Source organism: Brassica napus, chromosome C3, assembly GCF_020379485.1.
Source record: "Brassica napus cultivar Da-Ae chromosome C3, Da-Ae, whole genome shotgun sequence".
Classification (NCBI taxonomy): domain Eukaryota; kingdom Viridiplantae; phylum Streptophyta; class Magnoliopsida; order Brassicales; family Brassicaceae; genus Brassica; species Brassica napus.
This window is the reverse complement of record NC_063446.1, coordinates 12,145,267-12,206,214: the sequence shown is the minus strand read 5'-3', so window position 1 is coordinate 12,206,214 and position 60,948 is coordinate 12,145,267. Positions and strand designations below refer to the sequence as shown.

The window sequence follows — 60,948 nt, the reverse complement described above, 5'->3', positions numbered from 1 at the left end:
ATATGCCTATCTCGTTTGTGCTCTTTCTCCCGACTCTTCAAGTGTTGTATCGATCCTTGTTGCCCTGTTCGCTCTAAGGCATAACGGTTTTAGGTTCGATTGTCTTTTGATTACATGTTTTTTAAACTTTGTTGCCATGTAATCAATCATAGAAGTCTTACAGTTCGTGTCAATATCTTGTAAACCTCAAATGTTCATTTTCATAATGATATTTACCTTTTAGAAAAAAAATATATATATATCTATCACCATAAATTTCACACTGACTAATATTATAAGTTATAGTTTGTTTGTTCTTCTTTAACAAGATTTCTTAATCCAATTCTAGATTAATCATAAGATGTTTGAACACATTATATCAATCCCATAATAGATAGAAGATGGTTTTGAAAACCCAAACTTCTAATAAATAGCAAATTTAGGGTAGAATTGCATGTAGAAAAAGAATGTGATATAAGTAGGTTGACATTGATACTGGCTATATGATCAGCTGGTTTGTATAATTGATACTGAGAAAACCCTTGTTTTGTTTCTCTCTCAATGTTGGTTATTGTTTTTTTTTTTTAAAGAAATTCTATTATTCATTTCAACTTTTTATAAAGGTGGGGAAAACCCAAAAAAGATCTACCAGACCCGACATATCGCCAACGGCGCAACTACCAAACCTATCTTAACTCGTTACCCAGCAACACGTTGCTACTACTTCAAAAATCAAAGAACAAGAACCATGCTGCAAGCAATGAATTCTGTCCCGGAGGAATAATCTGTTTACGGGCCAGATGATCTAATCTGAGTCTCACTGTCTGCTGAATTTCTCCAATAAGAGTACATGGAGGCTTCTCCACTGCTGAGTGGATTCTCTTGTTTCTTTCCTTCCAAACCAAATACACTACAGCCTGAAAAATGAGTCTAACCATCATGGTCACGTTGCTATCTCTCGATGGAGCAACCAACCACCTCAATACATCCTCAAAACCACGTGGGGGGGGGGGGGGGGGGGTTGAGATGTAATCGAGATACAAAAAATGTCCAGACCTGATTGCTATACGCACAATCGAAGAACAAATGCTGACGATTCTCTTGATTCCCGGCGCATAGCACACAGTTAGATGGTACCGTCAAGCCCCATCTCAAAAGCTTATCCCTCGTAACCATTCTGTCTCTTGCTGCAACCCAGATAATGAAGACATGCTTCGGTATTCTCCCTGAGAACCACACTGCCTTATGCCAGAACACTTCTACTGGATAAGGATGCAAGACTCTCCACGTTTCGTTTGCTGAGAAAACACCTGTACCCCTCTCAGGCTCCGGGTACCACACGTACTTATCATCCACTTCAGAGCTAATAATCTCATGTGCATTAGGTAGATGGTTATTGCTTTTTGATTGCACATAACCAACGTTGTCTTTGTCGTTTACTATCTAACTTATAATGCATTATGTATATCGCACTTTTAGCTAGATAATATAGATGTACATATTGTATATATGTTCACAGAGAAATATGAATGTTCGCGAAAATAAATATTTGTAAATTTTAAATATAATGTAAGTATGTAACATATTATATTTTAATTATCATTTTTAATTTTTAAAACTAAATTTATGTTGTCTTATATATTTTCTCTACAATTAATTGTAATATAATTAAGATTGCTTTCATAATTATTTATATAATATTATATGTATAATAGGAATATTATCCATATTATAATATATGTTTTTAGAAAAATGATTTTCACTGAAAAAAATTACATTCATTCAAAATAATAAAAATACTTTAGTTCATCATAATGATTTTTAATTTCGAATATATAAAATATTAACCCAAACTTTTTTAAGAAATAAATATAATTTATAAATAATTATACATAATTTATAAATTCTGATAAAGTGATTTTATAAGAAAGGATAAATGATTTTATAAGTTCTAATAAATCATTATAAATATTTTTTTTTATTTTTGTAAATGCTTTTAAATCATTTGTGGGTTTACAAAACATCAATAATTATTATTATTCGTTATATCTGAATATTATATTTTGTATAAGAAATTAAATCTATTATAAAATGTATATAAAATAATAATTTAAAATATCTTTTACAGTTTATAAATGATAAAAATGAATTAATGAAACATTAAATACTCTTTAAACAATTTCTTGAAATTAGTTATCATAAATAGAGTTTATAATATTGCATAGATTGTTTGAAAACTGATATTAATTTTTTGAGTTAAATTTTATTTTAAAATCTGATAAAAATAATTAAAAAATTAAAATCTCAAACTAATCAAATTATAACAATTTTAAAATAGTTTATCTATAAGCTACACGTAATCACTCATCTTAGCATTTAGCTAATACAGAGCCCAAAAAAAAAATATATTAGGGCTTGTGTATAGCCTAAATAATATTTAGCTAATAGGCCCAAGTAAATCCTAGGGTTTTCCGTTTGTATATAAAAAAGACTTTTTCTCTGAAGTGATCGTTTGTTTTTGCAGCGGCTGGAGGTCGATCTGAGAAGAAGGTAGCCTCTCTTTCTCCTTTGTTATTACCTTTGTAGGTTACACAATTCGAAACTGATCTGTGAATCGTTTTTGAGCTCATTGCAGAGAAAACAATGGCAGCACCACAAGTGAAGACTGGTTTGTTCGTTGGTCTGAACAAAGGACACGTTGTCACCAGACGCGAGTTGGCTCCTCGTCCTAACTCTCGCAAAGGGGTAATTAATCTCTCGCTTTCACTCTGGTGTTTAGGACTGTTTGTCTGAAAGATACGGTTCGATTATTTCATGTTTGGTCTTCTTACAGAAATGAGCTGAGATCTTAATTTAATTCTTGAGCCATTCATGTCATAGTTTAGAGCTTGAATCTACACCTTGTCTTAGTTAGAGTTAGAGTTTTTAGACAAATAGGTGCGTCTTTCCTAAAGATTACTTGGTTAGGGCTTTTGTCTGTTCGATAATTTTATGTTTTGTCTTCTTACTGTAATGAGCTTACTTTGATTCTTGAACTTCGAAGAATATTGAAATCTACATCTTTTTTTGTTTTTGACATAATTGTTTTGGATTGTTGCGTATTGTAGAAAACGAGCAAGAGGACGTTGTTCATCAGGTCACTGATCAGAGAAGTTGCTGGATTTGCTCCCTACGAGAAGAGAATCACTGAGCTTCTCAAGGTTGGTAAAGACAAGAGGGCTCTTAAGGTTGCTAAGAGGAAGTTGGGTACCCACAAGAGAGCCAAGAGGAAGAGAGAGGAGATGTCTAGTGTTCTCCGCAAGATGAGGTATATGATTTTTTATTTTGACTTGTCTTTTTATTACTCTCAGGATGTTATTTTGCTTAGAAAGAGTGTTTCTAGAGGCTTGCTGAGTTTTGTTTTTTGTCTTGCAGGTCTGGTGGAGGTGCTACTACTGAGAAGAAGAAGTAAACACTTTAGTCTTCTCTGTTATGGGAGCTTTGTTATGTTTGGAACTCAAAGTTTTGGTTCGCTCTTGCAAATCAGCTTTATGCTCTAAAAAACATTTTGTGTTTGTGTTTTGTTAGGAATATCGATCAAACGTTGTTTCGCTCTGTTTCGTTTTCTCATTAAGCTTCTCAAACTTCCTACTTTTCCCTCTTGAGCCATTATTCTAATTAGTCTTGATAATCGTTGCCCGATAACAACCAATACTTCTTTACTCTACACATGACAATGTAAGCCCAAATAGTTGAAACATGTTTTATTATAAACCAAATTCATATACGACTATTTTCAACTATGCTGTCTTCCCAAACTTTATACTAAAATTTAATATATTTTTTGGAACTGTCTAAAAAATAAATATATTATACAAATTAATAGCCAAATTTCAAGAACATGAAACATCAAAGAAAAATTAAAGAGTAATTGCGTCTGGTGAAAAATTAGTCAAGAATGAAGATTCCAAATCAATAATAACTTAGATTATATTAGATGAAAAAATGAATTTTTGAAGTGTTTTTGTTTCTGAAAATGATGAAAACACAGCCAATTAAATTTAACCTAGATTTTTAAAATGACTAAATGAGAAATATTTCCTTCAAAATTATTTTTGATCTATGTTTTTAAGGTTTTTTGATCCGACCAATAACTACACGACCTATTTTTGTCTATGGACAAAATATGCCTTAACCTATTTGAATTTGTATCATATAAGGAACTGTCCATTGTGTTTTGGATGTGGACTACAAATAGATAATTTTCCCATTTAACATCCCTAGTTGCATAATCAAATGTTATTTATTGCGTCTTACTAATGTGAAAACCCGGCTGATGTCGACTCACATGTCCAAAGTTAGTTAATATACGTTTCTCTTTATAAGTAAGTTAATAGCCATCAAGAAATTTCAACACATGCTTCTACAATTACTTTAACCATCGAAATTTTCCCATCATATGCTTTTGCTTTCAGAAAAAGAATCTGAAAGAGTAATTGTAAATGCGAAAGATGTGAAGAAAAACCAATTGTGAAATTATACACAAATCAATGTTTTTTAGTTATGGTCACATGGCTCACATGGAAGTGAGTTATTATGCACATGCTGTAAAGTGAAAGCTGGTATATCCTAATATGCTGGTCATCGTTTATATGCCTAGACCTTCGCAGAAATAAATACATGGATGTGCCTACATATGTGTATATGTATATGCACACAAATACATATACTATCATATCAAGTGACAAGATCTAGCTTGGATTTCTGAGCCACATGCTACATTTCTTCTGCTGGGGATTCCTTATATATACTAATATTTTTCTTTACAAGTTACAAAATCCTGTATATTTGATTTTATACTCACTCAAATTGTTTTTTATTATGAAGCATTTGTAATGACAGTCACAATCATTTAAGTGGAAAACTGAGTTGCACCCCAAGTTCGAGTAATCCGATATGGCAGCTCTAGTAACCGATTTATCAATAATTCTGGCCACTCAGTGTTCAAAAACAAACATTAATATTCAGTTAATTCAAAGTAGATGTTAAATGTTTAGCAAAAAAAAAGTAGGATGTTAATACGAGAAAACAAACAACTTTTAATACCATGACCAATTCGACGATTATTGTGTTTAGTAACTATTAGAATCAAGATAGCTAAATTATGGCAGATGTGGCATGATTTTAATGCGACTTAGCTTTTTAGGTTTGAATGTGCTTTATTTGTTCCATATTGGTGAGAAGTCTTGGTATTTGCAAAAGCAGTCAATCATCTAATTTTGATTCTTTTCTTCACTGTGAACCAATCCCTCCTCTTCTTAGGAACCAAATGTTTATATTCGGTTTTGCTTTTAGATTGGTTTACGAAACTGAATGTCTGTAGTAAGTCGTAACCAAGAGAGAGGTGAGAGAAAGTTCTCTCCAGAGTCTCTCCCCCTCTGTTTATTCTAAACCGTAGAGCGCCGCCGCTGTTAAACGATTTCTCTCGCGGTGGTCGGCGATTCTCTGTCTCCGGTCACCGCGGGTGGTGGTTTCATTGTTCGTTCTCGTCTCCAACCCAAGACGTTCTCCCTTCGCTTCTCTCCTCTTTGCATGGTGATTCTAGGTTCGAGGAGATACTCCACCGGATCTGTAGAAATCAAAGGCGTCTTTGTATTCTCGGGAACACCGGCGAGGCGAGATGAAAGGGAAGACCTTCGAGTGCTTTGGTTTTTTCCTGTAGTCGCCATCTGCGCTCGGATCTGGGTCAGATCTGAGATCCGAGACTCGGCGGAGCCCCTGATGCGTCGCTGCCGTCACGCTCCTGCCTTATCGTCTCATTCTAGTTGGTCTATTCTATCGGCTTGCTCCAAGGTAGTTGTAGAGCTTCTCCGCTCAGTCTCTGAGTGTAAGGTGGTTGGGAGACGCACCACTGAGGACCTCTTTCCAGTAGTCCTAGAGATAGCATCCAGACTCTCCTCAGGTGTTTGATTGGGCTTGCCTTCCAGCTACCGGCGTCGCTTACTAGGGACTTGAGGACATCCCGATGTAGCGTCTACAACCGCTTCAAGGCCGAGCTCCTTCACTTCTTTTGGGTCGTATGTTTTAAAGGGTCCTTGACTCTTTATGTGCTTCATGTCCTTGAGCCAAAACTCCGACAGTCTGATTGAATGGCCCCGTTGTCTCCGCTGTATCTTTTGTGTCGCGTGACCGGATGGGGAGCATATTATACCGCTTGCGCTTGACCGTAACTTGAGCTTCACCTTCTGCAGCTAAACCACGGGTCTCCACTACATCGTCTATTGAGATAGCCAGGGTCTGTTTCTGTCGACGTCCTCCTCCAGTGGAGCTCCGGAGTGTGAGCCAGCCGCCTCCGTCGATGCCTGCTTGGAGCCTCTTAGGTGAGAGCTCGACTGAACCTTCCTTCCGGCTATTCCTCTTGTTTTTAGCAGGTTTATTCAAGCTTAGCAAGAAGGTTTTGGTTAGGGAGTCTAAATTGTTGTCTCTTGGTCTGTATTGTCTTATTAGCTCAGGTTCCCTTTAGGTTGTAACCTGACTAATTCACCTAGGGTCTTGGAGGTTTTTTAAAACTTTTTGCGACCTCTTTGATCCTGAAATGCTAGTTTAGCAGTCCTTGGTTTCAATTCATTTTGTAACCGAACTTTCATTCTTTTCGAAGTAATGATATTTACAATTTAGCAAAAAAAGAAACCGAATGTCTTAATTTGTACTGTGAATATAATGCTTCAGTCCTAATAATATACTTCTTATAATTGAAGTAGTCAGTAAAACTTATTTAAATTGCTGATTTCACTTAATAGGATAAAGTAAAATGTATGAAAATCATAAAACAATAAAAATCTAAAAGCATATGATATCCACAAAAACCAATTGTTTTTGCTCAATTACTTTTATTACGTTTTTACATTATCGTTTATAAATTAAAAATTGATGAATGGAAAAAAGTAACTAGTAAGTAGAACACTGGAACTAGGGAAGAAACTCTAGTGATGACCAAATCAGTAGACTTGAGAAAAAAAATTGGTCAAAACTTGAGAAAAATTTCTTCTAACATTTTTTTTTTTTGGGCAACTAGATTTCTTCTAAGTTCTAACATTTAACAGCGAAAAATGAATGACAAGCCGCAAACATACTGAAAAAAATAGCAAATATGTCGCCTAATGAGCGTTGCACACGCGTCCCAAAGCGCGTCAAACTGACACCTTAAGATAAAAATTCTCGTTCCGACATTGATTCTCTGCTTCTGTCCTTCTAAATGTTTCATCGTCACATGTAAGAAAATCCAGCCGTCATCTCAGTTCTATAGATTACATTTTCATCTAATTATTTAAAATCTTTTGAACAAAAGTATTTACAATCTAATACCCAAAACGAAAAAAGAACACTCAGTAAATCTTTATAAATACAGGAATATTACAGTTAATCAAACATTGAAGCGCAATAAACTTTTTCTGAGATGTAGTTTTTGCTATTCTGGTTTAGAACAGAGGTTAAGCTGGAGATGTACAATTAGCTATGGTGAGAACTTTCGGAATCAACTCTGTAGTTATTATTTCAAGAATAGTTTCTGGCAGAATAGTTAAGTTCTATCATAATGATAGGAGGAGGTTGATTAGCTCGTTAAAAATTCATATTATATCATTTACCTATTTAGTTCATTGTCTTTCAATTATATTTTATTCAAAGTCGAGAGTGGAGAAGAGAGCAAACTAGGAAGAAACCTTTTGACCAAAGCGGTGTTTTGTTTTTGGGAGTTTCTGTAAAATTTAATGAATAACAACGCAAGTATATTAGCGAGAAATAAAACTGACTCATTCAACATACCATGATTTAAATAAGACTGACAGATATAGGTCCATCTAAGACATTGAGACTTGATGGTAGTAAGTAGTAATCAAACTCGAAAGATAACAAAGGAACAACTTGGCAAAAAGAACAAAGGAACATACTCAGACACACCCAATAACTTAAGCTACGTACCTAGAACCATAGATGGAGAACAAGGAAAATCTTAGACAACCTAAACTAAAGAAAAAACGTAAAACAAGACAAAATTAACCTAATAATTAGTAACTAGGGTTTTTCATCAATAAGTACCCTCTAGTTCTTTCTTTTTTGGCTGAACTTAACTAGATGAGCCAAAAGTAGAAAGATCAATCCAGGAAGAGCAATTACCATTGACATTAACCCATTTGTAAGGATTATCTTCAACTTTAACGGAAGAAAACTGCGACGCTAAAGCAGATGAGATCGACGTAGAAGTTGTCCTCGGCGATTCAAAAGGGTAAAACCCATTTGAAGATGGATCAACACAGCTCATAAGCGAGCCACCTGAAGTTCCCATGTGGACTGACCTCAAATCTTGACTCAGTCCTCCATAGTTCAATAAACTCATGTTGTTATCTGTTTTTGTATTATCTAAGAGATCTCCTAGATGGTGATTATAATTAGGATTCATTACCCTCCCTGGATATAAAATCTGGCTCAAGATGCTCTCATGGTTTCCTCCGTAGTTCGGGGAGAGAATGGCGTTGATTGTGGATGCATTCCCCGAGGCTGCCGAGGAGAAACTTGTGTTGTTGCTAGTGGCGGTGCTGTTGTTGTTGTTGCTACTGCTTTTAGTATGCCTGTTTCTCCGGTAGCCACCACCGACGGGAACGTTGCGGAGGGAACCGCCACGCGTCCAGTATCTCCGACAGCTTTTGCAGAAGTGGCGTGGCTGAGTGAGGCTGTAGTTGTTGAAGTAACAGAACTTGGTGTTGGTGGATTCGCATCTTGGACATTTCAGTGCCGCTTCTGGCATTGCTACGTTTGCTTGTCTTGCTCTGTCCACCATTGATCCTGGTCGGATCGAGCCGCTGCCTCCGCTACCATTGGACTGTGGCTGAGGACAAATACCATGACCCCCTGTGTCTGAGGCTCCTGCGCCACCCTGGTTATGATTGTTCGGAGGAGCCTACAATAATATAACAAAAAAGTAAAGAGGAATTATTGAAAGTGAACAAGCATATTCAAGAACATGCTAAGCAAGAAGAATATTTAAGATTACTACTCTTTTTATTTTGACTCGAAAAAGGTTAACCATACTGATTCCTAATTAAGCAAGAAGATTTTTGTGTGTGGTTTATTTTGCTTGCTTTGAATTAAGAATTTTCTTGTTATAGTTCGATTCGCAAATTAATTACAACATGTTATTCATAAGCAATAATAATATTGTATCTCCTGTTTAAGAAGGTTGTATATATGGAATATTAAGAACTTACTTGTTGCCAGTTGGATGAATCAGGATAAGCTTGGATGGAGAAGAAACCCATGGTTGTACTCTCCTTTTTTTATTCTTCAAAATTCTTAAAGTATAGTTATATCTATTCTTTTCTTTTATCTTCTCTTTTTGTTTGTGGGAGATATAGGAACTAGATCTAGTAGAGGAATCAAATCAAGGATAAAATGAAAGAAAATGAAGGAAGAGAGGAGAAGGTTGAGTATTAGAATGAAGAGATGGTTAAAATTTAGAGTGGGCGAGCCTTTATATAAATTTATGTACATACATGTGCATATGTGTATACAATATTTTGTATGGGGATATAAGAAAAGAATTGTTATATATGTAATTATTAGGGTTTGTGTTCCAAACGGGGTGGGACTGACGTGATTCTTTTTGGTTTCTTGGTTTAGTTATGGTTTAATAGTTTCACATATATGTATATAAGTATATTTTCTAAGTACATAAGCTTTTCATTTTTTTTTCTTGTAATCCACACGTTTCGACCGAGATTTACAGATCAAAATCAGCATTGTCTGACTCGCGATTGTTTTATTGATATTTAATTTCCATATTATAAATAGAAGTATTTTCTTGACAAAAGATTTCTGTAGAGTAGAATATCAAGTTAACAATTTAATAAACTTAGTCTCATTTTGGATGCTTATGAAAATTGTTGTTATGAATCCATGATAACAAGGAAAAAATATTTTGTTATCCATCAGAAAACCATTCAAAGACAATGATGTAACCGAAATGGATGAAGTCCCTGAGTAAAATTGTAAAGTTAACCCTTGTCCCTTAAAATAATTGACCACGATTTGTATTTGTCTAAGATTGATTCAACTAAAAGAAACGAATTATATCTCGTTAAGCGTACACAATTAATTTATGTGTAGACTGATCCGAATATAATACTATGGAGTGAATTTAGGAGACGAAGGTATTATGTAGACCGCATTTCGAGGTTTTAAATAATGATTATAATAGGATCGTTGATCATATAGTAATGATTTAGTCTAATTATTTAACAACAAAAAGAAGATAAAAGAGATTGAAAATAGGAAAAGTAGGTAAATTGGGTGCTTTGGTCGTTGGACGACAGCCGAAGCATCGTGACCGGTCCATCATGTTCTCTTGCTTTGAGTTTTTTTCTCTGTATGGCAATATCTATCCGTCTCGTAGATGTGATTGATCCTCGCGCTCCCTCGAACCACGCGACTCGTAGTCTCTCCATCTCCCTATACGTTGAGGTTTGGGCCTTCGGTTCACTTTCCAAGGTTTCTTTTCAAATGTTTGTACCTACCAAGCAAAAACATTCCTCGCATACTTCGATAGATTTTATACTGTTATAGATCGCCTAGTAAAACTACAAACGAACAAACAAAAACTAGTTTGCAGATTTGAAACATTTGTTCAATGGGTTATGCGTTAGACTATAGAATCTGAGCTGTCACAAAGAAAACTAATTTGGTAAAGCCATTTGATGATGTAAAATAAACAAATAGTTCATTGTCTTCGGTTTTAGAGGTATGTAAAATAGAAAAATAGTTCAATGGCACTGGTTTAGATTTAAAAAAAAAATACACATATAGTTCAATGGATTTGGTAAAGCCATTTGATGATGTAAAATTGACAAATACTATTCCACTAGTGGCTTCGATTTAGATGTATGTAAAATAATCAAATAATCCTTTTCTTTCTCAACTCTAGACAAATAATTCAATGGCATTGATTTTGGATTTTATGTAAAATACACATATAGTTCAATGGCTTTGATTTTTGCAATTTCAGGATCACAATAGAATGTATATTACGTTCCACAATTTTCATCAACTCAATTTTCTTAATCGCTATATATTTATCTGCTATCAAGTTTACATGCATATAAAAATATGTTGTTCATCAATACTCAAGAGTTAGTAGACAACAAATATATAACTATTTACATTGCTTGGTCCTGAACTTCTCATGATCAAGAAGCCTAACCATGAGCTTCTCGAACCTCTTCCAACTTACTATTGGCTAAACAACCTCCAGGGCCTTTTCAACCCTAATCCACCGTGGGCAATTATACACGCGCTTAGGAAAAGAGTGAACAAGCAATGAGATTGAGTGTTATACCCATGAAATTTTCGAATGAAGCAGGCAAAGATCTTCATTCTTTATCCCAAAACACCAGATTTCTTCAAATAGTAAAAGTCAGGATATGTATGATATAGGTCTTCTTGCTCTTTGGCTCCTACAAAATTTACAGTAAGAGCTGTTATGAAAGAATTATGACACAAGTTATCTGTTTCTTGATATAAAAAGGAGAACATTCCAGGTATACATAGTATTAGCTCACTCAGTGGCTGTGAGAGGGGGGTATCTGACCCCAATAACTTTTCAGAAATTAATTTAAAGCATTAAATAAGTTCAATATGCCCTATTGTTTTTAGCATATATACTCTTAATTCATTGAACAAATTTACTTATGGCCCAACAAAAAATTTCTCTGCATCCCCCCCTGAGCTCACTCATTCTTTCCAACCGGTGTTGCATTTGGGGCAGAGCATTTTATCCGTTAAATTTGATTCGATCCGTTATTTATTTCGATTAGATCCAAAAAAATTAAAGTTTGGGAGTAAATCAAATACTAAAAATCAATATCCGTTACAAATGAAAAAATCACAACTACTAAAATTTTAAGAACTGGATATCCACTCCGTTACGACAACTATATAAATACATATATATATATATATATATATTGATTAAATGTAGAGTTTTAAATGTATGAGTTTATATAATTGTTATTTTAACATATAATTTAATAAATTCTATTCACATTGTTACTTATAAAAGTTTTAAAATAAAAAAAAAAGAAAAGAAAAATTTATGATATCGATAACTTTTTCTTTAGTTTATCTTTCTTATAACTAGTTTTAAAGTTTACAAACATATAGTTTCACTGCTTCTTCTATTTTTATTTTATTTATCATGGAATAATATTTTAAAGAACAAAATTATCTTGATTTTTTTAGATTATTTGTATTAACTAAAACAAAATGATATATCCGTAAGTATTCGTAAATATCCGCAAATATCTCCATATTTTACGGATATTCGGTTTTCCGGATATTCGTATTTTTCGGAACAAAGCAAATCGAAAAATTTGATATCCATAACATACGAAGCAAATCAAAAATGCCTCCAAAAATTCGGATATCCGATCTGTACCCAGCCTCAGTTGCGTGTTTACTTAGTTTAGGTAGTGAGGCAAGCATGAGAAGATATGCAAAATATTTGAAAACCTAAAAGGGGCCAAAAGTGCAATTAGATTTTTGAACTGTATAATATGAATCAATATAAGTCGAAGCCAAAACTAAACATCTAGACACGGAGTTATGAAATTATGCTCTACATTCAAAAGTTCAGTGGTCAGAGGTTAGTTAAAGTCAAATGCACCCAAGCTAAACATATACATCACATGTATTCTTCCTATTTCTTTTTTTTTTTTTAAAAAAAAATAATTCTTCCTATTTCTGATTAAGTCAATAGTGCAAGAAGACATAAAAATTCGTTTACGTGAACCAACCACACCATATATGAGCATGATGAATCAATAGAATCGGTTCAAGCAAAGATTTACAGAAATTGTTTTAATATTGAGTATTAAGTTTTACCACAATACCATCGTTGACGAAAGTCTTGTTTAAAAAAGGCGTTTACGTGGTGAACGTCAACAACACTGTAGTTTAGCTTCGATGAGTATGAACCGTTGGATTAGTTTTGGATCTTTATACACCGTAGAATAAGCTTGCGTTGTCTGTCAGTTGTCAAGAGTCAACGTTACATATCCCACCACTCACTGTCACTGTAGCTTACGGATAGAGATGTCAATTGGGTTCTCTCGTCCCGTCCCGTCCCGGACCGCTGTGGGTTTGTCTTCGGGCGGGACACGGCGGACCTGTCCCGCGCGGGATGCGGTTCTGAAAATAGTTGCCCAATCCCGTACTGCATTCTTTGTAGGCCTTCGTGGGCCGTCCCGCATGATATCGGATATTACGCTGTTTACTTTTTTCCTGCACGAACAAACATAAACAAGAATGAGTTACTGCAGGAACAAACACCAAACAAGAATGACTTGATCATAGCAAAGTCTATTTCATTCACTTAAGACAATTTTTTTATTGTGTGTACGTATATGGTCACAATACCATGAAGAATTTTAATTATTAAGCACAATGCGTGTACGTATACATGTCTAGGACAATTTGATTATCAAGAAACAATTTAATTATCAAGCACAATACCATGAAGAAACAATACGTGTACGTGTAGCTATGGAGATTAGTCTTTTAGCTGATATGTATCATTGTTATATGCATATATAGATTAGTTGACAAGGCTGTAACTACATATAGCTTAGTCTTGTTGCTGACTTGATAATAGCAAAATCTCTTTCATGTTATCTTAACCAAAACACAAATGTAATAAAGCAAAACACAAAAAATCTCGCATTGTAATAAAACAATTCATAGTACTAAAAATAAAATCAATCAACTTAAATAAGAAATCTCATATTGTAATAAAGCAAAACACCAAATCAATATAAAGCAAAACACCAAATCAAACTTTGATCATCTTCATCTTCCCCATTAACGATGGACTCAAATGATGGTAATTTCTCTTTTTCACCATCACCATCGATTTCTTCATCTGCAAATATCAGAAACTTCCTTTACTTAGGATAAATGATAATGGTAATTTAAAAATAAATAAATAATATGAGTTATTTGCTATATGCATAAGATTTGTATCCCTTGATCCAATTCCTAGTGCATATCAGAGCTTGCACATTTTTTGGAAATAGACGGCTCCTATATTTATTCAGAACTCGCGATCTGAGACCTAACTCCTAAGATACGTGAGTGGTAAGGGTTTTCATAATTTGTTAATATTTTTAATAAAAATTTAGAAAAAATATAATTAAACTTTAAAACGCCAAGGAAAAAAAAATCTCAAACGACAAACAAGCATAAACATTCTCCACACATGAAGCTTGTGGTCCTGAAGCCTCCTTGTTCACCATAGGAGGATCTTCATGACCAATAACACTTTGGTCTTTTGGCTGCTCAAAGGAAAACGGAATAGGCGAAGGCGGCTTTGGCTGCCCGGTAGAAGAAGAGGTGACAGCATCCGGGAGATTCAAGAGCTTCCTCACATCAGGACGTCTTAGTGCTGCACACATTATATACACACACAATATGTCACATCAAAACTCTTTTATCTCACGTCTCAAGACTCTATGGGAAAGAGAGAGGGGAGGGGACTTGCCTAATCCATACCCAAGAGTAAACAGGTTGGAAGTGAGCCAGTAACAGAACAATGCCTGCCCAACAAAAAATCATTGCTTATTATCAACATCAAAGAGTCAAGAGAGGGAGGGAGAGTAATAGTTACCTTTTCAATGCCCATCAGAATTGGAATAGAGAGAAAGGCAATGATTCTTGAGAATTTCTTCATAGTTCCAGCTACTGGATTCCCTTCCATACCTTCCTGCAAGTTCGACTAGAGACAGAAAAACAATACAAGACTTGCTTTCAATATATATTAGGTCTGAAGATAAGGACTTGTAAAAAGCTCCTACTACCTCCACCATAATTATGAAAGTGATGGCGGTGAGAAGTGGCAAGATATATGTAGTATATGCAGTGGTGAGATCAGTAAACCAAAGAGTTCCACCGGTTTTAAATGACGGTACTTTCTCAGCCATGTTCCTGATATGTATGTAGACAAAAGCATCAATCATTGAACGCACAGAAAAACAATGATAGGAGTCAAGTGAGATCAAACTAATCTTACAGCGAAGAAAAAGCTGATGAAGATGGGACAAGCCTCTCAACAGATTTCCTCTCAGTTTATTTTTGCTTCAGGAGGTTATGGACTTGGATCCGTTGCATCAGAGAAGCTCCGGTGGAGGCTTGATGAAGCAGAGAAGCTCCGGTGGTGGCTTGATGAAGCAGAGAAGCACCGGTGGTGGCTTGATGAAGCAGCGAAGACATAATCAAGAAGCAGCTTAGGGACACTTGCTCTGATCACTGGAAAAAAAAAATTCACTTTCAATAACATATTCATCACTTTCTAAATCAATGTTGTTTACACTTACCATCAAAGACATAAGCTTGGATTTGGCTCCTAGTGTTACTAAGTTTGTAAACGCATCAGTAGTCTTTTAAAACACAATCATACTCACATACTAATCGCCTTTTCAAACAGACAAGTAACAGTTAACAATAAAACCATAAAAATTTCTAATAGAACAGCTCATACAGTTTCAAACATCAAGCCACGATAAAAAACAGAACATGAACTAAACATCAATTAAAATCGATTAAAACCGAAGCTAAGCTAAGCACAATCACACTCACATCAAGAACAATTGACTTAATATCAGATTAAGAATCATCATGTTCAAATGGACCATTTTATCATTTACGAAGTACACATGCAGAGATTGTAATCAAAAGATAAAGTCTAGAATTCATGAGAGAAAGAAAATTTATACCTTTTGGTGGAACGAAAAGGAAGAGAAGCTCCTCTGCTGCAGATTGAACACGATGTGGTCACCAGAAGCATTGTCGCCTGTCGGACATCGAATGGCCATCGTCGGAGCTCCATCTCTTCTCACGGCCATCATCGGAGCTCCATCTCTTCCCACGACCATCATCGTCATCTCTTCCCACAGCCTCGTCGAAGCTCCATCTCGTCCCACTCTCTCTTTCGTTTTGTTTTCAGGTGACGAAAGCAACTGAAGCGTCTAGCGATTCATCTGGGCCTTCCCGCGGTTGTTACAGGCCGTCCCGCTTTAAACCCGGTACTGTGCAAGCCCCATCCCGCAAAGCCTGCTTTTTTGCGTGTCATGAATTCCTAGGCCCAAACCCGCCCCGCACCAAACCCTTACGGGCCAATACCCAGTTTGACATCTGTACTTACGGAGTTACGAAGCAACCAAGAAAATTACGTTAAGAATAAATAAATTAACGAACACAACATAATTTGTTAATAGGTTGTATTCAACTAAGAGTTTCTGATGATTTGTATTAAAATGACAAATTCAGTGTTATTCAAATGAGGATTTTAAAAAATATTTTCAAATCCAGTGTTATTGAACTTGTCATTTTAACAAACACTCTGATATCCACTGTTATTGAACAAAATTTAAATTAGAGATTTTAGAATGCTTTAAATGTTTTTAGGATGTTTGAGAGAAATTTCTTAGTTATAAAAATAAAAATCTAAATCCCATAGTTTTAGATGAGATTCTAGAAATATTTTACAAAAATCACGTCAAATTCTAATAGTTTCTTAAAATCATCTAAAAACTCACTAAAATCAAATCAATTCAAATTTCATATTCAATACACCCCCTAAATATTTCAAAATCATTTCATAGATTACAAAATCGAGAAATAAATTACAAAAAAAAAAATATAAGAAAAATCAAACTAAACTAGAAGCATCAGGTAAACCTTGACGCCAATCATCATCTCTATTGGCCGCAGAAACTCGACGGTTACCGCCACCGCTGCGATTCACGTTACCGTTACCGTTAACGTTTGCTTCTGTCTGTTTAACGGGGACGTCTGCTCGGCATATGGGACAGTTGGGATGATCTTTGAGCCACGTCTCGATACAAGACACGTGAAACGCGTGCTTACACGCGCTCAATCGCCGGATCTCTTCGCCGTCGCCGAACACCGACAGACACACGGTGCACTGGTTCCCGATCTCCTTGGGATGATTATCTTTTCTATCGGTTGTGTTCGGTGAGGGGATATCCAAATGATCGTCGGATGAAGAGCTGCTGCGGCGGCGGGAGGAGGTGGAGCTTCGGCGGCGGGAAGAACATGGAAAAGTGAAGAAAAGAGCGTATACGAAAGCGGGAACGGCGATGATTGCTACGACGGCGAAGATTAGTATGAGAGGAGTGAAGTCGATGCTCCGAGGAGGCGCCGGGAACGGTGGAGGAGGTCCGATGATGATGAAGGTGGAGTTGGAAGTGATGGTGGTGCCGGGGAAGATGGTGGTGGGAACTGTGGCAGAGGGAGTAGGGAGGACGGCTTCGGCGCCGGAGCCGAAGGTGGTGGTATTATTGAACATTATTATTGTGAAATGAAGACTGATTTTACCAAAAAAATATGAAAACTGAAGTTGGTGGGGAAAGATAATAATAGTGGAAAGTGCTTCTTACTAACTAAGTTTGGTTTGTTTTTTCCAAATTACTTTTTGTTCCAACGACGTATAGTCAAAAATATATATTTGTTTATGTGAAATGTACAAAATGATATAACACACTAGATTTACGGCATGTTTTATAATTTGATAACTTCAAATGCAACAATCACTTTCGCACATAAATCATTTCTTTGTTAAAAATAGAAACTATTTCAATAGCCACATGGTTTTATTTAGGACGATAGCATCTCTATTGTTTTTTTTTTGTGAGAACTAGCATCTCTATTGTTACAAATAGGTTTGGGAGAATTCTAATCTTACCACAAATTTGATATCACGTACACTTTTTAAAAATAATTATTTTTTATAAATGTCTTAAATCATTTATAAGTGTTTAAAAATTATTTATATAAATTTATAAACTCAAACTCCCTACACCCTTAAACAATCGTTACTAAACTTAAAATCTAAACCGTATAATATTTTTGATTAAATATATTTTGAAAAACTACATTGTATTTCAGGTAATTTTTCATTAGATTTTAACTCTATCTAGAAATTACAAATGTAGTTATTATTGTAGTCCTCAAATTTCAGAAGATAAATAATTTGCTTTGTAGTTTTAATTGCAAAGAGAATATAAAAACAATGTAAATGAAATTTGAAAATTTGAAGTAAAAACTTTAGAAAGTGATAGTTATAAGAAAAATGCAAATATAAAATAATTGATAAACATGAAATATGATTAGAATCGTTCGTGTTTAAAAAAAGGGAAAAATTTGAACCATTCTCAAACTTAACAATTTTACCAGACTATTTTTTTTCTAAATACTAATCTTATATTAAGACTAATGAGAATTAACTTTATCTGAATGCATGTATTGGTTTTTTCATTTACACGAAAAACAATCTAAACATGCATTTTAAATTAAGTTACAAAAAAAAAAACATGCATTTTAAATGGGTTGATCTGTCGAATTTATTTTTTTATTTTTTTATTTTTTTATTTTTTTATACAAGGAAGGAAGGAGGATCTTCTTTTCTTTGGTGTTATGTTATGATGATGGTACATGGGAGTAGTGGTTGGAAAATTTGGTGGTTGTCGGTTCCACTAAGATTAATTTAATTATTCTTTATTCAATGACTTTTTTTGGGTCTTTGGGTTTGAGGCGTATACAAATGTGTCAGTGAATTGAGCTTTGAAGTGTATGGAGATTAAGCCCAATATTCACATACTTTACGAACATAAACAAGCAGCCAGTAATTAAGCCCAATATGCACACACATACTTTCCACAGTTACATCTAGAGTTGTTTTTTTCTTTATAGGCCTATTCCTTTAAGCTTTACCGTACATCGCGTATCTTGATGAGGAAGATGTGGATGGAGCTTACCGGTTGGGATTTGGATTTCATGATTCGACCTGAAGCTAGTGAGAGCATCAGCATTAGGGAAACCCATCAAAAGGGTTCACAAAGTATTTTTTTATTATTATTTTTTTTCTGTTTGATTTTTGTTTTTTAGAAAAAAAAAAAAAATTATTAATCGGACCAATCGCGGGCAGCCACGTGTCGTGGGGTCCACGCTACAGTGATGATCCGGGTTCAGTGCAATGAACTCCCAAGAAGTTCATTGCTTTTGTTTATTTTAATATTTTTTTTTTTCGAAAACTGTGTGAACTCCCCAAGAAACAGGTTCACTGATGCTGATGCTCTGACCACTAGCAGAGGAGCTAGACAAAAGTTTTACCGGAGGCAGTGTAAAACTTATTTTCAATTTTATAGGAAACAGTAGAAGAAAGTTCACCAATAAAATTGTATAATTCTCAAATAAGCAATGAAAAAAATAATTATTTGAGTATTTCAGAGGGGGCAGCTGCCCCCTTACTCCCTACTTCCCTCCACCACTGATAGTGATTTTGGTTCATGCGGAAACCTTCCAAACACCGAATTTGAACTTGAGAGGCCTCTGAAGATTGCTACTACATGCCACTCTAAGAAGTTACTAAATGGTTCAGGGCACAACCTCTCAACTCAATTATCAAGCTACCGATATATCTCCTTCAAATGAGATCTGTGAGGAGGAATGCTGCTTAACCGTGAACCTGCTTGATAAGTTTGTAACTCGGAGCTTCTTTGTCAACACGATTTACTACTGTAATCACGATCTGATCAATCCAACATGTAAATAAAACTAACGATTTGCACTGTTTTAATGGAATTTTTCACCACGTTGCAATCTTGTGTACGTTGTATTGGATTCAACCATATCCATAGATTCAACTTGGGGTCTGAAAAAGAAAGAAAAGTTGTTGTGACAGCAGATGACACTAATCAACTGTATGAGTTTTGAGTTCTGATTATAACTTCCAGTCAAATGTGTAGCACATTAGACTATATATATATAGTTCAAGCAATAAAAAATTAATCATTACACATAATTTGATGCAGTTGAGGCTACCGATTGAGATGAAGCAGGAGCTGTCGAAGTGCATGCTCTTGGTCTTAACGAGCTCCGTGAGACGAGAGTTCAAAGTCACTTGACTGCTCTACAAAGAAGCATTTACGAGAAGCCGAATACAGATCTTTGGTGGGGATGCCGTACGTCTTCTTCTGGATGAGAAAGTTGATACATTAGAAGGCCAAAACCACACCTGAAAGCAGCAAAAAGAGATTGTAGCACACAAGAAACATGATGATTCTGATGAAATATAGCTGTCTAATTCATTGAGGAGAAATACAGGAAAATATCCTAGAGGAGGAGCGATCAATGTCTTTAACAATTATAAAACTTGTTATATTCTTTTGAATAGTTTCTACCATGGTTGATACTTGATATTCAGGTTCTTAGTTTCTAACATCTTGCACAAAAAAAAAGTTTCTAACCTCTATAAAGATTGATGTTTAGTAGGTTAGAGAAGCATAAGCTTGTTTTTTATTGCGAGAGGTTTCTCACCTGAGCTCAAAAACTCACTTTGGTTACACAGTCTTGTAATTCAAAATCTCAGAAATCTATTTCACATGCTTTGTCTGAATACTAACAAGAATGTCTCAGTCCATCATCAACTTGTCAAAGTAAATTATTTTCTTTCACAGCAAAGTAAATGTTCTCCGTCTTTCCCGGTTAAAACTCAACGACGCCGTTTTCCTCACTTCCTCAATGCCATATGGTTATGTCACAGACGCTAGCCAATAAGATAAAAGCACGCAGATCGATACTAGAAACCGTCGATTAAACGACATCCAACGGCCGTTATGTTACGCCACATACGCAAGCCAAAATTAAAATCACGCGGATCGATATTCACAACCGTAGATTAAACTTAAATCCGACGGATCATATCCTCCTCGAGAAATAAAAAAGAGAAAACACAAAGATGTATGTTCATATATAAACCTCTCATCATCCTCTCAGATCTACACATCGAAAACACACAAGCGAATCTCAATTAAAAACTTTCCGAGAAAAGAAAAATGTCTGGGCGAGGAAAAGGAGGAAAGGGGTTGGGAAAGGGAGGAGCCAAGAGGCACAGGAAGGTTCTCCGTGACAACATCCAGGGCATCACGAAGCCCGCGATTCGTCGTCTAGCTAGAAGAGGTGGCGTGAAGCGTATCAGCGGTTTGATCTACGAGGAGACTCGCGGTGTTCTCAAGATCTTTCTCGAGAATGTGATTCGCGATGCCGTTACTTACACTGAGCACGCTAGGAGGAAGACGGTGACGGCGATGGATGTTGTCTATGCGTTGAAGAGGCAAGGACGAACTTTGTATGGATTCGGCGGTTGAGGGATGAGATTGGAGTTTGTAAATCGCGTTTGTCTTTAGGGTTTGTTTAATCTATTAAAGCTGTTTTAGAGTTTCGTTTAGAATGTTTCAGCGATTTGAATTTAATGAAAACACTTTTTATCTACTATATTTTGCAAAATTGTCGGTATAGTTAAGCTGAATCGTCGTTTTAATCAAGAACAAATTAAACAACTTCTTATCTCATTAACCGGGATAGGATTAAATTGGTTATTGTATATCCGATTGGATTCGTGGTCTTAAACCGTTTCATTGCAAAACTGAAACGAAGAATTACTCGTTTGTATATTAACCTGGGTTACAAAATTTTGTGACAATGCGTTCGAAATTAAATTAAACACACTTTAACAGGAGGCGCAATTGCTAATTACAAACCTCTGCAGTTTCTTTTTGGGCTGTATATCCCGTTATGGTTTGGGCTTCAATTTATACTGGCCCAGATTATGAGACGACGTCGTTTTGCTAATTACTCGTTAACTTTCCCATGTACTTCGCACGTGCCATAAAAACACGTACACGTATAACGCCAATTACCACCGTTTATTACCAAACAAGTAAGCGAAGAAACACACATCTGTCTCATCAGATCTGTTCGGTCGGGTCAAACCAGATCTTGCATTACTCGGTGATCGGAGCCACCATGGCGGCAGCGAGACGATTACGCACGCTCCAATCACAGCCCGAGAACAAGGTATGCGTCGACTGCTCCCAGAAGAATCCTCAATGGGCGTCCGTCTCCTACGGCATCTTCATGTGCCTCGAATGCTCTGGAAAGCACCGAGGCCTAGGCGTCCACATCTCCTTCGTCAGATCCGTCACCATGGATTCATGGTCCGAGATCCAGATCAAGAAAATGGAATCCGGCGGCAACGAGCGGCTCAACAAGTTCCTCGCTCTCTACGGGGTCTCCAAGGAGACAGACATCGTGTCAAAGTACAACTCCAACGCCGCGTCGGTGTATCGCGATCGGATCCAGGCGTTGGCGGAGGGGAGGCAGTGGAGGGACCCGCCGGTTGTGAAGGAGTCGGTGTCGGTGAGTAAGAAGAAGCCTCCGTTGGGGAACGGGAACAACAATGGGGGGTGGGATGATTGGGAGGCTGATGATTCGTTTAGATCTTCGAGTGATATGAGGAGGAATCAGTCGGCGAGTGATTTTAGATCGTCGGGAGGTCGCGGCGCCCCGGCGAAGTCGAAGTCTTCGGAGGATATATACTCGAGGTCGCAGCTTGAGGCTTCTGCTGCGAATAAAGAGAGTTTTTTCGCGAAGAGGATGGCTGAGAATGAGTCTAAGCCTGAGGGGCTTCCTCCTTCGCAAGGAGGTAAGTATGTGGGGTTTGGATCAAGCCCTGGTCCAGCTCCGAGAGGCAATCAACACGGTGGTGGTGGTGGTGGTGGTGGAGATGTTTTCTCTGTCATGTCTGAGGTAAAGTTTGATGCTTTCGATAATGAGCAGATTAGATGTTGAGTTGAGTGACATTTTCGGCTGTCATGTCTGGAGTAAAGTTTGATGCTTTTGATAGTGATCGGATTAGATTAGATGTTGAGCTGAGTGACGTCTTCTCTGTCCATGTCTGCTTGATGCTTTTGATGGTGGTCAGATTAGATTAGATGTTGAGTTGAGTAATTTGATCTCTGTTTATTTTATTGTGTTCGTTTTGCTCAAACAGGGGTTCGGAAGATTGTCTCTTGTTGCCGCATCAGCTGCGAATGTTGTTCAGACAGGAACCATGGAGTTTACTTCCAAGGTACTTCTTTTATCATTCTGTTCTATCATTGGCTTAGGTTGTATCCAATTACCCTTGAAAACCACATTTGATTTGAAGTGAAGACACTCTTCTTGGTAGCAAATCTGTAGTCTTCTTTTCTCTTTTCCATTTTTGGTATCTAATTGCGCCTAGGCTTCCAGTCTAGTATGTAACAAAAAACAAGTGTCTTGTTTAGCTGCATAATTGTCTAGTTAGATCAACCAGAGTGGAGTTTAATTTAACATGAGAAACTTTTGTTCATTTGCAGGTCAAAGAAGGTGGCTTAGATCACACGGTGAGTGAGACTGTTAACGTTGTTGCGAGTAAGACAACAGAGATAGGACAGAGGACATGGGGGATCATGAAAGGAGTAATGGCAATTGCTTCACAAAAGGTTGAAGAGTTCACTAAAGAAGAAGCATCAACCTGGAATCAACAGAATACAAACGAGGGCAACGGTTACTACCAGAACAAAGCAGTAACAAACTCATCTCTTGGAGGGTCGCAATCATCATCAAGCTACCAAAACAATAGCCGTAACTCGAGTTCTTGGGATGACTGGGGAGAAGAGAACAATACCAAAAAGGAAGCAGCACCACAAAGTGGTTACCACAACAGTCATGGTAACTCTAGTTCTTGGGATGACTGGGGAGAAGAGAAGAACAATCCCAAAAAGGAAGCAGCAGCGAAGGTGTCGACTTCTGATGATGATGGTTGGGCTGGTTGGGGTGATAATGATGGTAAAGATGATGATGATGATGATGGCTATTATCAGACTGCTGCAGGGGATAAGAAATCTGTAGGTCACAATGGGAAGTCAGACACTGCTTGGACCGGTGGAGGTTTTCTCTAGCGGTAAGCTCTTATCAAGTAAACAAACTATTCAAACATATTAGTATTAACTACAATTGTTGTAACACTGACCTCTAAAACCACAGGTGTTTCAGGATAAATGGTGAATGAAGTTGTACACTTGAGGACAAAAGCAAAGCCTAGCGCTCTGTCACAAATAGATAGAGCAGAGAGTGGTGATCTCAACCATTTTCTCATTATCGATTGCTTGGCGTTCATTGATCGTCATTATTTGTTTCTTCTACACTATAGTTTTTATTATATTTGTACAAGCATTATAGAGGGCTGCTTACTAATCTCTGCAGGTTAGTCTTCAGCTCTTTTTTTTTTTTGAGATTCGAACTTAATTTTTTTTTTTTTTGAAAATTTGTAATGACCACAAAAACATTTTTCCTCTTTTCTATTATTCTCTTCTTTCTCAATCACAGATATTTACCATGACCGATGATTCTATAATCAATAAATTTAAATGTGTTATCAATATTTACATTTTTGTTATTTAATTGGTTTTATTTGCACCACAAAATGTTTTATGAATATTATTCTATTCATATTATGTTTAAGAATTTTATAAATATCTTTTGATCCGCACGGTTAATAATAAACTATATTTTTCAACTCAAATTCATAATTCCTGATAGAAACAAAAAAAAATTCTTTATCAAAGCTTAAGAGAGCCTTCTTCAAACTCTTAAAACATTTCTTTAGACTTTTAAAACGTAAGGATGACTGTATTATATAATTCGCTAAATTTAAATATAATAATATCCTGTGAATATTTATGTTAATTATTGCTCCAAATGAAACTAAAGAGATTACATATCAAGAGGATCCACATACCCCATATCCCATATCCCATATCCCATATCCCATATCCCATATCCCATATCCCATATCCCATATCCCATATCCCACGAAGGATAAGTCTATGCAATGTTATATTATATAATGGGCCTACGTTAAAGGGCTGCTTCTTCTTCCTCCCAAAGGCCCATTGTCCGTACCACAGCGGCGGAGACAGCGACCACTATGGCTGCAAAAACCGGCGGCACAACGAGGTCCATCTTCGACCTCCGGAACAGATTCGCCGGCAAACAAAACACCTCCGTAGGAATATCTAAGGGCACAAGAACGGCAGCGTCGGAGCCGCAGCGGCGCGAGAACTCCACCGAAGAAGACGACGGGTAAATCGCCGACACGAACGCGAACTCCGGTGCGAGAGAGATAATCGCGACGGTGATCGTCAGAAACGCCGTCCAAGTAGCTCCGTAGAGGAAAAGCGGAATCCGCCAGCCGAATCGGTGAGTCAGAGACGAGAATAGACGGCGAATCATCGAAAGGTTGCTTCTTAAAGCATAATCGTCTCTCTCTGTCGATTTATAGCGAGAAAACTTCAGCCATGGAGATGGAGTAGCTTTGATGAAGAAGATAAGTAGAGAGAAAGAGGTTAACCAAATCTCACCTGCTCTTTGATATTTCTAACGACGTATGCGGAAACTCTAAAACGACCAAGTTTATCGCCGTTTTCGTTACCGCTTGAAGTCGTTATTTACCGTTATTTTATTTCGTTGGTGTTAGAAAAAATGGATTTATGATAGATTCTAACCGTGTGTAAGTGCCCTAAATTCAGAATCTGAAATAATCAAATAGAAAATAATTTATAAAATATTTTTATAAATTTTATACGGTTCGCATACAATTCATTTTTAAAATTTATTTATTTATATTGAAGAAATTATATTTGCTAGGATAGTTTATGTTTTCATATTACATTAAAAAAATATTTTATAATTATAACATTTATAAAATATTGTGTATAAATTTTATTCTAACTATCATTAATTTATAATAGTTGACAAAAATCATTAATTTATAATAATATTATATATTAATTACAAAATTAATTAACATATTATTTTATTCAAAATATTCATTTTTTTTGTAAGATCTTGTTAGATTCTTTATCAAACAGATTTTGTTGTAAATATAATAAAATTTAAATTTATACTTAATTTTTTTTATTAATCTTCTTATTGATATTTTTTGAAGTAACATATATTTGATTAATTAATGTAAATAATCAAATATGTTATATTAAATGTTTAATGAAATGGTCTTCCTATGATTTTGGTAAATTATATTTTTTTGTACTTCTCTTTTGATAGAGAAGATTTCCAATATCACATAAAATAAAACAGTTTTCGCATTTTTAGAAGGTTATTGGTAACTGATATGAATGTTTTCTACATCTTCAATTTACAAATCATGCTTTAAATAAATAATTAAAAGTTACAACATAAAAGTTAACTTAGAAAATATGGCAATAGAAATTACAGCTACAACTACAACACAAAAACTTATAGCATCTTTCTAAAGCAAAAAAAACAAAGTCACATTCTACCAATCAAAATCTTAAGTCTTTTATATTCTTGGATTAGGTGCAATGAGTTATCTAATGTTTGGATGGCCTAAAACTCTAAATGGTACATGCCTATATGTAAATTTAGTCCGACTGCAAACCAATAAGATCTATGAAACAAGACAACTATTAAAAATGTGCAATAGAAGATGTTGTGAAAACAATTAAATTCTAAAAATGATGAAGGAATTTTATTATTCAAAATTATATAAATCAAAGAGTAGTAAACTTAAACATCATGTGTGTTTAATAACATATCTCTCTATGTATGAATTTCTTGAAACATCCCTTTAGCCGCCATCCTGTAAATCCATCGCCACCAAAACCCTTTTCAACATACATACATACATACCCGCATATTACATATATACATATGATACATGAATTATACATACCGAGGGAGTACATTTGTTTTATGACATTTGATACCAACACAATCGTGAATGCATTTTTCAACTCCTTCAAAAAATATTTGGCACGAGGAAATGCACCTATCATAACAAGCTTCATACGATTCACTCATTGCGGGTAATGGCATCATCGTCAATGCAATAAACATAATCATCAACATGCATATACACTTCTTCTCCATCTTTTTTTTTTTTTAGTTTTGTGTATCTTCTATGTTTGTCTTTTTTTTATGCCTCTGATTACTATGAACAATCCCTATTTATAGCTTTATAAATTTTTTATTATTGGAAACATTTGTTAGATTTTACTATGTGTATATATTGTTCAACGAAAATTAAATTGGTTGGATTTTTGGTCTTGATAAAAAAAATCTCTTTACATTCTGGGAGAGTAACATTTAGTTTGTAATTTATTTACATATATGTCATGCTTAGGTGTCAATCCCACAATGATTCTCAACCTAAATAATTAACTCCACTTTCTTTACTACAATATTTACAAAATATGCTACCACCATTCAATCTACTATTGCCGTTTTCCCATTTACATTAAAATCAAATATTAAACATTAACTTTTACAATATTTTCTAATAAATCCAACATTGCGCACGTTACAAACACGTAAACTCCATATTTGCCATACTTACTCGTCCTCTTTTGCTTGTAGTTAAAGCAACATATCCATATGAGATTGTAAAAAGAGCACCAATCTAAACCGTAGATAGAATTAAACATGGGTATATAAGAAACTATTGTAAACATTTTTTTATATACTTTATGCAATGATATCAGAACTTGCTGAGATCATAGAAGACCATTAAACCATTTTATGCAAACACATAAAATCAATGAACCATTATATTCATAAAGTTAGACAAAAATGCAGTAAACAACATAATATGTCACATTCATAAATTTAACAAATGGTTATCACAAACCGAATTGTAATTCGAATAATGTGGTTAACCGTTAAACATGCCGAATAAAAATTGGTTTACTATCTGATACTGATGTATACAAGAAAAGTAAGAATGAATATAGTCTAATACTGTGCAATCATCCCGGTAATATAGTCTAAGTTGCCATCTTTCATTTTAGAAATACATTTATATAGTATTAACTATATGAAATAATTCAACTGAACGGTAATCTTTATATATGGCAATGATATTAGGGTGATTCCTAAATATTGCCTATACCTTTACAATGCTTTAAAGTCAAGGACGAATGTATGGATAAAATTAATGTTTAATGCTTTATGACTATTAATTGTATGAGTGATTGACAAGCTAAATATATGCCAACAATTGGAAAATCTTAGGCATATATTCTTGCAGTATGTTCTTCAACCTATATAAGCAAAGGTTAGAACCCAAAAGTTGTGGGAGAAGCTAATTCTTCACTTGATAGACTGTCGGAGGAGATGATGGTTGATGTCGATGAAGAAACAACAACAAGGAAAGAAAAATTGCTAATAGAAGAATCGTCTGGGTAAGATTTAGTTAGAAGATTCTGGGAACGTCAAACATGTTGAATTTTACTTTGTAAATCCTAATCCTTTTATCTTAATCACATAGACAAGATGAGCAGTTTATTTTGTTTTGCTTGCTGATAGATTAGAACTAAGAAATTGGATATGTTTTTCATTCTCAATAGTTTAGGGCCAATAACATGTCGTCGACGATAAACCCATCAACAATTATTAAGCATACAAAGATTAAACAACAAACCTGGTACAAGTCAAATAAATCATGTCCAAATAATCTTTCCCTCTCGATACGGCCATGTAAATCAAATTAATTGAATAATCCAACACATTGTGAATATTTAAAAACAATTATGTGTAAGATTGTACATTACATATTGGCTCAATTTTTCAATATTACAAAGTATATTCGTATGGTTTTAGGTTACACAATTTTAAAAATATTTGAATATTACTAACTAATGAAAAATCCATTTTATATACAATATATGCAAAAAATACAATTTATTATTGATACCATATCCTCACTCTGTAAGGCACAAGTCTTTACCTAGTTAGTATTATAATTTTGTACTAGACACTTTTTTGTCGACGTGTACTAGACGTTTAATCCACATTATATTTTGATCTGTGCACCCGCACGGATGTTTGTTCTAACTTGCTTATAAATTATATTTGTTTTACATGAATGTTGTGGTCAAATATATGGTTAATTTGTTGTAAACTAATAATTCAACAAACAAGATAACATGCTAATAAATAGTAAATAAAATGAACGTTAAAGTAAAACATGACATCTACTATAAATCACAAGTACAATCAGTCAAATAAAATCAAATATGCAATCAGTTATTAAATCCATCCCTTTTACATGATTATTCATTCTTACATCTTCTCTCTATAGCCAGTAAACAACCCACTTGGGCCAAAAACTCTTCACAATCACAACTTTCATGAAAATTATAGTCATTTTTCTTTACTTTAAGCACACACGGTCACATACCCGCATTAAATCCCATACTATTTTGCAATCGAATATTTAAAAGTAGAAAATATAGTATTTCAGATTCCGCAACACTACAAAAAAACTTGGCCCAATGGCCCATTACATATTGGTTGGTCAATTACGGTCCATCCGCCTCGATCATAGACTGATTCCTCCTCCTAAACTCCTAGCTTATTAGCAGAAGATGACACCAACAAAATAATAAAAATGAAAATACACAAAAGAAACAAATCACTCATAATCGCAATTCACAAACACAAAAAATGAGAAAAAATTTCTAACTTCATCTCAAATTTAATACCACTTTTTAAAAATGAAATATCTTCCCTAACCACCGTAATTTTTCCGAAAATTAAGAGAAACCCCATGGCTAGAAAGTATCTAATATATTTTTTCTCATATTTGTATAGTATATAAAAATAAAACACTTGTTAAGTATTATTGTAAGGAAACTTTATCTTTGGATTCAGACTCATGTCAGGGGAGGTCATATATTTCATGCGACACGAATGCAATTCGCCTCGTTCCAAAACATTAAACGTCGTCAAATTGCATCAATTGATCATGCACGATTCCCTCAAGTATGGAATTGAGTTCATAACATCACTTTCTTCGTCAGAATTTATCTTTTAGCGAGTCGCGTCTTCCTCGTCTTGTCTCGGATGTCCTAATTTCACGGGCCTTTTTGAAACTATGTCGTTATGTACCGTTATTTTATTTCGTTGGTGTTAGAAAAAATGGATTTATGATGGATTCTAATAGTGTGTAAGTACCGTAAATTTAGAATCTGAAATAATCAAATAGAAAATAGTTTATAAAATATTTTTATAACTTTTATACAGTTTGCATACAATTCATTTTTTAAATTTATTTATTTATATTGCAGAAATTATATTTGCTAGGATAGTTTATGTTTTCATATTACATTTAAAAAAAAATATTTTATAATTATAAAATTTATAAAATATAGTGCATAAATTTTATTCTAACAATCATTAATTTATAATAGTTGACAAAAATCATTAATTTATAATAATATTATATTATTAATTACAAATTAATTAACATATTATTTTATTCAAAATATTCAATTTTTTTTGTAAGATCTTATTAGATTCTTTATCAAACAAATTTTGTTGTAAATATAATAAAATTTAAATTTATACTTAATTTTTTTATTAATATTCTTATTGATATTTTTTGAAATAACATATATTTGATTAATTAATTTAAATAATCAAATATGTTATATTAAATGTTTAATGAAATGGTCTTCCTATGATTTTGGTACATTAGATTTTTTTGTACTTCTCTTTTGATAGAGAAGATTTCCAATATCACATAAAATAAAACAATTTTCGCATTCTTAGAAGGTTATTGGTAACTGATCTGAGTGCTTTCTACAACTTCAATTTACAAATCATGCTTTAAATAAATAATTAAAAGTTACAACATGAAAGTTAACTTAGAAAATATGGCAATAGAAATTACAGCTACAACTACAACACAAAAACTTATAGCCTCTTTCTAAAACAAAAAAACAAAGTCACATTCTACCAATCAAAATCTTAAGTTTTTTATATTCTTGGATTAGGTGCAATGAGTTATCTAATGTTTGGATGGCCTAAAACTCTAAATGGTACATGCCTATATGTAAATTTAGTCCGACTGCAAACCAATAAGATCTATGAAACAAGACAACTATTAAAAATGTGCAATTGAAGATGTTGTGAAAACAATTAAATTCTAAAAATGATGAAGGAATTTTATTATTCAAAATTATATAAATCAAAGAGTAGTAAACTTAAACATCATGTGTGTTTAATAACATATCTCTCTATGTATGAATTTCTTGAAACATCCCTTTAACCGCCATCCTGTAAATCCATCGCCACCAAAACCCTTTTCAACATACATACATACATACTCACGTATTACATATATACATATGATACATGAATTATACATACCGAGGGAGTACATGTGTTTTATGACATTTGATACCAACACAATCGTGAATGCATTTTTCAACTCCTTCAAAAAATATTTGGCACGAGGAAATGCACCTATCATAACAAGCTTCATACGATTCACTCATTGCTGGTAATGACATCATCGTCAATGCAATAAACATAATCATCAACATGCATATACAGTTCTTCTCCATCTTTTTTTTTTTTTAGTTTTGTGTATCTTCTATGTTTGTCTTTTTTTGATGCTTCTGATTACTATGAACAATCCCTATTTATAGCTTTATAAAATTTTTATTATTGGAAACATTTGTTGGATTTGACATTGTTCAACGAAAATTAAATTGGTTGGATTTTTGGTCTTGATAAAAAAAATCTCTTTACATTCTGGGAGAGTAACATTTAGTTTGTAATTTATTTACATATTACATATATGCCATGCTTAGGCGTCAATCCCACAATGATTCCCAACCTAAATAACTAACTCCACTTTCTTTACTACAATATTTACAAAATATGCTACTACCATTGCCGTTTTCCCATTTACATTAAAATCAAATATTAAACATTAGTTAAAGCAACATATCCATATGAGATTGTAAAAAGAGCATCAATCTAAACCGTAGATAGAATTAAACATGGGTATATAAGAAACTATTGTAAACATTTTTTTTACATACTTTATGCAATGATATCAGAACTTGCTGAGATCATAGAAGACCATTAAACCATTTTATACAAACACATAAAATCAATGAAACATTATATTCATAAAGTTAGACAAAAATGCAGTAAACAACAAAATATGTCACATTCATAAATTTGACAAACGGTTATCACAAACCGAATTGTAATTCGAATAATGTGGTTAACCGTTAAACATACCGAATAAAAATTGGTTTACTATCTGATACAGATGTATACAAGAAAAGTAAGAATGAATATAGTTTAATACTGTGTAATCATCCCGGTAATATAGTCTAAGTTGCCATCTTTTATTTTAGAAAAACATTTATATAGTATTAACTATATGAAATAATTCAACTGAACGGTAATCTTTATATATGGCAATGATATTAGGGTGATTCCTAAATATTGCGTATACCTTTACAATGCTTTAAAGTCAAGGACGAATGTATGGATAAGATTAATGTTTAGGGGGATGTATTCAATTTAACATTTGATGTGATTTAATTTTTAATGGGGTTTTAGATGATTTCAATAAGTTGCAGAGATTTATTTGACTTTTGTTAAACTACTCTAGAATATCACCTAAAACTATGAGATTTGAGTTTTAATTTTTTTAACTAAGAAATCATACCCAAACACCCTAAAATCACCTGAAAACTTTAAAACTCCACAACTTAAAATATTTTCAATAACAGTGGATTTCAGAGTACTTTAAGAAATGTCAAATTCAATAACAGTGGATTTTAAATGAGTTTTTAAAATTCATGTTTCAATAACAGTGGATTTGTCATTTTAATACAAATCACCTGAAACTCTCAGTTGAATACATCCCCCTTAATGCTTTATGACTATTAATTGTATGAGTGATTGACAAGCTAAATATATGTCAACAATTGGAAAATCTTAGGCATATATTCTTGCAGTATGTTCTTCAACCTATATAAGCAAAGGTTAGAACCCAAAAATTGTGGGAGAAGCTAATTCACTTGATAGACTATCGGAGGAGATGATGGTTGATGTCGATGAAGAAACAACAACAGGGAAAGAAAAATTGCTAATAGAAGAATCGTCTGGGTAAGATTTAGTTAGAAGATTCTGGGAACTTCAAACATGTTGAATTTTACGTTGTAAATCCTAATCTTTTTTTCTTAATCACATAGACAAGATGAGCAGTTTTATTTTGTTTTGCTTGCTGATAGATTAGAACTAAGAAATTGGATATGTTTTTCATTCTCAATAGTTTAGGGCCAATAACATGTCGTCGAAGATAAACCCATCAACAATTATTAAGCATACAAAGATTAAACAACAAACCTGGTCCAAGTCAAATAAATCATGTCCAAATATTCTTTTCCTCTCGATACGGCCATGTAAATCAAATAAATTGAATAATCCAACACATTGTGAATATTTAAAAAAAATTATGTGTAAGATTGTACATTACATATTGGCTCAATTTTTCAATATTACAAAGTATATTCGTAAGGTTTTACGTTACACAATTTTAAAAATATTTAAATATTACTAACTAATGAAAAATCCAATTTATATACAATATATGCAAAAAATACAATTTATTATTGATACCATATCCTCACTCTGTAAGGCACAAGTCTTTACCTAGTTAGTATTATAATTTTGTACTAGACACTTTTTTGTCGACGTGTACTTGACGTTTAATCCACATTATATTTTGATCTGTGCGCCCGCACGGGTGTTTGTTCTAACTTGTTTATAAATTATATTTGTTTTACATGAATGTTGTGGTAAAATATATGATTATTTTGTAGTAAAATAATAATTCAACAAACAAGATAACATGCTAATAAATTGTAAATAAAATGAACGTTAAAGTAAATCATGACATCTACTATAAATCACAAGCACAATCAGTCAAATAAAATCAAATATGCAATCAGTTATTAAATCCATCCCTTTCACATGGTTGTTCATTCTTACATCTTCTCTCTATAGCCAGTAAACAATCCACTTGGGCCAAAAACTCTTCACAATCACAACCTTCATGAAAACTATAGTCATTTTTCTTTACTTTAAGCACACGCGGTCACATACTCGCATTAAATCTCAGACTATTTTGAAATCAAATGTTTAAAAGTAGAAAAGATAGAATTTCAGATTCCACAACATTACAAAAAAACTTGATCCAATGGCCCATTACATATTGGTTGGTCAATTACGGTTCATCCGCCTCGATCATAGACTGATTCCTTCTCCTAAACTCTTAGCTTATTAGCAGAAGATGGCACCAATAAAATAATAAAAATGAAAATACACAAAAGAAACAAATCACTCATAATCGCAATTCGCAAACACAAAAATGAGAAAAAAAATTCTAACTTCATCTCAAATTTAATACCACTTTTAAAAAATGAAATATCTTCCCTAACCACCGTAATTTTTCCGAAAATTAAGAGAAACCCCATGGCTAGAAAGTATCTAATATATTTTTTCTCATATTTGTATATTATATAAAACTATAACACTCGTTAAGTATTATTGTAAGGAAACTTTATCTTTGGATTCAGACTCATGTCAGGGGAGGTCATATATGAATGCGACACGAATGCAACTCGCCTCGTTCGTCGTCAAATTGCATCAATTGATCATGCACGATTCCCTCAAGTATGGAGTTGAGTTCATAACGTCACTTTCTTCGTCAGAATTTATCTTTTAGCGAGTCGCGTCTTCCTCGTCTTGTCTCGGATGTACTAATTTCACGGGCCTTTTTGAAACTATGCCGGATATTGGTGGAGGTGTAAAATCCATCTCCAACAACATGTCTGGTTTGGGTAAACGGTAACAACACAAACTCTCTAGGATATCATTTGTAATCCATGCGACGTTAAAGTTTAGTTCCCTTCGAAATGTTTTTTACAAAATGAAAGATTTTTTGGCCTAAGCTTATTTTATAGTGAGGTTCTCTGTGCTTTAAGATAAGTTATAGTTTGAGAAGTCCATATATATATTTTATCAAACCCATAATGTAGTTAGATTCATGGCATTCGCTATTGCAAAATAGTAATACAACTAAAAGCGACCTTCTCTTTCTGTCACACTGTTAACGATAGGCCGAATATATGAATAAACTTTACTGACACCAATAAGCAGAAGAATCGAATCTTATTGGCGCAAGTTGTGGATTCTCCAACCAATTTAATTTTCGTTGTGCGTTAGACTCTCAGTTTCTAAAGTAAAATTGCTCCAAATAAGACAATGTAAACTCAAATAGCAGAGTTCCATTGAGTTATATTTCACAAAGGTAAAACTAAATTACAAAAAAAAAAAAAAGAAAGAGAGAACAAGAACCAAGCTTCAACAAAGTCTTCACAGTAGTGTTTAAGATTCAACCATTACTCATAAGAAAAGCTGAAGTCAAGCTGAAACAGGAAACACACACAAAAGTGATTTTGATTATTTATTAGACAAAAGAGGGAGAAAAGCTGCCAATGCCATTCAAGAAGATGCTGCAGCTATAGGCATCTGAGTAACCCAATCAAACTTCCCGCGGCTGTGTTTGCGAGCAGCTTGCTTCTTGTCCTTGCCACTACGAGAGGAAGAGTTCTTCTGACCTTTCTTTCCGGCCTTCTTGTGGTTGTCTTTGCTCTTGGACTTGTGCTGCTGTTGCTTCTTGTTTCTTGTGTGCGAGGCTATGGAGGGAGGAGGGTCATACACGTCTTCCGCCCATGAAACACTCGACTTCTTCAGAGACAAGCCGTGCTTCTCCCGGCTGCCTTTTATGGCCGGGATGAGAACAACTGGTGTCTGCTGCGAATCAAACAAAAATGTGAGAAAGAGAGATAATCAGGGAATATACAACATGAAAACAACTTCACTACGAAATCAATTCTAACTGAACGATTGAGCACCAATCCAAGTCACTACAAAATTACAGAAACAGTGTTTTCTTGAATCAAATGTATTCTCCTCGTTTGGACTACATATGGAGAGACACTTGTAGACTTGCTATAACCAGTTTATAATGATAACAGTCTTGCATACAACAAGTAACAAGGTACAACCCCAATAGGCCACTGTGAATATGAATAGATAGTTGTCACAAAAAAAGAAAGAATAGACAAATAACTTACAATATTAACATTCTCATCCTTGTCTTCATCATCTGAGGGTAAAGATTCCAAAGTGGATTTGCCTAAATCCTTGGTAACTGAATCTTCATTCTCAGTTTGGTGTATAAAACCAGTTTCATCTCCATCAGACTCCTGAGACTCTTCAGATCCAGCATGAGAGGAATGCTTCGAGCCATTGGAGATAGAACTCGAAGTGGAGATGTCAAAGTCTGCATCTTTGAAATCCAGCGTACCACAAACAGAGCTCATATCCAACTAAAGCAGGAGATTAGTCAGTCACACAGTAGTAGTAACTGCCCACGAACAAAGTCCAAAGTTAATATCACAAATAAATAATTAGGGATAAAAAAAGTCCATACCTTTATTGGTTGTAACTTGCAAACCAAGCAACGCCCAAAAGGTTGAAAAACAACAACGATCGAGCTAGGAAAATCTCAAGAACCAGACAAGGAGGACGAGAGAAGAAAAGGGTCAACGAGAACAGAGAAGAAGAAGGAGAAGGAAACGTTAACTAAGGTTACCACGCCAATCAGACTTTTCAAGAGGTTTAAGACGATGCGAAGACAAACCAGAATGATAAGGAGTCAACGAAGGAATCAAAAGGAGAAGGAGGAGAAGCTTAGTGGGCACCGAAGGCATTATTATCTTATGCTCTTCGAAACCCTAGAACCCAACGGAAAAGCCCTAATTCTCGAATTTCGATTCAAAAGTTGCAGAGATCTCAGATGCGGGAAGAAAGCACCAAGAGAGAGAGAGAGAGAAGGATGATTCTCCAAACGAGACGTGAGACCCTAGATTCGAATCATGCAAACAGGACAAAAGTCAAGGATGATTTATATCCACAGCGAATTTGGGCGTGAGGATGAAGATAAAGAAAGGGAGCTAATTTGAGAAGACGACGACGAAGAAGATGAAGAAGAGAGACGGGAGAAAGAAGTAACGGTGACGTTTTAAATTATCATGACGGTACACGTGTTCTTTATGAGCCTTGGTATTTTTATTATCTTGGGTCATGCTATGCTCTAATGGGCCGAGAATAATTAATTTGAGTCATCAAACTCTACCTAGTAGAGCCGTATGTGGATCCCAATTGTGTTCCTATTTGGTTCGGTTTAGTTTGGTTTGGTTTTGTTTATGTGTGTTAAGTTTAATCAGGTTAGTTTATAGCTTTTTATATTTCGGTTACAAAAAGTATAATTTATAAAACATAAAACAAATGATAATTTCGACATTAAATTTTTTTTTCATATTTAAACATAAAACCAAATATCACAATAAAAATATATGATATATTATCTTCGAACCTAATCATATGTAGTTTTCAGTTTTGAAGAGAGTGTTTTTTTTAATTATGTTATTTTATTCATTTAAAAGTAAAATGTATATAATTATATTTAATTATTTAGATTAGATGTTTAAATATCTTAAATCTTAATATTATTAATGTAATTAGTTAATGTAATTAAATAAAAGTTTCAAATTTTCTATTTGGTTCGGTTTAAAACCAAGCCAAATTGAAGTATTTGGATTGATAAAACTTTTAACCAAATGGTTGGAATATGTAGTTTGGTTCGGTTCCGTTGGTTCACTTCGGTTCATTTCTGGTTGTTTTGTCAATCCCAAGGGTCCCTATTATTTATTGATCTATAATTAATAAATGTTTGATGCGGTTGCATGGATTAATGGATAGTGAAGATTATTAGGACCTTTACCATCTAACTCCCTCGTTCCTTAGATTGGGCCTGTACACTTCCCAAGTTAGCCCAAGGTCGAGAGAGTTAAACGGCCCGTTTACATCACTCCTTTTGTTTCGACGAGTTTACAGCGATTTATATTCTATTACTTTTCTTAGACCATGATTAACCCGGAATTCTTAGAGTGAGGTTCTTATCGGAAGTTAAGAAACTGTTTCTTAGTTTTTTTAGTTAAAAGTTAAGAAACAGTTTCTTAATTTCCGCTAAGAACCCTATCCTAAGAATTCCTGGTTAATCATGCTCTTAGGTTTTTCATTTTTGTTGATGCTCGTAGTTTCTTATAACTTCGAAGTTTGAAGCGGAGGTTCCTACATACATGATACATTTTGATGGGTCCAGAATTACTGAACTAGCCAACTAGGCAAGGTTGATGAGCGTGTAAAGCATACAGCCTAATTCCTAAAAGGGGCTGAACCTCTGGCTAGAGTACGGTAGAACCAACTCTTTGCACTAATCACTAGGTCACAACACTTTGGTATGCTTGTAGTTCTTGATATTGGTCCTCGTTTATATGTATTGTTTACATTTGCGATTGGTCTTAAAGGAAATTTAGTTACAAAAGGGTATTACGAGTCTTTTTGCTTACTTCCATCAAGAGTCAATTCTTTTATAATATTTTCATTACTTCTAGTATGATTAGTTATCAGTTACTATATACTAACTATGATTTTGTATGTTTTTTTAAAGGCTTATTTTCTAGGTTTTCGTTTTACTATGAATAGACATCAGGAATTGGATCCGTAACAATGAGCAGCACTTAATGTCAATAAGATTCTAGTGGGGAACAAGTCTGATATGGACGAAAGCAAAAGAGTATCTTTACCTCTTCCCTCCATGTTTGGTATTTTCTTACTTATTTTCCACGTGATTTTTCAAGAGATCACTTTTTTTTTTTTTGATAAGGGTTTGTCAAGACATCACTCTTTTTTCTAGGCTGTGTGCCTGTGTCAAAGCCCGAATGGCAAGCTCTTTTTTTTTTGGTGTAATGAAGGGCAAGCTCTTGCAGGTGAATATGGAATCAAAGTATTTTGAGACCCTATGTCATGGCTATGCGTGTTGTTATTGTTTTGGAATATACGTAAAACGTTGATTCATTTCATTGGCTGATGTTGATGGGTTTCTCTTACAGAGTGCCAAGACGACGAATTTTGAACGTGGAGAATGTTTTCTTTTCAATTGCTAAAGATTTTTAATAAAAAGTTGCAGATTCTCGGGTCTTATCATGCGGTACACTTAAGGCTCAATGAGGTACTCAGGATGTCTTGGAATATCAACTATTCTTACTATCTTTTAGAATAACTTAGTACGGAAATGAAAAAGATGTATCTTTTGTTTATTTTATTTTATTTATTTCACATTCAAAATATCAAAAAATAGTTTATACTATTTAACAATTTTTTTTGTAACAAGTTTATGACATATAATAAAAAATATCAAAACTTAAAATTTATAAATATTTAAATGTCTAATGTGAATAATAAAATAAAACTAAAAATCTTAAAAAAAATCAAAGGTAAAAAATCAAATTATAATAGATTGTTGATAATAAAATATACTAATATCAAATCACATCAACTAATTTTGGAATTTTTTTTATCATTGTTCAGTTCATTTTCTTTAGATATATAGTGAAATTTTCAGACTATTAATTACTTATCGGAAAATGATAATGCATGGTGGTTAGGGCAACATTATCGGGCACAAAATTTGGTCCTTAAGGGGAGGGGACCCACAAAAACACCAAAACCGAGGGGGAGAATTCGTTAAATAAGAGGCGTTTTGGCTTGGTCTTTGTACTGTTCGCGGATCCCACTGACACGTGGCGGTCCGCGATTGATTCGTTTCTATATATATATTTATTTTAATCGGAAAAAAAAAGAAAAAAAAAAATTAAGAACTTTTACCGATAATGTTGCCCTTATAGTTAGGGCAAAGAAGCACATATGTTAAGGACAGTTTCATCGGTAAGAAACTGCCAAAGTTTCTAAAAAAATAAAATTAATATTTTAATGCAAAAAGTTTATATTTCAATTTTCTTTAAATATTAAAGCTAATAAATAAATGACAACTATAAAATTTAGTATCTAAAAGGTTGTTTGCAGATTTTTTTTCCTTATTCTCTTACATGTTCTTAGATTATTTTAATTTTTAAAAAGGAGTTACTCCTTCCCTTTGATGGATGCTCTTAGTTAAATCTGATGAAGAAGGCACCGAAGAAATAAAGCTGCAAGTAGTGATAGGAAATAAATCTGAGTCGACTTGCACCAATGTTTTTTTCCAGACACACTCCAAAGTAACGTTTCCACCAATCACCAAGTACTTCAGTTAGATCTGTTCTCCATATCTCACACATCTTCGGCTAGCATCTTACCTACTCAATTTTGAAACAAAATCATTTTCAATGCCACTCCATTTTTCATTTTAAAATAGAAAAATATTTATTCTAAAAATGAAGTATAATATTAGTCATTAAAGTTTTTAATGAATACCTTCTCTTTTTACTCGTTGGGTTAGAGTAAAACATAATTCCATCTCAAACGGATCCTCTTACAGAAACAAAATTAAACGCAAAGAAAATGATGAAAGTGATTCCACCAGAAACCGTGGCAAAATGGGAACACTACAAAGAACATAAAATTTGGCAATTATTCGTAGAGCTGTGCCTACCTTGAAGTGAAAAAGACATTTGTCTAGAGTCCCTTAATAATGTAAAAAATTTTGGGCCCCTAATCTCTATTTTTTTTTGTCTAGTAAATTTTAGTTAAGTTTTTACCAGATTTCAAATCCACTTTTTGTTTAAAATTTTTTTTTGTTAAAATATGTTTTAGTTAAAATCCTAGAGACTTTGATTATTTTTTAAAGTCACCGACTTCTAAGTTCTAATCCATGCAAATTAGGATAATTTGCTGAAAAAAATCACAGAAATAAAAATTGATGCGACTTTTGTTGACTTTTAAGATTTTATCTATTATTATCTAGTTTTAATATATTTTTTATCATTTGCTTTGAATATAAGTAAATGTAAAAATATGTAAAATTCTTATATAGTAACTAAGTTATAGAGATTTTAATATCCTTAAAAGTATCGTCATTTTAACACACAATTTTAACCTTCATTTTTATGTTACTAATTTAATATTTTCCATCAAATTTTAATACACATTTTATATACTATGATAATTTGGTGAAAATTATCAAAGAACCAAATAAATTAATCAAAATTTTTACATTCTAAACTTTGCGTATCAATTTTATTTTCTAATTTTTAATCCATGCGGCAAAAATAAGTTATTTTAAATTATTTCATTTTAAATATAATATACATAAAATTATATTAAAATATATAATTTTGCCTCAGACCCCTATATCTCTTTGCACGGCACTGATTATTCGCACTCGCGTCAAAACATATCCGATGAACAAAAATAAATATGAGAAAATAACTTTATAAGCAAGAATATAAAATGAAACCAATAATCACTCTACGGAACAGTTTCGGTAAATCGTGACTCATTTATCATATAGTTTATATTTTATGTTGGAAAGAACTTAGATGCATCAACAGCTCTCATGGAGTTAGTCTACCAAAGATATATATATATATATATAAACTAATGAGCTATAATAAAAAGCTAGGGGTATTATTTTCTTGTAACAATATTATCACCTATGTTATTTAAAAAATAAACTCGTGAAAACTTAACTGAAACTCCGCCAAAAATTCAATACTAAATTTATGGATTAGAGGCCTAATTCATGTTATAAAATTGTTTATAGAATCATCAAAACTATGCCCTTCGCAAAATGATGGCTGCAGTCTTGGAGATCTTCGATTTAGTACAGAGACCATTCATATACGTGAATTCAACCATAAAGTAACCAATTAAAATTTATTAACCTTTAATACTAAATAAATAAAGATAGTAAATGTGATTAAGTATTATCTTTAATTGCATTTATGTCAACAATGGTTCTATGTTGATAAAATTAACAATGCATTTTTATGCGCAAATACATTATAAAAATATTATTTAACATACTGACATGATATAGTTACGAACTAGTTGTTTACTTCCATAGATGTACATAGTTAGACTTAGGAAAAATGAATAGAACGAGTGAGTATTAATACAACATGCGTTCGAGTTCGATCAAACATAGGAATCCACAGTAAGAAAACTATTTAGTTTATTTAGTTAGGTAATGTGAATCAAATACATATTCTCATATTTGTATATCTTTAGTGCATCCTTTTTTGGTTCTAGGCTTCTAGCTAGTTGATGAGGTAGAGACAGTACCCATAATTTTCAGAGTGAGGTATGAGAGCATCGGTACTGGTGGGACTCAACCCACAATCCCTTAGCATTTTTTATTAAGTTTATATGTTAAGGTACCTAAGTTTAGGACATTGAAAAATTTGGTAGATTATTAGTGGGACTTTTCTGATCCCTTAGATTATTATTTAATTAATTTATTATTTTAATAATGAATAACATATAAAAAAAAGTTTTAAATAAAATATATAAAAGAGAAGTTTAACATTAAAATTGAAATCTTAAGAAAATTACAAAGTTGAAAAAAAGAAATACCAAACATCATAATAAAAAAAAACACACACACAAACATTTATTCCAATACAAATAGGAACTTATAAATTATATGTTATGTGTAAGATGTCCAAATTTAGCCCAAATATTTTCAATCAAATCATTTTTTAAATGTTCATGGACTTGTCTATTCCGAACGCTCGTTCGACGATTAATTGTACTCACGATAGGTGAAGGCATATTGACGGAAAATGTAGCCACCTCCTCTCTTTCTTCAAATTCATGAATGTTGTCCTCAGTTTCTGATGATCGTTCATCTTCGACAATCGAGCTTTCGATTTGAAGAGATGGATTTGGAGATCAAGGCTTCGCCATCGCCATCGCCATCGCCATCGAGCTTTTGATTTTTTTTTTTTGATTTCGATTTCGGAATTCTCGAGGAGAACAACAACCGAACAACACGGATTCCATCGCCCACTCCCGTGCTGCCACGTCACCTACGGGACGAGCCCGAACAGCCCTTACTAAAGGCCCGTCCCACTCTCTTTTAATTTCTTTTTCATTTATTATCGACCCATTTAAAACAACGGAACGGACCTAAGGGCCCCCGATACCCATGCTCTGACAACTTGCCTCTAAATATATAATAAACAAACAAAATAACAACATTATACACATATTTTATAATATACATTTACACTAACATAAGGTTAGTAGGGGTGAGAAGCTAAAGTATGAAAGAGGTGGGGGCGGGGGGTGGTGCATCTGCATCCATAATTGTTTTCTTTCTTGCGAAATTGACATATTTTGTCACGTATATTTTAGGTGAATACATTATAATTTATAACTTGCACTCATAGAATTTAGATAAAGTCCAAAAGCAGATGTAAAATAAATTAAATCTATTTAAGAAGAAAAAAACTAATTTTAGACATTTTAGAAAATAATATAATTAAAAAATTTAAAGCCTAATTATATTTTTTAAAAATTAACCATTAAAATTCCGAACTAGAAAAATCGCAAAACAAAATAATATAAGCTCTAAAATTACTTAATTATGTTTTGAAATTTTCTAAAGAAAAAATTATAACAACTAATTTATCATCAGATTATGAAAACGACAATGCAACAACTTTTTTTATTTTTAAAAATATTTTTGTATTTCTAAAAAAAGTTCTTACAGTTAGCATCATATCATATTAACCAAGTGGTCTTCGCCTAGTGGTAAAAGGCTCACAGCTGTGAGTACCGCCCTGGGTTCGATTCTCCTTGGTCATCCGGAGCGTTTTAAGTGGTAAGAAAATGTGGATCCTGCGGGCCTCGTAATGATTAATCTATGGGGCTAGAAAACCTTTGGGATCACACTACACTACGGTTATCAGAAAAAAAAACTATCATATGCAATCAAACTAGAAAAACTTTAAAGTAATTATTAATTTTTATTTTAAAATACTTGAAAAAGTACAAATAGAACAGTAATAAATGATTAAAAAATAAGTAAACATTAAAATTATGGTGTTATTTCAAAATATTCATTAAAATAATTAACATGTCTTCATTTATTGTAATACTTTAATTTAGTATACTATATAGTAATATTTACTAATTTAATATAATGCATCCGTTAAAACATTTGTTTGGTTTTCTTTATTTTGAAAACATCTGTTGGTTTTGCTCGTATAGGTTTTGGTAGAGTGAAGAATGTTCACATCACATCCTTTATCTTTGATTGGCTCTATATAAGGAGAGATAACCAACCAAAGACAAGCCATAACACATGATTTAATTGAAACAAACCTTCTCATATCTCTGTTACGACTACTTTTAAATACAATCAAAAGAGCGAAAGAGAAAGACTGTTGATCTAAAGTTATTATCCAAGATGGAGGAAGTAAGGAAGAGGGGTTGTATGGAGAAGGCAAGGCCAGTCATTTTAGTTGTATTGTTGCAAGTAGGGCTAGCAGGAATGGATATTCTCTCAAAAGCTGTCCTAAACAAAGGCATGAGCAACTATGTCCTTGTTGTTTACCGTCACGCCGTTGCTACCCTGGTTATGGCCCCGTTCGCCCTCTATTTCGACAAGTACTCTCTACTTTCCCTTCTTTAGATCAGCTTATTTGACAAAAAAATTTAGCTTTTGGTTTATTGTTTCAAACTTTCAAGACCAAGATAGTAAAACATTTATCTAGTTTGATATACACTGGAAACTGAGTCTGCATTACTAGAGTGTTTACTGTTTACCGTGTGCGTTTCCATGTTGTGATATCTATTAGTGGAAAAAGTACACGAAAATTCAAAGAAACAATTGTGACATATTCAGCAAAACGGATTCTTTATTAAAGTTATGAAACGATTATGATCCGTTTATAGGTATTGATATTTTATTTGTGTGAGTTGCATAGACGAAGTGTGTTGAAAGCGTGAAAGTGGCAAAAAGAATGAGGCATGTGACGCAACTATACAATAAGAAGAGGTCGCTCATATGTTAAAAGACAAAACAAAACACCTGTAACGGTTTTATTTCTGGTTTTGTGGCTTTTGTCACTGTCATGCATTGAATGTGAATATTTCACATTTCTTGTAGTGTTTCTCTCCAAAGTGTATTGGTTAATCAACAAGTGGTTATGATTCAGTAATTATGATTATACTTTAGTAAATTTGACACATTAGAATAAGACTTCTTTTTACAACGGTTCTCATATGTAATGTGTTAAAACGATATGTAATGTGTTAAAATGGTTGACAATACTATTTTTATGCTTGATGATTGTGCGTTCTAAAGTAACTTTCTGGTTATGATGTTTATGTTGAGAACATTGTCTTTATGGTTTAAAATTAATTGTCAAGCTTTCTAATGTATTTAATGGTTTATGATGTAAAAAACAGGAAGGTGAGACCAAAGATGACTTTCATGATATTCTTCAGGATCACACTTCTTGGTTTACTTGAGTAATATTTTATTTTATTCTCTTCATTCATCCCACAAATGTCTCTTCTTTTTGTAGTTGAATCTGAGCTATTTTTCCTTTCATGTATTAATTTGAAATATAATAGGCCAGTGATCGATCAAAACTTATACTATCTGGGAATGAAGTATACGACGGCTACATTTGCAACCGCCATGTACAATGTCTTACCTGCGATCACTTTCATCCTTGCTTATATATTCGGGCTAGAAAGAGTGAAACTACGGTGCATCAGGAGCGCTGGTAAGGTGATTGGGACATTGGCTACAGTTGGAGGAGCCATGATAATGACTCTAGTAAAAGGTCCAGTTCTTGATCTCTTCTGGACCAAAGGAGCCTCTGCACCGAACACAGCTGGTACCGATATTCATAGTGCTATCAAAGGCGCAGTTTTGGTCACAATTGGTTGTTTCAGCTATGCCTGTTTCATGATTCTCCAAGTAAGGCAAATTTTCTTTTTGAAAAGGTCCAGTTATTGATCATTTATTAATTTACTTTTTATTATTTGGATACCGTTACAAGATGTGACTATGACCGACCCTAATCATTCATTTTATAAACGATTATAAAAATAATAGGAAAATATAATGAACCAGAACAGTCACATTTTTTTTTACTTTAGCGATTTATTTTGGTTATATATGAATCAATTTTGTCAGGCTGTCACGTTGAGAACTTACCCAGCTGAACTCTCACTCACTGCATGGATATGCCTAATGGGAACAATAGAAGGAACTGTCGTGGCGTTAGTGATGGAGAAAGGAAACCCTGGTGCATGGGCCATTGGTTGGGACGCTAAACTTCTTACCGTCACCTATAGTGTAAGTGTGACACCCGTCACCTCCTATATGGAGGACAGCGTGTCACCCCCGACGCGTCATCATACAACAATGTGACACCCGTCTCCCTGACACTAAGGACGACGGGCCACCAACAATATCCCGTAATATAAAAGCCCATAAACCCGACAACTCTCACCCAAGCCCAAATAAAATCCGAAAGAAAAGTCCAGTAGCACCAAGTCCGTCCAAATATCACATACTTGTTTGTCTCACCTGAAAAGGGGAAGAGTGAGGGGTGAGCGACAGGGGAATCGCTCAGTGAGGTATGAGATGCCACCCCGAAGTCCATGGACTCGGACATAGCACTCCGAATAAATATAATTTAATTATAATGCATGTCAAACACAGTACCTAAAGTACTCAAACAACAAACAATGGTCCTAGCGAGGTGCACACTCGCCGCCCACTAACAGGCCAAAACACTACCGAAAAGGTGCTCGGTTCATACACACACCGAAAAAGTGCTCGGTAACACACGCCCGTAGACGATTTATCGACACTTCAAGTCTACGGCTCAACCGGTCGACTAAAGTTGGCCGTGACCTCCATACAATCCGGCATACAGCAGTCCGACTCTGTATCCGTCTCCAAACAAAAACAATCCTAGCTAAGAATTTACATTAAGTGAAACAATCAATGTTGAATCCTCTAACCCCCTAGTTCCGGTTTATGCAAAGAACCTAAAACTAAACAAGCAATGACAGACTCGATTTCACACAGACGGAACACATTAGAAATAAATTATACTTATTCGAGGTCCTAAGCCGAATAAGAGGAGTTCGGGAATAGACCCTCACCTTAGCAACAATAAGAGGTGGTATCTATGAACTCCAGCTGCTCAAATGGACTCCAAATCTGAAATCAGATCGAAATTTCGAGTCAGAACGCCTTTCGAACGGTTTAAAACGGGTATTTACGGGAAAGTCAACTCGCTGGTCAAAGATTAATTATTTAACTAATTAATTAATTAATTAATTAATTAATTAATTCGGTTTTCCCTAACCGATTTCCAATTGATTTTAACCGACCGGTTTAACCTAACCGAATCGAAATCGATTTAAACCGGTCAAACCACCGGTTGACCGAGTCACCGAGTTGACTCACCGGGTTGACTCGGCCGAGTTGGCGAGTCGCCGGCGAGTTACCGGTGTCGGTCACCGGCGGCGTCGCGGCGGCTTACCGGAAAGTCAACGGCGGCGACGCGGCGGCAGCTTCCCGGCGGCGAACGGACGGTGGTCGGTCACGGCGGCTCCGGCGAACTTTGGTCGGAGACGGCAGCGCGTGGCCGGAACTCGCGGTGGCTCCGGCGGACGGCGGTGGCGCGTGTGTTTCACGCGCGCGCCGAGGCGAATCTTCGGGAGGCGCGTGCGGCTTCGTCCGGGCTCCGTTTGAGGCGTGGTTGGTGTCTACGGCTTCGTCTCGACGAGAGGAACACGATGATGGCCTTGGATGTACGAGATGATCAATGGTTAGGAAGTTATGGGTGATTTACTAAACGGAAACGAAAATGAGCTTAAGAAATGCGGTTTTCGGCGGTTACCTAGGGCGTTTATCGGTGGTGGCAAGCTGAACGTGATCACGGCACACGGTTGCTCCGGCGACGAGCTCAGGTGAGCTTTCTCTCTCTATCTCTCTTTCTTTCTCTCTCTCTCCCTCTCTCTCTCTTTCTCTTTAAAGAAGTTGGGGATGGTGGAGATGGTGGGAGTGGTGGGGATGGTGGAGATAGTGGGGATAGTGGAGGTGGGTCATTACAATTCTCCCCCACTTATAAGGAATTCGTCCCCGAATTCATGTCATAAGCTGACGTGCCCAATGTCATCATAGCAAAACCTCGAATACTAATCCTCGCTCGGCCTTTCAGGTCCCCTCCTGAGTCTTATCTCCCTCCCAACGAACTCGGACAAACACGGTCGACATTCCCCGAACTGTTTTCTCTTGATGATCCAAAATCTTCAATAGATGATAAGGTCCATAAAATCTTTATGAACTCACTTGACGTCAACTGCAAAATAATTATAGCGCCTTCTCAACTTTTGCAATGCTGTCATATGAACCAAGTCCTAGAAGGCTGATATATTGCTGATAAAGTAACTGCAAGCAACTAATCCAATCCACTCCAGTGCAGGATACAATTCCATGTGTCTCGGTTTAAGCTCCTTTATCTTCTGAGTCTTAGGCCCCTCTTGAAATGTCCTTATTTTCAGGTATATTAAGTCGCCCATATGTAGCTCCAAATATTTATGGCGCTTAGCTGCATAAATCTTCTGACGTCATGGGATTCCGAAAACCCATCATTGAGCATTTCCATTTGCTCAGCCGCCTTTTGAACCATTAATACTTTTAACTCATGTCGCTCCCCCACTTTGGTCCAACAAAGTGGTATACTATAAGGTCTACCATAAATAACCCTTGTATAGTAATTTTTTTTTTTTTTTTTTTTTTACTCGAAAGATAATTGTCGATGTAGGCAAACTCTGGTAAAGGTAGATGGTTTCCGAAATTCCATCCCACGCAATCTCTGAACATATCATTTAAGTTCTCAGTAGTCCTCTCTAACTGACAATATGTCAACGGGTGATAAGATGTACTCATATGATCTTTGTCCCAAGTGCCTTCCGAAAGGCTCTCTGAAATGTAGATGTGAACTTCGATTCCCAATCTGATACAATTTTGACATCCATGAAACTTCCCAAACTCAATAATGTAGGTCTGCTCCAATTGATTAGCCCTGATTATCTTCTTAATTACTTAGGAAATGGGCTGACTTGGTAAGTCTATCCATGACTACCCATGTGGCATCCTTTCCACATATGGTGATTTAAAATCCAATAACAATGTCCATAATCACCATGCCTCATTTCTACTCCAGCAAAAGCAAGCTCAAAAATTACATGATAGATGACCGATCCTCTGTTATTGCCATATAACATGTCTGGCACCGCGACGTAATGTAGTTACAAACATCTTCATACTACACCAATTATAGTTAACTCTTCATATCTTTGTACCCTTTGGTCTTCCCGATGGGTAGAGAAACACGAGTGATATGTTTGTTGTAAGATTCCTTTTCTTAACAACTTATCGTCCAACACACAAACTCGGTTTCAGTACAAGTATATCCTGCTCAAAGCTGTATGATATCCAATACTCCCAATCTCGATCTGTTCAACCAAATCCATAATGCTAACTCGTGCTTGTGTATCCTCCATACCAAAACTGCCTGCTCCAAGCCTTAAGGCCATATGTCTTTCCTTTGACAGTAATAACACACAATCTGAGACTAGCAAGTCTCCCAATAAGCTCTTAAATCTTTTTGGTTCTCGATATGCCGCTCATGTTCCTACCCAAGGCATTTGTCACCTGGTTGTCCTTCCAGATGGTATGCGATATCCAAACTGTAGTCTGCTACAAACTCAATCCAACTGCACTGTCCAAGTACAAGTTTTTAATAAATGAAGATAAATTTCACATTCTAATAATCCCAGAGAATCTGAATTTCCTTCCCGTACAATTACGATTTCCAAAACGATAACGCAAATACCACTACAGCCTCTCTGGCGTGATGCATATGAATGACTTAATCCTCATACCTTAATTTAAATCCAATCCAGTATCTGACACATCACAGTAAGCCTCAGCCTCAGTAGAACCCAAAACTGGTGTCTTCATTAGTTGTGCTTCAATTCAGTGAAACTCCTCGAACAAAAATCTATCCAGCCACACTTTACGTCTTTACATGTAGACCGCGTCTTTAACATTACTATACCGGTGAAACCCTTGATGAACTTCCAGTAGAACACTATTAACCCAAAAAGAACGGCAGATCTTTGTAGCGCTCTTAGGTTTCGACCTCCCCGAAACGGTATTAATCTTCTTTTGATCCATCAAAATTCTGCTTCCAAAACCATGTCAGCCAAAAATACAACATTCCTCTGCCAGAAGCTACACTTCCTCAACTTAGCGAACAACTGATGCTCTCCAGGCTTATCCAACGCAATCCGCGAAATGCTCACAAATCTCCTTTCTTCTCCAAAATAAATCAGGATGTCATCGATGAATACAATCGCACACCTATCCAAATGTTCATGAAAACGTCATTCATATCTTCATGAATGCAACAGTGCCTTTGTCGAGCCAAATGGTATCACTGCGTCCCATAATATCCATAATGTATACAAAAATTCACATTCAGTAGATACTCTTCAAATATAGTAATCTGATGGTGTTCTGATGCCATGTCAACCTTCAAGAACTATAAACTTCCTATAAATAATCCACTAATTCATCAACGCGCGGAAGCGATACTTATCTTTAATGGTCACTTTGTTCAGACCTTTGCAGTCGATACAAAATTGAAACTCCCACCTTTCTTCTTTACAACAACAATGATGATATTCCCCACGGTAAAGTATCCGGTCTGATAAAACCCTTGTCTGATGAATCTTCAACATGCTCTTTCAGCTTTGTCATCTCTGTTGGTGCTAATCGGTATAAAACTTGTGAAACTGGTGTTGTTTGCTCCAAACAAATCGCAAGAGTTTCTCATGTGTCATGTGGTGACCGTTCCAAAGGTCACAAATATATCCTCATACTATGCAATAACCGGAAGATCCTGTAGCTCATGTTGTCCATCAGCCTTAACCATCGAGATGGTAGTCACAAATCTCTATGTCCTTGTATCCCATAAAGTCAAAAATCTCTATGTCCTTGTATCCCATAACTCCTCAGTATGTAGCATGCATGCACTAACAACTTCCATCTGCTCCAGCAATCAGAACTCTTGCCCTCAGGCAATCCAACACTACTTGATGCCGTGACAATCAATCCGTCCCAAGGATAACATCGTAAAAACGTAGCTCCATCTCTGATGAATATCCGAACAAATCGGCCCTCCAAGCATAACTGGTACACTGCGATGGATATAAATAGCTCCCAATGTCCTATGTCAGTTGTCCAAACTGACACATCTCTGAAACGATCAACACTGCCAAAATTGGTAAACATACCAAAGTGTAACTCCAACACCCACACAACGCAAGCTGCTGCACCCCAATTCAAAAGCGATCTCCACGAGTTCACAAAACAAATATATCTCCAAAATAGTCAATATACTCGTACACACAACAACACATGCCAACCAATGGCTCATACCACACACCACATAATCTCCAGTAACAAAACTCGTGGAACGATTGCTTGAAGTGGGCTGGTGGCAGAAACGTCACATATCCACTCCTGGATAGCCTCGAAATCATGACCGAAGAAACTGATAACTCCCGAGAAAACTGACGAACTTGGACTTCACGCAACTGCTGAACATCTGTCGAGAACCTTGATAGTCGAAGGACGAATGACGATGATTTTACTCATCGTCATAGAAAGAGACATTTGAGTTAGTAATTACTGGACAGAATGGTGCTAAAAGAATTTCGAAATGTATAAATAAATATATAGTTTTTTTTTTTTTTTAAGTTGAAAACCGATGAAAACCGAATCCCCTGACCGCCATCCCGGACGGAACCGGGATGGAACCCGCTCTGATACCAAATTGTGACACCCGTCACCTCCTATATGGAGGACAGCGTGTCACCCCCGACGCGTCATCATACAACAATGTGACACCCGTCTCCCTGACACTAAGGACGACGGGCCACCAACAATATCCCGTAATATAAAAGCCCATAAACCCGACAACTCTCACCCATGCCCAAATAAAATCCGAAAGAAAAGTCCAGTAGCACCAAGTCCGTCCAAATATCACATACTTGTTTGTCTCACCTGAAAAGGGGAAGAGTGAGGGGTGAGCGACAGGGGAATCGCTCAGTGAGGTATGGGATGCCACCCCGAAGTCCATGGACCCGGACATAGCACTCCGAATAAATATAATTTAATTATAATGCATGTCAAACACAGTACCTAAAGTACTCAAACAACAAACAATGGTCCTAGCGAGGTGCACACTCGCCGCCCACTAACAGGCCAAAACACTACCGAAAAGGTGCTCGGTTCATACACACACCGAAAAAGTGCTCGGTAACACACGCCCGTAGACGATTTATCGACACTTCCAGTCTACGGCTCAACCGGTCGACTAAAGTTGGCCGTGACCTCCATACAATCCGGCATACAGCAGTCCGACTCTGTATCCGTCTCCAAACAAAAACAATCCTAGCTAAGAATTTACATTAAGTGAAACAATCAATGTTGAATCCTCTAACCCCCTAGTTCCGGTTTATGCAAAGAACCTAAAACTAAACAAGCAATGACAGACTCGATTTCACACAGACGGAACACATTAGAAATAAATTATACTTATTCGAGGTCCTAAGCCGAATAAGAGGAGTTCGGGAATAGACCCTCACCTTAGCAACAATAAGAGGTGGTATCTATGAACTCCAGCTGCTCAAATGGACTCCAAATCTGAAATCAGATCGAAATTTCGAGTCAGAACGCCTTTCGAACGGTTTAAAACGGGTATTTACGGGAAAGTCAACTCGCTGGTCAAAGATTAATTATTTAACTAATTAATTAATTAATTAATTAATTAATTAATTCGGTTTTCCCTAACCGATTTCCAATTGATTTTAACCGACCGGTTTAACCTAACCGAATCGAAATCGATTTAAACCGGTCAAACCACCGGTTGACCGAGTCACCGAGTTGACTCACCGGGTTGACTCGGCCGAGTTGGCGAGTCGCCGGCGAGTTACCGGTGTCGGTCACCGGCGGCGTCGCGGCGGCTTACCGGAAAGTCAACGGCGGCGACGCGGCGGCAGCTTCCCGGCGGCGAACGGACGGTGGTCGGTCACGGCGGCTCCGGCGAACTTTGGTCGGAGACGGCAGCGCGTGGCCGGAACTCGCGGTGGCTCCGGCGGACGGCGGTGGCGCGTGTGTTTCACGCGCGCGCCGAGGCGAATCTTCGGGAGGCGCGTGCGGCTTCGTCCGGGCTCCGTTTGAGGCGTGGTTGGTGTCTACGGCTTCGTCTCGACGAGAGGAACACGATGATGGCCTTGGATGTACGAGATGATCAATGGTTAGGAAGTTATGGGTGATTTACTAAACGGAAACGAAAATGAGCTTAAGAAATGCGGTTTTCGGCGGTTACCTAGGGCGTTTATCGGTGGTGGCAAGCTGAACGTGATCACGGCACACGGTTGCTCCGGCGACGAGCTCAGGTGAGCTTTCTCTCTCTATCTCTCTCTTTCTCTCTCTCTCTCCCTCTCTCTCTCTCTCTTTAAAGAAGTTGGGGATGGTGGAGATGGTGGGAGTGGTGGGGATGGTGGAGATAGTGGGGATAGTGGAGGTGGGTCATTACAATTCTCCCCCACTTATAAGGAATTCGTCCCCGAATTCATGTCATAAGCTGACGTGCCCAATGTCATCATAGCAAAACCTCGAATACTAATCCTCGCTCGGCCTTTCAGGTCCCCTCCTGAGTCTTATCTCCCTCCCAACGAACTCGGACAAACACGGTCGACATTCCCCGAACTGTTTTCTCTTGATGATCCAAAATCTTCAATAGATGATAAGGTCCATAAAATCTTTATGAACTCACTTGACGTCAACTGCAAAATAATTATAGCGCCTTCTCAACTTTTGCAATGCTGTCATATGAACCAAGTCCTAGAAGGCTGATATATTGCTGATAAAGTAACTGCAAGCAACTAATCCAATCCACTCCAGTGCAGGATACAATTCCATGTGTCTCGGTTTAAGCTCCTTTATCTTCTGAGTCTTAGGCCCCTCTTGAAATGTCCTTATTTTCAGGTATATTAAGTCGCCCATATGTAGCTCCAAATATTTATGGCGCTTAGCTGCATAAATCTTCTGACGTCATGGGATTCCGAAAACCCATCATTGAGCATTTCCATTTGCTCAGCCGCCTTTTGAACCATTAATACTTTTAACTCATGTCGCTCCCCCACTTTGGTCCAACAAAGTGGTATACTATAAGGTCTACCATAAATAACCCTTGTATAGTAATTTTTTTTTTTTTTTTTTTTTACTCGAAAGATAATTGTCGATGTAGGCAAACTCTGGTAAAGGTAGATGGTTTCCGAAATTCCATCCCACGCAATCTCTGAACATATCATTTAAGTTCTCAGTAGTCCTCTCTAACTGACAATATGTCAACGGGTGATAAGATGTACTCATATGATCTTTGTCCCAAGTGCCTTCCGAAAGGCTCTCTGAAATGTAGATGTGAACTTCGATTCCCAATCTGATACAATTTTGACATCCATGAAACTTCCCAAACTCAATAATGTAGGTCTGCTCCAATTGATTAGCCCTGATTATCTTCTTAATTACTTAGGAAATGGGCTGACTTGGTAAGTCTATCCATGACTACCCATGTGGCATCCTTTCCACATATGGTGATTTAAAATCCAATAACAATGTCCATAATCACCATGCCTCATTTCTACTCCAGCAAAAGCAAGCTCAAAAATTACATGATAGATGACCGATCCTCTGTTATTGCCATATAACATGTCTGGCACCGCGACGTAATGTAGTTACAAACATCTTCATACTACACCAATTATAGTTAACTCTTCATATCTTTGTACCCTTTGGTCTTCCCGATGGGTAGAGAAACACGAGTGATATGTTTGTTGTAAGATTCCTTTTCTTAACAACTTATCGTCCAACACACAAACTCGGTTTCAGTACAAGTATATCCTGCTCAAAGCTGTATGATATCCAATACTCCCAATCTCGATCTGTTCAACCAAATCCATAATGCTAACTCGTGCTTGTGTATCCTCCATACCAAAACTGCCTGCTCCAAGCCTTAAGGCCATATGTCTTTCCTTTGACAGTAATAACACACAATCTGAGACTAGCAAGTCTCCCAATAAGCTCTTAAATCTTTTTGGTTCTCGATATGCCGCTCATGTTCCTACCCAAGGCATCTGTCACCTGGTTGTCCTTCCGAGATGGTATGCGATATCCAAACTGTAGTCTGCTACAAACTCAATCCAACTGCACTGTCCAAGTACAAGTTTTTAATAAATGAAGATAAATTTCACATTCTAATAATCCCAGAGAATCTGAATTTCCTTCCCGTACAATTACGATTTCCAAAACGATAACGCAAATACCACTACAGCCTCTCTGGCGTGATGCATATGAATGACTTAATCCTCATACCTTAATTTAAATCCAATCCAGTATCTGACACATCACAGTAAGCCTCAGCCTCAGTAGAACCCAAAACTGGTGTCTTCATTAGTTGTGCTTCAATTCAGTGAAACTCCTCGAACAAAAATCTATCCAGCCACACTTTACGTCTTTACATGCAGACCACGTCTTTAACATTACTATACCGGTGAAACCCTTGATGAACTTCCAGTAGAACACTATTAACCCAAAAAGAACGGCAGATCTTTGTAGCGCTCTTAGGTTTCGACCTCCCCGAAACGGTATTAATCTTCTTTTGATCCATCAAAATTCTGCTTCCAAAACCATGTCAGCCAAAAATACAACATTCCTCTGCCAGAAGCTACACTTCCTCAACTTAGCGAACAACTGATGCTCTCCAGGCTTATCCAACGCAATCCGCGAAATGCTCACAAATCTCCTTTCTTCTCCAAAATAAATCAGGATGTCATCGATGAATACAATCGCACACCTATCCAAATGTTCATGAAAACGTCATTCATATCTTCATGAATGCAACAGTGCCTTTGTCGAGCCAAATGGTATCACTGCGTCCCATAATATCCATAATGTATACAAAAATTCACATTCAGTAGATACTCTTCAAATATAGTAATCTGATGGTGTTCTGATGCCATGTCAACCTTCAAGAACTATAAACTTCCTATAAATAATCCACTAATTCATCAACGCGCGGAAGCGATACTTATCTTTAATGGTCACTTTGTTCAGACCTTTGCAGTCGATACAAAATTGAAACTCCCACCTTTCTTCTTTACAACAACAATGATGATATTCCCCACGGTAAAGTATCCGGTCTGATAAAACCCTTGTCTGATGAATCTTCAACATGCTCTTTCAGCTTTGTCATCTCTGTTGGTGCTAATCGGTATAAAACTTGTGAAACTGGTGTTGTTTGCTCCAAACAAATCGCAAGAGTTTCTCATGTGTCATGTGGTGACCGTTCCGAAGGTCACAAATATATCCTCATACTCTGCAATAACCGGAAGATCCTGCAGCTCATGTTGTCCATCAGCCTTAACCATCGAGATGGTAGTCACAAATCTCTATGTCCTTGTATCCCATAAAGTCAAAAATCTCTATGTCCTTGTATCCCATAACTCCTCAGTATGTAGCATGCATGCACTAACAACTTCCATCTGCTCCAGCAATCAGAACTCTTGCCCTCAGGCAATCCAACACTACTTGATGCCGTGACAATCAATCCGTCCCAAGGATAACATCGTAAAAACGTAGCTCCATCTCTGATGAATATCCGAACAAATCGGCCCTCCAAGCATAACTGGTACACTGCGATGGATATAAATAGCTCCCAATGTCCTATGTCAGTTGTCCAAACTGACACATCTCTGAAACGATCAACACTGCCAAAATTGGTAAACATACCAAAGTGTAACTCCAACACCTACACAACGCAAGCTGCTGCACCCCAATTCAAAAGCGATCTCCACGAGTTCACAAAACAAATATATCTCCAAAATAGTCAATATACTCGTACACACAACAACACATGCCAACCAATGGCTCATACCACACACCACATAATCTCCAGTAACAAAACTCGTGGAACGATTGCTTGAAGTGGGCTGGTGGCAGAAACGTCACATATCCACTCCTGGATAGCCTCGAAATCATGACCGAAGAAACTGATAACTCCCGAGAAAACTGACGAACTTGGACTTCACGCAACTGCTGAACATCTGTCGAGAACCTTGATAGTCGAAGGACGAATGACGATGATTTTACTCATCGTCATAGAAAGAGACATTTGAGTTAGTAATTACTGGACAGAATGGTGCTAAAAGAATTTCGAAATGTATAAATAAATATATAGTTTTTTTTTTTTTTTTAAGTTGAAAACCGATGAAAACCGAATCCCCTGACCGCCATCCCGGACGGAACCGGGATGGAACCCGCTCTGATACCAAATTGTGACACCCGTCACCTCCTATATGGAGGACAGCGTGTCACCCCCGACGCGTCATCATACAACAATGTGACACCCGTCTCCCTGACACTAAGGACGACGGGCCACCAACAATATCCCGTAATATAAAAGCCCATAAACCCGACAACTCTCACCCAAGCCCAAATAAAATCCGAAAGAAAAGTCCAGTAGCACCAAGTCCGTCCAAATATCACATACTTGTTTGTCTCACCTGAAAAGGGGAAGAGTGAGGGGTGAGCGACAGGGGAATCGCTCAGTGAGGTATGAGATGCCACCCCGAAGTCCATGGACTCGGACATAGCACTCCGAATAAATATAATTTAATTATAATGCATGTCAAACACAGTACCTAAAGTACTCAAACAACAAACAATGGTCCTAGCGAGGTGCACACTCGCCGCCCACTAACAGGCCAAAACACTACCGAAAAGGTGCTCGGTTCATACACACACCGAAAAAGTGCTCGGTAACACACGCCCGTAGACGATTTATCGACACTTCAAGTCTACGGCTCAACCGGTCGACTAAAGTTGGCCGTGACCTCCATACAATCCGGCATACAGCAGTCCGACTCTGTATCCGTCTCCAAACAAAAACAATCCTAGCTAAGAATTTACATTAAGTGAAACAATCAATGTTGAATCCTCTAACCCCCTAGTTCCGGTTTATGCAAAGAACCTAAAACTAAACAAGCAATGACAGACTCGATTTCACACAGACGGAACACATTAGAAATAAATTATACTTATTCGAGGTCCTAAGCCGAATAAGAGGAGTTCGGGAATAGACCCTCACCTTAGCAACAATAAGAGGTGGTATCTATGAACTCCAGCTGCTCAAATGGACTCCAAATCTGAAATCAGATCGAAATTTCGAGTCAGAACGCCTTTCGAACGGTTTAAAACGGGTATTTACGGGAAAGTCAACTCGCTGGTCAAAGATTAATTATTTAACTAATTAATTAATTAATTAATTAATTAATTAATTCGGTTTTCCCTAACCGATTTCCAATTGATTTTAACCGACCGGTTTAACCTAACCGAATCGAAATCGATTTAAACCGGTCAAACCACCGGTTGACCGAGTCACCGAGTTGACTCACCGGGTTGACTCGGCCGAGTTGGCGAGTCGCCGGCGAGTTACCGGTGTCGGTCACCGGCGGCGTCGCGGCGGCTTACCGGAAAGTCAACGGCGGCGACGCGGCGGCAGCTTCCCGGCGGCGAACGGACGGTGGTCGGTCACGGCGGCTCCGGCGAACTTTGGTCGGAGACGGCAGCGCGTGGCCGGAACTCGCGGTGGCTCCGGCGGACGGCGGTGGCGCGTGTGTTTCACGCGCGCGCCGAGGCGAATCTTCGGGAGGCGCGTGCGGCTTCGTCCGGGCTCCGTTTGAGGCGTGGTTGGTGTCTACGGCTTCGTCTCGACGAGAGGAACACGATGATGGCCTTGGATGTACGAGATGATCAATGGTTAGGAAGTTATGGGTGATTTACTAAACGGAAACGAAAATGAGCTTAAGAAATGCGGTTTTCGGCGGTTACCTAGGGCGTTTATCGGTGGTGGCAAGCTGAACGTGATCACGGCACACGGTTGCTCCGGCGACGAGCTCAGGTGAGCTTTCTCTCTCTATCTCTCTTTCTTTCTCTCTCTCTCCCTCTCTCTCTCTTTCTCTTTAAAGAAGTTGGGGATGGTGGAGATGGTGGGAGTGGTGGGGATGGTGGAGATAGTGGGGATAGTGGAGGTGGGTCATTACAGTAAGATTCATACATGTCCCAGTAAATTAGTGATTCATGGACGGTATTGTAAGTTAATTATGACAATAAGTGAAAAGTTTTAAACGTAAAACGAATGCAGGGGATAGTGTGCTCTGGGATTGGTTATTATGTTGGAGGAATAGTGATGAAAACCAAAGGTCCTGTGTTTGTAACAGCTTTTAGTCCTCTAGGCATGATCATAGTAGCGATTATGTCGACCATCATCTTTGCTGAGCAGATGTACCTGGGAAGGTAAGCTAGATACCAAACAACATGGGGCCAAAGTTTTCATAATAAAGATTAAATTAAACTTATTGAAAAGATCTTTTTCTTTGGCAGGGTTCTTGGTGCAGTTGTTATATGTGCTGGGCTCTACCTTGTGATATGGGGCAAAAGCAAAGATTATAAGTATCCATCCACACCGCAAATAGATGGTGAATCAGCACAACCCAGTGTGCAGCTATGTAGAAACGGACAGGATGGTGTAGAAACACTCTAACTATACAATATGAAACACAAATGTTTTGCATTGAGGAGTCGGAGCGTATACCAATTTCATATGTTCTCCACTATGTTTCAGAATATAGGATATAATTGCTAACTACCATGAAAGGAAAATAATTGTCTGGGATGCGAGAAAAATATGATGTAACATTTGGATTTATGGAATATGAATATGATGTAGCATACATCGCTATCCCAAAAGGCTTTGGTTTTCTAGTTTCCTTTTCCATAGTTATGTTAGTTTCATTTTCTGTTTTTAATTATGTTTCGTTTGTCCTTATCCCTAGCATCTTTAGGACTTTTGATTTGCTATATATAGTGATCTCTTGGATTTGTGAGAGACACCTTTGATTTGATATTAATATAAACTTAGAGTTTTGGTTTTAATCCACTCTTGATCCTTAGTTTCTGGCCATTCTTTGAGAATTCAACAGATTTTAAGAAGACTTAGTTAACGGGCATTCACAGAATTCAACGTTATCTTCGCGTTATCGGTTACTAACAGATACTTCCGCTTCGTCGGAATATAATTATTACACTGTATTTGCTATATCAAGATTGTTTCCCTACCCGTAGTCCAGTACTACATAAAATCTATTGACAATGAAAACCTGTCCTTTGCAGCAGCAAGTGTAAACCTTAAGTATTAGAATCAAATCCTTGGATCACACACATGAATACGTAACCGAACATTAGAAGCTTCCAAAACAACTCATCAGACTTGAAAACTCCGAAAAAACTGTTAGCAAAAAAAGAAAAAAAAAACTCCGAAAAAGCTAGTGAGATACAGTTTTTAACTAATAGCAAGAGTGCAAGACAGAAGAGAACGAACGATTTGGGCTTTGATGTTAAGGCCCATTATAAAGTTAATTTCTCTCTCTTTTTCCTTTTGGAATTTGGACTAAGCGGATGTATTCAATTGAGAGTTTTAGGTGATTTGTGTCAAAATGACAAATCCACTGTTATTGAAACATGAATTTTAAAAAGTCATTTAAAATCTAGTGTTATTGAATTTGACATTTTATAAAATACTCTGAAATCCACCGTTATTGAAAATATTTTAAGTTGTAGAGTTCTAAAGTTTTCAAGTGATTTTAGAGTGTTTGGGTGGAGTTTCTTAGGTAAAAAAATCAAAACTCAAATCTCATGGTTTTAGGTGATATTCTAGAATAGTTTAACAAAAATCATTTTATTCTATGCAATTCTTTAAAATCATCTAAAACCTCATTAAAAATTAAATCACCACAAATTTTAGATTGAATACACACTCCCCCTTAATGTTTTGTCTATATGCCAACACAGATAACAATTGTAATAAAATTAGTCATTTTACTTTACACAAAATCAAAAACAAACCCCCACAGCTTATAAACTAAAAACTATTATTTTTACACCATAAATTAGCTAATATTAAAATTATTTAACAATCTTGCTTTACTACTATGACACAGAAGACGGTCAATTCGACGACGTGGAGGAAGAAGAAGTCTCCGGCGACACGGGAACTTTCCTAATGATAC

At 36.1% G+C, this 60,948-nt stretch overlaps 10 protein-coding genes and 2 long non-coding RNA genes across 26 annotated transcripts; 4 read left to right on the top strand and 8 right to left on the bottom strand.

Moving 5' to 3' along the window:
* Positions 1-704: 704 nt before the first annotated feature.
* LOC125582924 lies at positions 705-1,438 on the bottom strand. The gene is made up of 3 exons (XM_048749382.1): positions 1,428-1,438; positions 1,036-1,342; positions 705-896 (listed from the first exon to the last, which is right to left on the bottom strand). The coding sequence occupies exons 1-3, from the start codon at positions 1,436-1,438 to the stop codon at positions 705-707; spliced, it is 510 nt and encodes a 169-aa protein (XP_048605339.1).
* Positions 1,439-2,401: 963 nt separating this feature from the next.
* Positions 2,402-3,612, top strand: LOC106427700 (60S ribosomal protein L36-2). 2 transcript variants are annotated; one of them, XM_013868417.3, is made up of 4 exons: positions 2,402-2,529; positions 2,615-2,724; positions 3,087-3,286; positions 3,394-3,612. In XM_013868417.3, exons 2-4 carry the CDS (start codon positions 2,623-2,625, stop codon positions 3,428-3,430), a joined length of 339 nt encoding a protein of 112 aa, XP_013723871.1. In that variant the 5' UTR covers positions 2,402-2,529; positions 2,615-2,622; the 3' UTR covers positions 3,431-3,612. The 2 variants fall into 2 exon arrangements, with proteins under 2 accessions (XP_013723871.1, XP_013723872.1); XM_013868418.3 differs by having other exon boundaries at positions 2,448-2,529; positions 2,605-2,724.
* Positions 3,613-7,839: 4,227 nt separating this feature from the next.
* LOC106427741 (dof zinc finger protein DOF2.4) lies at positions 7,840-10,292 on the bottom strand. Its single transcript, XM_013868458.3, has 2 exons — positions 9,222-10,292; positions 7,840-8,914 (listed from the first exon to the last, which is right to left on the bottom strand). The coding sequence occupies exons 1-2, from the start codon at positions 9,270-9,272 to the stop codon at positions 8,084-8,086; spliced, it is 882 nt and encodes a 293-aa protein (XP_013723912.1). The 5' UTR covers positions 9,273-10,292; the 3' UTR covers positions 7,840-8,083.
* Positions 10,293-13,520: 3,228 nt separating this feature from the next.
* LOC106427734 (mitochondrial inner membrane protein OXA1-like) lies at positions 13,521-16,122 on the bottom strand. The gene is made up of 6 exons (XM_013868449.3): positions 15,774-16,122; positions 15,071-15,306; positions 14,859-14,985; positions 14,669-14,776; positions 14,543-14,597; positions 13,521-14,446 (listed from the first exon to the last, which is right to left on the bottom strand). The coding sequence occupies exons 3-6, from the start codon at positions 14,979-14,981 to the stop codon at positions 14,202-14,204; spliced, it is 531 nt and encodes a 176-aa protein (XP_013723903.1). The 5' UTR covers positions 14,982-14,985; positions 15,071-15,306; positions 15,774-16,122; the 3' UTR covers positions 13,521-14,201.
* A 466-nt stretch (positions 16,123-16,588) lies between these two features.
* LOC106427768 (RING-H2 finger protein ATL33-like) lies at positions 16,589-17,638 on the bottom strand. Its single transcript, XM_013868496.3, has one exon. It carries the CDS (start codon positions 17,366-17,368, stop codon positions 16,709-16,711), a length of 660 nt encoding a protein of 219 aa, XP_013723950.2. The 5' UTR covers positions 17,369-17,638; the 3' UTR covers positions 16,589-16,708.
* Positions 17,639-20,793: 3,155 nt separating this feature from the next.
* Positions 20,794-21,351, top strand: LOC106427769 (histone H4). The gene has a single exon (XM_013868497.3). The coding sequence runs from the start codon at positions 20,916-20,918 to the stop codon at positions 21,225-21,227; it is 312 nt and encodes a 103-aa protein (XP_013723951.1). The 5' UTR covers positions 20,794-20,915; the 3' UTR covers positions 21,228-21,351.
* A 432-nt stretch (positions 21,352-21,783) lies between these two features.
* LOC106427754 (ADP-ribosylation factor GTPase-activating protein AGD7-like) lies at positions 21,784-24,164 on the top strand. Of its 3 annotated transcripts, none has more exons than XM_013868474.3 (4): positions 21,784-22,668; positions 22,913-22,990; positions 23,259-23,845; positions 23,938-24,164. In XM_013868474.3, the coding sequence occupies exons 1-3, from the start codon at positions 21,886-21,888 to the stop codon at positions 23,841-23,843; spliced, it is 1,446 nt and encodes a 481-aa protein (XP_013723928.1). In that variant the 5' UTR covers positions 21,784-21,885; the 3' UTR covers positions 23,844-23,845; positions 23,938-24,164. The 3 variants fall into 3 exon arrangements, with proteins under 3 accessions (XP_013723928.1, XP_022554775.1, XP_013723927.1); XM_022699054.2 differs by having other exon boundaries at positions 23,259-23,860; XM_013868473.3 differs by having other exon boundaries at positions 21,786-22,668; positions 23,929-24,164.
* Positions 24,165-24,557: 393 nt separating this feature from the next.
* Positions 24,558-25,526, bottom strand: BNAC03G20740D. Of its 2 annotated transcripts, none has more exons than XR_007321262.1 (2): positions 24,746-25,525; positions 24,558-24,682 (listed from the first exon to the last, which is right to left on the bottom strand). XR_007321262.1 is itself a non-coding variant. In XM_022699055.2 (2 exons), the coding sequence occupies exon 1, from the start codon at positions 25,174-25,176 to the stop codon at positions 24,802-24,804; it is 375 nt and encodes a 124-aa protein (XP_022554776.1). In that variant the 5' UTR covers positions 25,177-25,526; the 3' UTR covers positions 24,558-24,693; positions 24,757-24,801. The 2 variants fall into 2 exon arrangements, 1 of the variants encoding a protein (XP_022554776.1); XM_022699055.2 differs by having other exon boundaries at positions 24,558-24,693; positions 24,757-25,526.
* A 5,366-nt stretch (positions 25,527-30,892) lies between these two features.
* LOC111204189 lies at positions 30,893-33,233 on the bottom strand. Its single transcript, XR_002656596.2, has 2 exons — positions 31,135-33,233; positions 30,893-31,041 (listed from the first exon to the last, which is right to left on the bottom strand). It is a non-coding gene; the product is annotated as an uncharacterized LOC111204189 (long non-coding RNA).
* A 1,904-nt stretch (positions 33,234-35,137) lies between these two features.
* On the bottom strand, positions 35,138-36,896 carry LOC106427764 (AP-3 complex subunit delta-1). Of its 4 annotated transcripts, none has more exons than XM_013868487.3 (3): positions 36,293-36,896; positions 35,934-36,226; positions 35,138-35,610 (listed from the first exon to the last, which is right to left on the bottom strand). In XM_013868487.3, exons 2-3 carry the CDS (start codon positions 36,180-36,182, stop codon positions 35,299-35,301), a joined length of 561 nt encoding a protein of 186 aa, XP_013723941.1. In that variant the 5' UTR covers positions 36,183-36,226; positions 36,293-36,896; the 3' UTR covers positions 35,138-35,298. The 4 variants fall into 4 exon arrangements, with proteins under 4 accessions (XP_013723941.1, XP_013723942.1, XP_048608483.1 ...); XM_013868488.3 differs by having other exon boundaries at positions 35,934-36,188; XM_048752526.1 differs by having other exon boundaries at positions 35,138-35,607; positions 35,934-36,188; positions 36,293-36,883.
* Positions 36,897-43,889: 6,993 nt separating this feature from the next.
* On the top strand, positions 43,890-59,644 carry LOC106427702 (WAT1-related protein At2g37460-like). Its single transcript, XM_013868419.3, has 6 exons — positions 43,890-44,316; positions 45,121-45,183; positions 45,289-45,640; positions 45,860-46,021; positions 59,025-59,176; positions 59,264-59,644. Exons 1-6 carry the CDS (start codon positions 44,117-44,119, stop codon positions 59,421-59,423), a joined length of 1,089 nt encoding a protein of 362 aa, XP_013723873.1. The 5' UTR covers positions 43,890-44,116; the 3' UTR covers positions 59,424-59,644.
* On the bottom strand, positions 45,243-58,943 carry LOC106427703. Of its 8 annotated transcripts, none has more exons than XR_007321261.1 (8): positions 58,712-58,943; positions 58,276-58,615; positions 57,969-58,026; positions 52,788-57,384; positions 52,405-52,462; positions 47,223-51,820; positions 46,840-46,897; positions 45,789-46,255 (listed from the first exon to the last, which is right to left on the bottom strand). It is a non-coding gene; the product is annotated as an uncharacterized LOC106427703 (long non-coding RNA). The 8 variants fall into 8 exon arrangements; XR_007321255.1 differs by having other exon boundaries at positions 58,352-58,615; XR_007321254.1 differs by having other exon boundaries at positions 47,223-47,486; positions 47,583-51,820; positions 58,352-58,901.
* Positions 59,645-60,948: the final 1,304 nt, after the last annotated feature.

Coding starts and splice junctions, on each gene's coding strand:
- LOC106427700 (XM_013868417.3), top strand. CDS start 2,623: ATGGCAGCACCACAAGTGAAGACTGGTTTGTTCGTTGGTCTGAACAAA. Junction 2,725..3,086: donor GTCCTAACTCTCGCAAAGGG/GTAATTAATCTC, acceptor TGCGTATTGTAG/AAAACGAGCAAGAGGACGTT. Junction 3,287..3,393: donor AGTGTTCTCCGCAAGATGAG/GTATATGATTTT, acceptor TTTGTCTTGCAG/GTCTGGTGGAGGTGCTACTA.
- LOC106427754 (XM_013868474.3), top strand. CDS start 21,886: ATGGCGGCAGCGAGACGATTACGCACGCTCCAATCACAGCCCGAGAAC. Junction 22,669..22,912: donor TTTTCTCTGTCATGTCTGAG/GTAAAGTTTGAT, acceptor TTGCTCAAACAG/GGGTTCGGAAGATTGTCTCT. Junction 22,991..23,258: donor CCATGGAGTTTACTTCCAAG/GTACTTCTTTTA, acceptor GTTCATTTGCAG/GTCAAAGAAGGTGGCTTAGA.
- LOC106427764 (XM_013868487.3), bottom strand. CDS start 36,182: ATGAGCTCTGTTTGTGGTACGCTGGATTTCAAAGATGCAGACTTTGAC. Junction 35,611..35,933: donor AGGATGAGAATGTTAATATT/GTAAGTTATTTG, acceptor TTTGATTCGCAG/CAGACACCAGTTGTTCTCAT.
- LOC106427741 (XM_013868458.3), bottom strand. CDS start 9,272: ATGGGTTTCTTCTCCATCCAAGCTTATCCTGATTCATCCAACTGGCAA. Junction 8,915..9,221: donor ATTCATCCAACTGGCAACAA/GTAAGTTCTTAA, acceptor ATATTATTGTAG/GCTCCTCCGAACAATCATAA.
- LOC106427734 (XM_013868449.3), bottom strand. CDS start 14,981: ATGGCTGAGAAAGTACCGTCATTTAAAACCGGTGGAACTCTTTGGTTT. Junction 14,598..14,668: donor TTCTGATGGGCATTGAAAAG/GTAACTATTACT, acceptor TTTGTTGGGCAG/GCATTGTTCTGTTACTGGCT. Junction 14,447..14,542: donor TACTCTTGGGTATGGATTAG/GCAAGTCCCCTC, acceptor TAATGTGTGCAG/CACTAAGACGTCCTGATGTG.
- LOC125582924 (XM_048749382.1), bottom strand. Junction 897..1,035: donor ATTGTGCGTATAGCAATCAG/GTCTGGACATTT, acceptor CTCATTTTTCAG/GCTGTAGTGTATTTGGTTTG.
- BNAC03G20740D (XM_022699055.2), bottom strand. CDS start 25,176: ATGATTCGCCGTCTATTCTCGTCTCTGACTCACCGATTCGGCTGGCGG.
- LOC106427702 (XM_013868419.3), top strand. CDS start 44,117: ATGGAGGAAGTAAGGAAGAGGGGTTGTATGGAGAAGGCAAGGCCAGTC. Junction 45,184..45,288: donor ACACTTCTTGGTTTACTTGA/GTAATATTTTAT, acceptor GAAATATAATAG/GCCAGTGATCGATCAAAACT. Junction 46,022..59,024: donor TTCTTACCGTCACCTATAGT/GTAAGTGTGACA, acceptor AAACGAATGCAG/GGGATAGTGTGCTCTGGGAT.
- LOC106427769 (XM_013868497.3), top strand. CDS start 20,916: ATGTCTGGGCGAGGAAAAGGAGGAAAGGGGTTGGGAAAGGGAGGAGCC.
- LOC106427768 (XM_013868496.3), bottom strand. CDS start 17,368: ATGTTCAATAATACCACCACCTTCGGCTCCGGCGCCGAAGCCGTCCTC.